The 72,089-nt window shown below is 41.4% G+C and overlaps 3 protein-coding genes across 3 annotated transcripts; 1 reads left to right on the forward strand and 2 right to left on the reverse strand.

The window, feature by feature from the left end:
- Nucleotides 1-18,874: 18,874 nt before the first annotated feature.
- On the reverse strand, nt 18,875-37,423 carry CETN3 (centrin 3). Its single transcript, XM_075726348.1, has 5 exons — nt 37,393-37,423; nt 34,458-34,593; nt 33,852-33,966; nt 30,462-30,653; nt 18,875-21,652 (listed from the first exon to the last, which is right to left on the reverse strand). The coding sequence occupies exons 1-5, from the start codon at nt 37,407-37,409 to the stop codon at nt 21,609-21,611; spliced, it is 504 nt and encodes a 167-aa protein (XP_075582463.1). The 5' UTR covers nt 37,410-37,423; the 3' UTR covers nt 18,875-21,608.
- Nucleotides 37,424-45,746: 8,323 nt separating this feature from the next.
- Nucleotides 45,747-49,344, reverse strand: MBLAC2 (metallo-beta-lactamase domain containing 2). The gene is made up of 2 exons (XM_075727159.1): nt 48,900-49,344; nt 45,747-46,197 (listed from the first exon to the last, which is right to left on the reverse strand). The coding sequence occupies exons 1-2, from the start codon at nt 49,342-49,344 to the stop codon at nt 45,812-45,814; spliced, it is 831 nt and encodes a 276-aa protein (XP_075583274.1). The 3' UTR covers nt 45,747-45,811.
- A 5,202-nt stretch (nt 49,345-54,546) lies between these two features.
- POLR3G (RNA polymerase III subunit G) lies at nt 54,547-66,913 on the forward strand. Its single transcript, XM_009488475.1, is given in 7 exon segments — nt 54,547-54,666; nt 56,686-56,815; nt 61,005-61,067; nt 61,787-61,837; nt 65,256-65,326; nt 66,187-66,333; nt 66,827-66,913. Coding segments are annotated over 7 exon segments (669 nt in total).
- The last annotated feature ends 5,176 nt before the right edge of the window (nt 66,914-72,089 follow it).

A 72,089-nucleotide genomic window follows, 5' to 3' on the forward strand; every position in this document is an offset into this window, starting at 1 on the left:
ACTCTTCAGTCTGGCTGGCAAACAGAGGAGAGAGACCAAACACATAACTGTAATAGAAACAAAACAGCCTTCTGACTAGACTGGATAATTTTCTCCTAAACCATGAATTTTCAGTTAAATTTACCATTCAAGTTTCCACTAATAGAACATAAATTCATCAAATATTCAGAAAGGGACAATTTTCTTATGTTCCCGCATTTCTATTTTTATTTTCATTTTCTCCTTAAACAATGCTAGTTCTTATCCTGGAGAGAGGCCAAGCATGTCAATAGAGACACTTTTCCTGTAGCTAACTAAGTATATGTTCTCTCACCTCTCCAGATACTCAGTTAAGTCCTAAAAAACATGATAATAGAAAGAGGAGGAAAGTGTCGTCTGAGTTTCTCTGCTGATGGCCTCATATCAAGCCCCAGGTTTCTGCTGTAAAGATGAACAGCTGATGTCACAACTAAAATAATCCTAGGTTAGCCAGGAATGCAGCAGAAATATTAAGCAGCAGCAACAGCTTTTCTGAGGAAGCAACACAAAACTTACCAAACTTGTTTGGAGACAGGTTTCCCAGGTAGATAACTGGAATACTCCAAGTGTAGATAAATAAATCTATTTCAAAGTGTCCTATGGTAAAGGGCAGGTGGTAGGACAGATATGGCAACTTATCTTTAAAGCATATAGTTTTGCCCTATCTGCAAGCTGCCAATAATCCATGTTAAGGCTCTCTTCCCAGCAGCTGCACGTACCTTGTCCACTTAAACTCTACAGGCCAGGCTCTTCACTCTTCTGCTTATCTTCACTCTGGAGCATCCTCAAGGACCATGAAGACAAAATATGAAAATTCAAATTATTCAGAGACCATGACCATGCTATATTACCTGAGTATTTAAACACAAGTTTTACTGTCCCTGAGGTCAGGTCAGGTGTCTTGCTGAACTGACACAGACTTGAGCAAATGCTTTTGCCTAGTACTGGGCTTTATGCATCCTTTATTCAGTGCCCAATGCTTTTCCTTGATTGCATGAGCTTCTTTTTGTCCAGTTGAGCCAATGCTTGTGTGTATTTCTGCCATGTCTGTTGCACAGCACCAGCTGAAGCAGCATGCCAAGTGGGAAGTAAGTAGGAATCTCCAGTAATTACTCTGTTTTTATTCCCTTGCTGTTGATCTTTTAGCAATTACTTCTAGGCCACTGCCAAACAAACCACATATTAATGCTGTTGTACATTTAAATAGCAAGCAATGAGCTTCAGAGTTTAACATGTTCTCAGTTTCACTTGAAAATGAGTCATTTGGATTTCTTGTAATTAAATAAAAAATAAAACAAAAGCAAAAACTTTTGCTTCTGTTTGTCATAATCTGCAGAGACTATGGAAGAATCTCATCAAACTAGACAATTTTCATTGAAGAGTGGCACTGTACAGGAGTCAGTGAGAAATGTTATAGAGGAGGATGACAGGGAGAAGACCAGACAGTTTACTGTGTTTTTATGTTATCTCTACAGTATGATCTTATTATGGTGTCTGAGCCCTTCACAGAATTAAATATATTCTCATAATACTTTTCTCAGCTCATTTTTTGACTCAGGTTTTATAAAGCTTAATCACTAAACAGTTCCTAGCAGTCTGGAAGTCACTGTAGGTCCATCCCAGAACACAGAACTGTGCTGGGATTACTTAGCAGTGACACAAGAGCCTGACAAAGCTTTACTGAGCTCTGCCCCGAGGGGAGACCTAACTGTTTATAGCTTAGAGGTCATCTTAATAGAGGAAACACAATGCTTTATGATATGGAAGTCACTTTGTAGAAGGTATTTTCAGCCTCTTTAGTGGTTGTCAGAAGGGATGGGTCAGTTGCACTGGTTAGAAGAAATAACAATGTGGGAACTCAGTGGGGTTTGACAGAGTAACTACCTTTTTAAGAGCTCTTTTTTTTTTTTTTTTGAACATCTGAAATGTTATGGCTCATTTTGAAAGTAGAAACTTCAAAAGGATCTAAGAATAGTTGTTTCCAACCAGAAGCAGTCACTACTAGACATCTCCTGAGATCTGGGTGGAAAATTTTCAGTCAAGAGACGTTCTTTTTTACCAGAGCTTCATTGTCTGAACAGTGACTGCAAAACGCATATCTGCCCAGAGTTTGCATAAGTGGGTTTGAAAGGGTTGATTGTCTCTGCAAATAGGCACCTGTACACTCAGACACTAAATTTGCAAGCACAGGTGTAAATTTTGGACATGGTTTATGTAGGTGGAAATGATCCCTTCCATCACCAGTGAGCCTTTCCACCACACCTGCCTCCCATAAAGCGCTCAAGCTGCATCAGGGGAGGTTTAGATTGGATATTAGGAAAAATTTCTTCACTGAAAGGGTGGTCAAGCATTGGACCAGGCTGCCCAGAGAGGTGGTGGAGTCACCATCCCTGGAAGTGTTCAAGAAACGGGTAGATGTGGCACTTTGGGACATGGTTTAGTGGGCATGGTGGTGTTGGGTTGATGATTGGACTGATGATCTTAGAGGCCCTTTCCAATCTTAATGATTCCTAGTTTTACTTTCATTATAAAGAATCCAGCCACCAAGCCAGGAAACATGAAATTGCTACTCTACCCTTAGCTGGTTTAGTGGTGGACTTGGTAACGTTAGGTTAATTGTTGGACTGGATGATCGACTGAATCTCAGGAAGCCAGGAGATCCTTCTGGGCAGATCACCAGGTCCTCCTGGTTCAAAGTGACACAAAAAGGTGGCAGGCAACAAAGAAGGTCTCCTCCGTGCTTCCCAAAATACAGCCTTTCCAGGCTCACAGTGCCTCACATTTATTCAGAAGGGGCAAAACAACAGTTTGGCAGTTCTTTCAAACTAGTTTCAAAATCAAGTCATGATAATACACTCAAAATAATTGGGGGGGGGGGGGGGGGAGGGCGGGAGGGAGAAAAAGAGATACATGGCTCATTTACCTCCATATAAGAAACTTCAGAGATGGATGATTCTCTGTTGAGCCTGTAGGCCATCTCCTGTTGCCCATCAGATATCTGAATTCAGCACTGAGAACCATTAACTTGATTAGGACTGTGTCTGCAGGAGAGATTGTTGTGGATACAACCTCTTGGGTATTTCGCTGGAGCTCATCTGTGCTGCTCATGTTGGCAGCTCTGGCAGGGTTAGTATAATTTGGGGAAGGTTTTTCTATTCTCAGTCTGCCCAGCTATTCTTCGGGAGTAGGGAGGGCATTTAAAATTTTTTCTAATGCTTCCAGTAGAAAGCTATAGTTACTGCCATGCAACCAATGTACCTAGTCACTGATAAAAGCAGAAGGAATGGTGGTAATTCCCTCCTGCCAGCCCATTCAGTGCAATGACATTTGGGAAAACATTAAAGCCTGTGTGTAATCCCTCAGTTATTCATATTAAGAAACACATATTAATTTCATTTTGATTATTTAAATAAAAAATTAATTGTAAAACCTCATAGTGACAAAGCATTTTACCTTTTTCTGTAATTAAGAAAATAACATGTGAAGGAGAAAAGCAGGGCCCTTCTCCTACCTCCTTTTTCCACACAAGCTAAGAGACAGGGCAAGCCAAGGAAACTGGAAGATGTCCGAAAGATATTTTAAGGCTAAAGAAACAGTCAGCTAGTAATGCAACTGGCATTAGCATAACCACTGATACAACAATAATTTATAGAAAAATCATGGGTTGTATAATCTTCCAAAAGCTTCCTTTGAATGGAAAGCAAAGACTCTTTAGTGAAAACTTCCAGTCTTTTCCAGGGTGGATACCTCAAGGCAAGGTTCAAAGGATTTTCTTCATGGGTTTTTTTGTTGGCTTTTTTTTTTTTTTTTTTTTGTGGTGGTGTCTTCTCAATATATAATTTTATAACGATGTAACTTGCATCTCTGTAAATTATATTCCATGTGTCAGAATCAAATACTCCTAAAATACTCTCAAAAGACACTAAATATATTTCATACATTCCTTACTAACTCTATGTTATAAAGTAATTGATACACAGCCCACAAAACATCTAAAAATACTCTTTCAGCTTAAGAGATGCCTGCAATTTCTTCTGCTGTGCATAGCTGCAGACCACAGAAACCAATTTGAAAATCCAGTTAGGGTAACATTCACGAAGTTACAGAGAAAAAACAACTTTTCACAACCTGAGTATTTGTTTTGTTTTATACTGAATTGCCAACATGTTTACAGAGCTCAGGGACAGAATACATTTCCAGTATGTCTTTTCCTAATGAAAAATATTTTTCCACAGTTCTTGACATTATTGGTCTTTCTACAGTTAATATTGTATAAATCTAAATAAAAAAGGAGATACAATTACATCTAAACTGCTATTGTGGATGTTTGTTTATTTCAAGCTGTGTGTAATCTATCCAGGAATATTAACACTATTTCTAAAATGAATAGACCTCCATCATTTATTTTCTGAGTGTGCACAGTGTTGGGTTTGGGTAGGTTTTTTTCCTTCCTTACAACAGTAGAAACTGTTGGTATGTCCATCCTAATCCACAGATATCAAAAAAGAGACCCATAAAAATGGATTCATGAAAGCTTAGAACACAACAGGATTCATTCTTTGCAGCAGTGGACGCTTTCCATGACTTCAGATTTATTTCTGCTGTGGCGACTTTCAGCCGGAAAAAAAAAAAAAAAAAAAAAAAGGTGAGAAGACTCTGGATTTACACCAGATGCTCAGAAAATTTTAACATCTAGGAAAGGGACAGGAGGAGCATTTCAGAGGCTCCTAGGGGACCCAATCCCATGGCAGTAAGGTGGGGAGCATCTTCCACTGGCAGTGCGGCAGCAGCCAGTCCTTGCTGGAACAGGATGTGGAGAAGGAGCCAAGCGTGCCCATGCCCAGTGGGGACAGCAACGTGCATGGGTACAACTCCTCCAGCACCTGCAATTATTCACTTCACCACCATGCTACAGGCCAGTGAGAGCATGACATGCGTTGGCCTGTTACTGCTCTTCTGCTCCGGAAGCATTGTCACTCCTGGATATCAGAGGAGGAAGGGAACAACTACAGTTGTTTCTTCCATATCAGCATTATTTGGAGGATCATATCATAAAAGTGGTAAAGAAACAGGGTGAAATCATATATTCTCAAAAACAGAGGAGAAAGGGATACACAGACAAAAAAATGTTAAAAAAAGTTAAAAAAATATTATTAGAACCCAAAAATCATTCACCCAAAAAGTCATCGTGCAGTCATTGGCCTGCTGCAGACGGGGTTGACCACTTGTGGGGGTGGAGAGCCTGTGCCTGAGCCTGGACAGGTGAGGAGGGAGGAAGGACCACTGCACACCACGCGGGGCGGATGCCTCCACAGGGAGCAGGCGGGAAGACCAATTTCAGGAGTGACCTGGACTTCCAACACCATCTAGAGCAATAATGGCTAGGTAGAAAATTCAGTGCTTTAGGAAGCATTTAGCCCATGTATAGCCACCATTAGTGGGGCACCAAGACAGCAGTAATCGCAGGAGGAAGTGGTTTGTACTTTCTTACTGATCATGTTCTTATCTCACGTGCTGGTGGCTTAATTTTGATTTTGTTTTCCCCCCAACAGGCGGTCACTCCCCTCTGCCTGTAGGACACTCAAAAGCCACTTTTGCAAGCCATTGCCACACTGCCAGTGATGGTTGCAGCCCAGCCTGGCCCAGTGGGTGGAAATCACAAGTCCACTTACATTTGCGGATCTGGCCAAGCGATGGAGCTCCCACCAAACTGCGCATGGGGAGAGGCACAGCCAGCAAACACCACAGCCTCCCAAACCACCAATGAATGGGAGGAGGTTTATGGCTGTATGTACAAGCCTTTATTCCCCGGAAAAGAAAATATCTCCTTTCAGCTTGGGGAGAAAACAAAAGAGAAGTCTAGACTTTTCCCTTCCAGTGATAGCTTTCTGAACCTTTGTGAATGGATCACTGAGGTTAACAGAAATACACAGCTGCTCTCTTCACGGAGGGACTTAAGGTTCCTCTGTCCCACAAAGCCACTTTTTTTTTTCATTAGTGTGAGAAATGACTCAATTTGGGGGATTGCGCCCAGGAGCAATACCCATATGAACTGGCAGGAAGCTGACAGAGTAATTTAGGAGGCCAGCTGTCTGCAGCACACTGGCATTAGCTAGCTCTTGGAGGTGACCAAGGTATCTTAAATAAAGTGGAGAAACACTTTGTGTTTGACATTTGAGCTTTTTGTTTGCTTGAAAGTAAGTTTTTTAAAAAAAAGAAATCCAGAAACTTACAAAAAATACATCTGCTGTGCAATAGAGAGTGAAAACCATAAATGAATAGAAAGGGGGGAAAAAAAACCCTGCTAACTTTAAGTAAATGGATAGAGTCCTGTATTTTAAGCCCTGATAAAATATTTAAGGTCATATTGAATGGAAGCACAAGGAAAATCTCAGGACAGCTGTTGTAAAACCATTGTGTAAATGGACAGGCACAACCACTTGTCCAGAGAGGTTTTGATATATATTATTTTGAGAAAACTATTTTGCAGGCCCATTTCAGATGATGATGTGCATTTTGTTTAGAAGACTGAGGTTAAGAGAAGGCTGCTAAATAACCTCTCTTGGAAACTAGCTACCAAACTGGCAGGAAGGGATACAGATGGGCTTCGCCTGGAGGCACTGAATGCACAGCTACTGACCATGGGGGAGTAATGAATAAACACAGAACAAGAAGGAAGGGGAGGGAATAAGCAAACCCAGTAGCTCTTCTTATCACAAGACCCCTTATCTTCTTTCTCTTTCCCATGGAAGCCCCCCAGATGAGTTAGCACCCAGGAAAACAGGGTTTTCCCTAAGCCTTTGCATTTCTGATGCAGAGAGCTCCCTACCAACTGAAGGCATGAAACAGCAATGTGTCCCTCCCCTTCTTTCCATAACCTTCCACTTTTGTGGCCAGATGACTCCTTGGTTGGCCTCACCGATCACTAACACACCTCCTGACCTGCCTCCCCATGAGCCAACTTTAAGGCACTCACAGAGGCGAAGGATCTCAGGAAGACAAGGGGAGGGCTTAAAAAGCAATTGCCATTAGCTGCTTGCTCAAACACCTGCCCTTACTTCTTCACCACAAGCTGCTGTTCAACCTGATCCTACTGAAATGACACCACAAAGTCTAATATTTTTTTGTGAGAAGCATCCAGAACAGCATATCTGAACTGTTTGAAATGAACAATATTCCTATAGCATCTATTAGTTGTCCAGTATCACTCTTTGACATGTCCATCAGTAAAACTCTAGCCTTGGCATTGTCGCTGCTATCTCAGAGGTGAATGTCATCAGGGACAGTCGCTGCAGGTAAACATATCCCTAGCAACCCGGAAGTCAAACGTGTGAAATCCCAGTGGAAACCCTCAAAGGCAAGAGCAAAGGAACAAAATAAACAAACCAATAGTTGAGATCTGAGAAATTTCTCCAATTCTCCCCTTTTTAAAACTTTCTAAAACTTCCATTTTTATATTAGCTGCTTTTAAGCTGTAGTTACCTTAAATTTCCAAAGAAGTTGTTTGGATTGCTGAACTGGGATTTTTTAATTTTAAAAAATGTCAAATTGATTCAGTCTAGCAATTTCAAAACTTTCTGTCAAAAGCATTTCTTAATTAAAATGTAACCAAATGTAACCTTTTTCAGAAAATAGTTTTGTTGTGAAAGCACTGATTTAAACAGCTTCTAAACTGCCCTTAAGGAAAAAAAAAAAAATCGGATATTTCTCAGTGAACTCTGTTCTGGACTCTGTCAACTATGGCAGGTGTATCACGATGCTTCCACCTATCTGCATGGAGCGCCTTTCCACCTTGCATTCTGGATGCCAACTAAAGATCCACGTGGGGTGACAATTAATCTGCGCTATAGCCCTGGACTACCCAGGACGTTATTGATAGGCCAAAGGCTCCCATGGACATTTTTTCAGATTCACACAATCATCCATAACTAAACATAACAGACAAACCCAGATATTCAGCAGTGAGGAAATCAAATGGACTGACATGCGTTTCAGACACAGCAAGTCCGTGGTTTAAGAGTTTATAACTTGTGTGCTGAGAGATCTCTAGGTGACTTCAAATCAAAATGTTAAAAACTTCAGATCAAAAAACCCTCCTCCATACTAATGCCTCCCTTCTTTCCCTCTAGTTCCCCAGAGACACAAAGAGATTCTGCCATAACTTAAAAACATTTAGCTGTAAAATAAGAGTGAAATATTTAGAAGACATTTCACATACAATTAGGTAAAACTGGAAACGTCATACTGCCAATCAACTTCCCATTTATTATAGCTTACAAGATTTAGCTTTTGCAGCTCTTTCTCTTGTGGCAGTGTTTTTTTCTTTTCCTTCCACCTTTTAACTTTTTACCCTTCTGTGTAATATTGCACATCAGTGCCCATCTTTGTCTTCAGCATCTGTTTCTTATTAGCCTCCTCTCTTCCTTCCTGTCTTGTCCCAGATTATCAGATCCAGACACAGGCTTGAGTAATCCTAGTGTATTTTTTTATTTATATGTGAAGATATATAGACACACACATATATACAACGAAGAAAAAAGATATATATGTATAAATATTTGTGTATATACATGTATAATATAACATATGATATGTATACATAACAAATACACAATATATATACACACACCCTGTTCAAAAGGTGTAATGAATGATACACAGACAAATGAGATCTCCAAGATAATGGACATATATTGACATATATCAGACAATATAAGTGGTCACGGAATACCACATATAATGAAATTAAAAAAAGAAAATGTGGTGTGACCCGAAGACCAGAGAAAGACCCAGATAAAATTTTTTCCATTGGTATTAGGTTCTTCCCAACATTTCAGCAGACATTAAAGCGAGGTGGTCTAGCAGTAACATGAAAAGCTTTAAAAAGCCGTTAGTTTCACAGCATGAGAGGCACTGTATGCAAAATTACAGAGTTTATAATACATTCCTAGTCTGCAAATCTGATTGGCTCAGTAGACCTAAGTGCTTTATAATACAATTGCCTCTAAGTGCACATATAAATACATATGCACATATAAATACATAGGCTAAAAATGCTCCAAGCAGACCATGACGCAATAAACTTAACTGCTGTGTTATGGGATAACGTGTCAAGAATTCCTGTTTTAATAACTACTTGATTACCTACTTAGTCAATCTAGTGAATATTATGTGTTTTCTGGTAAGGACCATTGGGTAAATGCATAATTAAAGAATCCCTGAAATATTCATTCTGGGACTTTTTTCCGCAAAAAAAGAACAAGAGAAGACTAACTCAAGTGCCAGTGGCAACACAATTACGAAAGGCTGCACGCAAAAAACACTCTCAGTGAGACTTCAGGAGACAAAGGCCAAAAAATTTAAGTTTGAAATATCTATGCTGACAGACAAGTTGTTCTTCTTAAAAAAAAAAAAAGAAAATAAATGAGGGGAGCAAGACAGAGAGAGGGAATGAACTATTAGCGAATTAATATTAGAAAGTCAGCCTGGATTTTTAAGCTTCATTCTAAATGTCCATATTTATGTCAATTATATGATATGGTCTGTATTTATAAAAACATTAACTTATACTTCCTACAGCAGCAGCAAGTAACACTATTAATCCACATTAGATATTTCAATTACATGACTGTTGCGACACACATGGAATGGTTGCACCATAATCTGCTTTCCTACATGGTCTTCAGCAACACCACAGTGGGACAAATACAGTCACTTTCCTTCACTATTCAGTGACAGAATAAAGTACTTCACAGATTAGCTTAGTCTGCAGCACTTAAAGGTCAGGATTTATTGTAATGTAAATCACAAAGCAATTTTATCTTGACAGAGATTACATACTGTTACAATATTTCTCGCTGAATTTAGTGATGCGTTTGCTTTTTCTTTGCAACTGCTGTGCAAAATTGGACTTTAGCCCAGAAAAGAAAAAGGGATGGCAGCCTGTTTGGTTTTTCAGCAACAACTTAATTTCTCTTCACATTTTTCAGCACTCCGAAAGAAAGGTATTTAAAAAAAAAGAAACAAAACCCACCAAAAACCTTCCATAAATACAAGCAAACCTTGCAGAATGGAAAAGAAGTTTGTGTAGGTGTTAGGCAGGACATCCACTGAGCTATCCTGCAGCATAACAGGTACTTAACTCCTGTTAGCTGAAACCAAATGATCTCATTACACAATGCTGAAGCAGCATCCTGTCATGTCATTCAAAATGTATTTATTAAAAAATTTTTTTTTAAAAATTCAACTTTTATATCCTAACTAAGATTGCAGTGGTAGAGAGCCAGTGCTCAAGCACCTGCTCCACCCTCCAGCGAGCTGCCTTGGGTTGCATGGTGCCAGGACTGCAGTGCACCATCCCCTTCACAAGCACTGAATCAATTATTTTTTATCATGTTTATGGACAACAGAAGTTCTGTGTATTAGTGCATTGTGTGGCCACAGCATTAATAAACATGGTAACTTGCACTCATCTTCAGAGTGGCATCAGAAGGAATCACAGATGGGCTCTCCACTCCTCGTGGCAGAGACTTTGGGGTTGTCTGACATACCAAGGACAGGCATACCTCCGGTTAACCTACATCTGCACATTCCCAGGGACAGGACTGCGATAGTTCAAATCCATCTGGAAAGTGCCTTACAGGATGAGCAGAGCTGGTGGCATTGCAAGGTGGTGTGGAGAAGGATGCTGCTCCAGTTGCCCGACTCATTTAGCACAGCCTAGCCTTAGGTTAGAAACGAGACAAGTTAAGTACCTCCTTCGTTTGAAAGTCTTGCTGCTTTCCCACTCTTTCTGTCAAAGGTTAGTAGTTTGGAAGCAAACCAGGCATTTGAGTGAACTCCCTTTTGTGTGGAAAACAGAAGGGAGGAGGACAGGAAAACACAATGCAGGGTGGAGAAACTTGGAGAAAGGCAGCAGCATTTTTATAGTCCTGTATACCACAACCCTGGATTGATGTGGTGACTTGGTAAGATGTTGAATTATGCAACCGTTCCCACAGATGTACTATCGCATTAATTTTGAGCCCTTGAACGTAGCTAGACTTGCTGACCTCAGACTGAGCTTGTAGTTAGGATAAACAAGTTGCTGTGCCAGTGTACAAATTGAGTCTGGAATTTGAAAAGTCATTAAGACAATAAACATGATGCTAAGTTTACAGATTCACTTTTCCAAGCGAAATCACACTTTAGGCTATATTAAGAAAGCTCTCTTTTTCAGTCAAAAATGCAGAGCTGCATATAAACATACAGTTGTACAACTGCTGTTCATATTTTATATTTAGATGAAATGGCAAGTTAGTAGATCCTGATGGATTTTCTGGATTCCTGTCACTGAATTCCCAACCTTTACGTTTGTTTTTCTTTCATAAAGTAGGATTTTAAAACACAAATATAGCAAAAAAGTAAAATCCATCATACACTCCTGGATCGAGCTCTGGGGCTGAGTAAGGATGCCAATTAGTATTCACAAAGCTTACTTCTAATTAGCAGGAAAAGCAGGTGTTCATGGAAAACAGCAAATTTTAAGTAATTCTACAGTTTATGAAACTTTGTATTTATTTCAAAATGCAGTTAACATTACAGTAATTGAAATGAAGGATTCTTGAGCCACGTTAGTATGTGTCTCAGAATATCAGCTAAGAGGAGGAAACTGTCAGGCACCAGGAACAGTTTACAAAAAAATATAAGAAATTCCAACAATTTTATTCTTGTTTTTATTAGTTTTTTTAATTGTACACATTGGGCTGAGTAAACAGTGCCATTGTCCTGGCTAGTTTGGATTTAGGGTATATTGTTTATTTACACAGAGTTTTTTGTAAGCTATGAAAACAAACAAACAAACAAATAAATAACAAAATAAATATTCCACATGAGTTTGCGACCAATCTTCTGGCACTAACACAGTTCTAGCCAAAGAGAATGCATTTTAATGAATTTCAGAACACACAAGTTTCTTTCAGTCCCTCCAGAGCAAAGATTCCTTAGTTTATTAATTTTAGCATCATTACCCTTCCATGTAAATACTTCTTTCCAAAGCAGAAAAGAAAAAACAGCCTCAGAAGCAGTCACCAGGTTCCTGTGTTTTTTAAAGCACATATTTCACAGACTGCAATCAAAGCAGGTTAGCAGCACATTCAGGTAATTTTGATTTTTAGATCTGCCAATGCAAATAAATAATAATCTTTCAATGATCGCAAATGAAATCTCATATAAATACCTATCCTCTGTGCATTTTTAGGTGGTCATTTAGCAATCAGAAGCAATAAGAAATGAAATGCTACTAGCTTGTGCTGAATTAAAACAAGGTCATATTGTTATTACTACTGGGTGTTATAGCTTGTTTATTGTTTTATATCTCATATTCTTATCGATCACAGATCTTCACAGCAGCTTAAAAACAGTTTCCACAGCTGGCAATTTCCTGGTAGATTGCATATGTTGTACTTTTTTTCTAGAACACAATCTGAATTAACACATTTCTTTGCATTTAAGCATACGTCCTAACACAAGCTAGCCTGATGCGCTCAGTACAGTGGCACAAACTCACTGTCTGTTGTCTGCAGAAGGATCCCACAGAGGGCCCCTAAAACCCCTGTGATACAAAAATTGAGAGCCCCCAGACCCTCTCCATGACTCCCTGGGGCTGCAACAGGAGGTGCAACAGCCTCACTACCTTGTCTGAACCTTAAGAAGCAGCCAGGCGACAGGTATCAACTCAACTGATACAGCTCAAACTTCAATTAGCACGATGCAAGGTTTCAACAAATTTTCAGGCTGCTGTAAAGATGCAGTAATTTCCGATGTCAATATCCCTTCTGCCTCTGAAGCTCTTGTGCCAACAATGAGTGCTTCTGTAGCAAAAGATGCAGAAGGAGTGTGAGTTTCCACCTCATCCTGCTTAAACCACCAGGAAAAGTTGGGAGAGCACTGCGGTACGAGACGACACGACTGCAGCAAGAAGATGATGATATCCCTTCTGCTGGCGTCTGCTGTGAAGCCCGCAGCACCCGCTGGTACAAAACCTCTCCGTCTGCACTCCGTCCTAATGCTGCCCCTCCAACTGCTCCAGCGCAACTGTGTGGGCCAGGTCTCTGGACAGATCCAGCACTGAAGGACTAGAGGAATTATATGTGTTTAATTTCCACTCTGTTTGCAAAGTATTTCCCATGCTGAAAACACCTTTTCTGTGTTTCTGCCATCCATCATGTTTCATCTCACTGAAGTATAGGGCAAATTCCTGCCTTTCACACCCATATTTGACATTATTATTTGTGCTGGATGCACAAAGGCTAGCACAGATCAGCCAACACCAGGTTCATCACTGTGTGGCATCTTAACATCAGTAGGGGAGAAGTGGACACAAATTTATCTGTCAACCATATAACAACCTCACAAAATTGTCTGCAGTTTAATTGTTTTTATCCCCTTTTTAAACTCGCGTAAGTAGTAAATACACAGTAAAACAAAAAAATACCTGAAAGTCCACCACACATAGAATATCAAGATTCCTGCACAGGATGAAGGTAATAATTGCAAAAGCAGCTATGTGATTTAGGAAGCTGAAGTCACTTCTGAGGGGTGTGTGGGTGCTTATTTTCCAGTGGTAGCAGAGGGATCGGAAAGTCCATTAGGTTCAAGGGCCGAGACCCTGGTGACTGAGGTGCCCACCTCCTGTGGTTTGCTGTGGAAATCAAGCTGCAGATCCATTAGTTACTCGGATGTGATCTGAGTATTTCCTCCCAAAGCACCGCACAATGTGCCAAAAGGGCCATTGAGAGGAACCAAAGAGGCACTTTGCTGAAACACTTTCTAAAATGGTCACACAGCACAATTGCTCATCAGTCTTTTATGCAGGGGGAGAAAATTTTACTTAGGTAAACACTAATTCAAGATAAATTTTCACTCATTTGAGCATCTGTAAATAAAACAATTCTCTTTGTTGAAAAAAGAAAAGTTACTGCATCCTACCCCCATCACACCTAGGAAAGCATTTAAAATATTAAATGTGCAAAATAACAAGAACTAATAAAAGTTATGCATTCTTTCTGAGAAAAAGCATGGTTACTAGTAGCATTAGAAACAGTATTAAAACGACTTTACTCCAGCCTGTAAGCAATAATTTCCATTGCTTTTTATTTTGGCACACCCAAGAAACATGCTGTCCCCAACTTTAGAGCTTGGGTACTAAATTCATCTTGACGCAAGACAACAGACCAATAAAAAGAATAAGAGGACCCAGACAGGGGCAGAGGAGGAGAGGCATAACACCACCAGATGAAGCGACCATTGATCAAAACATGCTGCATGCAGATATTTCCAGATCATTTTATTGCTGTTTGTTTTTTCCAGTCAGCCCTCCCCTAACCTACTCAAGCGAGGTGAGGGTTGTGATGAGGCTAGCGAAACGCGGTGGGGAAGGATCACACACGAAGACAAGCCTCAAGGTGCCCGCGGGAGGCAAGTGGGATGCTGAGAGTGGCACCGCACAGGGGACAGACCGTGAGTTAAGGAGCAGGTCCAAGGGCAGCCACAGATCCTGTTCACTGGAGCGTCTCAGAGGCAGGCAGGGCAGTGTGATGGACAGCACAGTGAGGACGCAGTGGAGCGAGCCCAGCACCAGGGAGATGTGTGAATGAGATGATTTTGCAAGAAGCCTTCCAAAGAGCAGGGCATGAAGTTGTAAAGGAGGGTGCATGCATGAGGCAGGAAATAATTAGGACACAGGTGAGCTATTTGCTTGTCAAGACAAAAACAAAAAGCACAGTTGTATGCCCCACCCCAGAATAAAAGAAAACAAAATGACTAGCACATCTTTGAACAAGTATATATTTTCTCAGTCAGTTCTGCACATCACAAGCAATTAAATCCTTTTTCTGCCCATTTTTATTTCAGAATACAGCTGCAAGGTGACCCAACATAGAAACATGAGCTTCCTATACATGCAAAATGCTCCATTCTGATTTGTGCTGCCTAGAAGTTGCACCTTATTTGGCAAATCGCTATTATATGGGTGGAAGAGGCCCACAAGTTTTTAAGGTGTGCATACACACCAAGAGAGTGATATAAAAATTCCACCTGACATTTGATTATGCCGGTTTTGTTTCTATAATGTCAGATCCCAGTTTTTAGTCATAACAATGGGTCCCCCTAGTGGGTAAAAGCATAATTGACTAATTTTGCCCTTGCAAATTTCCTCTTAATACTGCAATCTATCACATTTGATTACCAAGTGGAAGCTGCCCGCTTGTAGAAAAGATCGCTAATGTAGCACAGAAACTGTACCTTATCACCTAGCTTTTAAAAAAAAAAAAAAAAAAAAAAAAATTTTTCTGTTAAGGTTGCCCTGGTCAGGGTGTAATCAATTTGTCAGAAAGAACTGTGTGGGAAAAACAACACGTATTACCTGAGTAATGAGTCACACTAACACATACAAACACTTTTCCAAGTGTTTTTCAGTGCTTCACAAAGTAATGAATTAGATGTTGTTAGCATTGAGACTGTTTTCATAAATGCAGCAGCCATTATAAACAGGTATAACCAGTTCACTCACATAGCTCCAGACATCAGTACCTATTTTATTAGCTGAAGAAGTCCCAGGTACGACAGTGGGAGTTATGTTTTGCCCTTTTAAAAGTAGCAGGGAATTATCTAACTTCCAATGGGGACTGAAGAACTAACTTGTTTAATGCATCCTTCAAACTGCAAAATCTTGAGCAGGATTATTCCTGAGCATTGAGGAACCCTGGAGAAGAGAGGGCACAAACCATATTCTTTAAGCTTTCAGACATTTTTGCCTGTTTTTTTTAATGCCTTTTTAAGGGAGGTCTGTTTTATGAGTTATATTAACTAGCATTTTTTACTAATTTCATTTTACTTTGCTTGTTTGCCTGTGATTGTTTTTTTTTATATATACAGCAATCACAAATACCATACATCTGTCATGTAAAAGTAGTTTACTACTTTTCTTTTTGCATTCCTTGGTACAGCACATTACTGTGTAGTTTCAACCTGTGCTATTGAGCTCTGCCTCTCACTAAACAAGACAGCACTAGGTGGTTGGGTTTCTTCCCCCATCACAACTGGATTGAAACAGATCTATGTATTACATGAGCTTGCACAGCTCCTTTTTCAATAGATAACTGTTTTCTAAGACATTTCTTTCTTATTCTACATTTCCATTTACAGCTGGGACAGTTGCTGTGTTGTAACCTGCCTCCAGGAGAGGGCTGGGAAAGGCTCCTTCCAATACCTGGGAAAGCCTTTCAAGCAAGAAAAGGTTACAGAACTTAGTGTAAATTCCTGCAAGTTTCTGCCAACACAAATTATCCAAATTCTATTCACACCAATAAAACAGGCTTTATTGTTTTAACTTCAGGGTCACTTCAAAAAAAACAACCAAACAAAAAAAGCCCACCACCAAACCCCAACAAACCCTAAACAAAACAAAAAAGAAAAAATCCTTTCAGAAGCTAATTTTATGAAATTATAACTAAAAGAATGCATTCGTAATTAAGCTCTGGAATAAAAAAGTTCACCCAGATGTTATAACAAGCATTTTTGCTAAACATTGTAGACAGTCTTACTTATAAAGTATTGTCTAGCTACCTAGCTCTAAATTAATCTCTCTTAGTAAAGTAGCTCTTTCCTGCTAAGCCCATTCTTTAGTCCTTTAAGAGAAGTATTTTAAAGGAATTATTCCTTTAGATTTCTTTATATATTCCTTTGGAATTCCTCTAAATATTCCCTTATAAGTGAAGCAGTTTTCAAAATAGTTAAGGGCTAAAAAGTGGCAAATACAACCTCCACTTGCTAAACATTCATATGTTGTTTCAAAAAGACCTACATATGGAAAGTTCCCACTTACATATTCTGAGAGCTATCACTTCTGACTGCTGGTAATTGCCAACATGTTCAGTTTGCCTAGCAACAGTTTTACACTAGATGAGCCACTTGTGCTATCATAAAAGTAAGATAATTCCAGATTCTCTAGATATTTATGATATTTCTACTGATCTTCTGTTACTGTATGTGACACCTTAGTGGGACTGTCCAAATGGATTCGTCCAGATTTTTCCTTGATGTACCTTAGGGGAGGTAGAAGCGCTCAAAACACTGACCTGTTTTTCCCCTCTGTGGAATCATTTTTCTTTTGTTACTCAAGGATGAAAACATTCTCAGCACCCAAGAGCACTACAGAAAATGACTTCTACAAAAGTTTTACTAGTGCCAGCCACTATCTTCTACAAGCTCTTGACGTAATGGAAAAGTCAAAGAAAAATGCAGCTCTCACTTCAGATATGGTTCTGCGTGCAGCAAGGCAAGTCACAGTCACAGCTGTTATCTGCTTAATAGTAGGAGCCAATCTGATGGAAAAAAGTTAAGGGTTGCTTATGTGAGCAGTGCATCCATCAGATGTGAGTTGACTTCCAGCTATGTGAGGGGTTATGAGCAAGCCATCTAACATGGCAACTGGATTTAGTGCAACTGTCCTTATCCCCTGTTCTTGTCTAATTTGCGGTAAAAACCTCTACTAACGAAGTTTACTAAGCTGTGACACCCCAGAACTCCTGCAAAACTTGCTTAGGACAGAAGGTTAAAAGTTGAAGGATTTCTCCGCCCTCAGTTTCATGCCGTAACCACCACACATAACCTCCTACAACGCCAGTCTCCAGTTAAGCGTCTTCCTGAGCTGCAGCCATGGTGCAAGAAGTGAAGATGCAGCCATGAGCTATGCTATGAACTTGAGGGGAGCCCAGGGGCAGGGAGGTCAGCATGGACCCAGACGCCCTCCCCTTTGGGCTGCTGTTCCTCTTGCACAGGCCTGTGGCTCAGCACAGACGCCCTGTCCTCCACTGAGCTCGGGGCCAGCCGGGTACCTCCCCAGTGCTTCTGCTCATCCCTCCCTTCGCAAACTGCCTCTTTGGCCTCCGCTCCATTGCCAGCCAAGTTGTCGTGGTTTTCCTTTTCCTCTTTGCTGAGCTCCAAGAGCACAGTTAAGCAAGGCTCTGCTGCATGTGGTGAAGATGGCCACGTCACCAGAGCACTAAGGAGGTGTTTCTGAACTCAGGCAGAGCCTCCACATGATGAGGCATATGTTACCTTAACATTGGCATTTTCTGACTTTTGATGACTTAACTGTGCCACGGACACTTTCCCATGAATAAACACAAACCAAAAATGTTTGATGTGACAAACTTAGTATTGAAAAAACTGTTCTAAAATAAGTCAGCAGAATAACATTTGGTATACGCTGCACTCCAACATGGTATTTTTATTCCTTTGGAGGTTCTCAACTTCCTCAAAGTTGCATGGGATTAATTAAGGAAGTGATGACTAGTTGGCACAGTTAAAACTGTTGTTACTGTACACTCTTAAAGAGAGGCTCCAGTGGATTTCAGTGCAATGGATTATGACATTCCCTTAGCTGCCATTTTTGGACTCCTACCAGACATCACCGCCATCCACAGCAGAGACAACAGAGAAAAATTTGTCACAGGTACTCCAGATCAGACCCTGCTATTTTAACACTAACCCACCTTTGCAAGTCTAGAAATAAGGCACACATTTACAGCACAGCTTTTTGATATGTAGTGATGATTGCTGAACCTTGGTACTATTCTACAACAGACAAGATTTAAATGTGCCACCAAATGGTTCTCTTCTTCCTCTGATATCAAAGAATGAAAAGACAAAAACTGGGAATCTGTATCCTATGACACCCCAAGCGAACTACCAAAAAGCACCAGGATAGGCGTGAGCCCCACAAAACATACAGAGTTATTCTGTATGTGTCAACGCTGGGGCCAAGCAGACAGTTGCAAGTTCAGAGCTTAGATCTTACCAAGCTGTGGACTCTAATCTATCACAATTACTGTCAGTCGGTATCAAGAAAAGCCATCAGAAATTGCAACACCCCCACTACAAAAAACAGCAAGAAGCTCACTATTCAGCAGCACAAAACAAGCATGGTTTTGGAATGCAAAAATCTCCCCAACAATGAAATGCAGAGAAAAAGCAAAGCCAAACATTGAGGCAATGTCACTAAATACTATGCTGATTGTTTCACTTTCTTTTCTTCTGTGCCACTCCCACACCCTGAGCAACTTACAAGACCTCTCCAGTTCACTGGCCTGTGCTTATGGAGCGTTGCATTATTGTTATCTAGCCCATAACAACTGCTGCCACATCTGCAAGAATAAAGTAAGGTTTTTCAAGTACATTGCAAAAGCTAGAAATAAGGCCTCAATCCAGAAGAGGCAAAGTGCATCTTGCTGGAAGAGCTACAAACAGAAAATGACACCTATCAAGAAATAATTACCATCCATCTACAGAGGAACAGAATGGTAACAACCCCATAAAAGCCAGTCGTTCAACAGCCACAGCAAAGTATTAGAAAACTGGCACACAGGGAGTAAGGATACAATTCTCAGGGAAAAAGTTTTTTGATGACTGCTAAGGGGCCTTTTAAGTTCTCTATCACTTTCACTGTCTGCAGAAAATAAAAATGTCCCTGAAATAGTTTACATAAGAAATTAAAAGCAAAGCCAGAAACTACTGACGTGGACAATACCTGAACTGTTCCTAGAAAATACTTGTTAAGAGCAGTTCATAGGCTCAGTCCCAAACACAGACTTTTTCCCCTAAATATCCACCTCCCAAACAAATCTGCTAAGATTGCAAAATACTGGTTAAAAGTTGGGTTGTTTTTTGTGGGTTTGGTTTTTTTTTTTGATGGTAGGTCTTTTTAAAATAAGTTTTACATTTCATGTGGGCTTTTTTGCTATTGGATTCTAAAGCATTTTACTTGACTTGTAACAGTTTGCTGTATTTATTCCCAAGCAAGATTCCCTCTTACATGCTAGAATCCCTCAACTCTTATTTTTCCCACTGAAATTAATACAAAAGAAATAAAGCATGTCCATACTATACAGAGAAGAATTTTTCCCCATAAACACCAATCTTCATCCTGCAAGTATTTCATGCTGTTTACTTCTTGAGCAAGAACCTGCTTATAAAATCCACCTCTGATGTAGCACAGAGGACGTTTTACTCAAACTTTGAGACTGAGATGTTAACTGAACATTACAGAGACTGCAAATTCCTGGCAAATACCAATTACTCCTTCAGTCCCACAAATTTCATATTAACTTTATCCCTACCATTTTTCCCCGTTATATTTTCATAATTAATTTTGAAAAAAATCAAAATTAAAATACCCCAAAAGGAAGAACATCCTTTCATAGCCAAGGCTGTCTGAAGGACGTCTCTGAATCACAGTGATCCAGTAGGGAAATCCCAGCCGATGGGCACATATCCCACCGGGGCTCTATATGAGGTGTCCGTTCATACTACTTGATCAGTTACCTGGAGCCACTGCTAGTCATTTTGAATTGCTCTAACCTTCTGTATGAATGGACTGGTATTGATGGCTTAATAGAGAGCAACACAATAGTTCACAGATAACAATGTTACAATACACACTTGAAAAATAATAGGAAAAATCTATTAACTTTGATGACCTTAACTTCCATCTTCAATAAATTCCAAGCCCTGACTATCTGTGCAGGGCAAACCTGTTCATAACCCCAGGATTACTGACAGTCAAAAAGCAGTTGCTTTTCTGACAATAAAGATGAACACAGGATTAACCAAGATTTAGTTACATCTTTTGATATATAAGGAGAATGAAATTTAAAAAGAAGAAACTACAACTAATAAACAGGAAATCTCGAAGATGAACCCACAAGAACTCTTCTGGAAGCCACATGGCAAATATAAACACATCCAGTCTCTTCAACTACTTTAAAAGTTCATTCCCTGCAATGCTTTTCTTCTAACTAGATACTGCAAAAGAGCATCTACTCATCATAAACAGTTGTCTCCACAGCTATCAGAGCTGTAGATACCAAAGAGAGAGCTGCTGGCTGATATCAGGATGATTTAAGCACATTTTTGATACAGTTTATCATCATGCATAGTTGCCTGCCCTTTGCTATCACACAGGGGTAATACAGAGTTAATAAATTGAATCTTATGAGGATGCAAATGCTTGCTCATTTAATGTTACCATTCATCTAGAACAGCAGAAGTACAATCCTATAAATAATAAAAAAAAAATTCCCTGAAGGATTTTACATTATAGTCCAGTTCAGATTAAACTACAAAAATAAGACTTTCAAGTAGCAATAGTAAAGAACATTTTATTAATATGGAAGCTTGTCAAACCTTATGTATCAAAACTAAGTCCACAGCTAATGCTAACACAAAGTCAACCTCAAAAGGTTCTTATAATATGATACAATTTAGAAATCTTATACAAAGCTATTTTACAAATGACTCCTTGAACATTCTGAAATGCAGCATTACTTACTTGATCTAAAATGATGTATTAATTATTCTAGTGACAATATTTAAATGATACAAAGTACTGAACTATCAGTGCATATAACCTATCTTTATTTTGGTCCTGTGAGGAAAGTAATTTTCTGCATCACTCCAGCTACAGAAATGAAGGGAAGTACAAAACATTGTAATGGAAGCTGCCAGTGATTCCTCCCTTTTGTGCTGAGTTCATTTCTTTTCTTCTAATGCTAAATATCTCCAGTCATAATAGCAATGAACTCTTCTTGATTGACTGCAGAAAAAAAGAAAATCGTTAGACAAACAGCAAACATCCATAAACCAGAGAAGAAAATAATGCATAGCTGCACTATATTTTTACTTAAAAGTTTCCCAATTAGTATTCATTGTGTCTGATCCATTACTAATCCAGGTTTACGAGTTTGGATTTTTTGCTTCTAGAACAACAGAGATTTTGCACTTTTTTTTTCCATGTAAAAGGGAAAGTCAGAATGCAAGCTTAATTATGTGGAATACTTAAGCCAGAAACAAGCTCACATATAACAAGCTATTATTTCTAATTATCAAAGTAAAAATATTCTGAAAGTAAAACAAGATAGAAAAAACACTGAGAAAAGTATGTAAGAAGATGGCTATGCAAAACCATAATACTTTATTATTATTATGATTAAGATTTATAAAAATGTTAAAAATGGTAGGTAAATTCTATTAAGTGCTTTTCAAGCAACAATATTGCAGCTCCAGTTATGATGAAATTCAGTTTTTTTCTTAAAAAACATGATTCAGACATTTATGTCCAAAACCCCCCTCCTACCCCAAACCATGCTATTCCTCTCCCTCTCAAACCTGTAACGCTTGCCAAATACAAAATGAATTTTAAGATCATTTACTAATGATTCCATAAATTAGTTAGAATTAAAATGGACTTTTGACAAGCTTTTCCCCATCTGAACCTTCTTCACTCTTCAGTTATAATTAACAGAAATTTTACACAAATGTACTTGAAGAAATTAAGTCATAATAATAAATTAATTAGCAGTCATTAATTATTTTGCTACACTTATACCTGAGCTATTGACCTTACTCATATGTTAAAACTGAGCCACTGTAAAAGAGTTAACCAATGAACATGTTCACTCTGCAACTAATTACTGTAGTGGAGAATGATTAGAATAAGTCAGCGGTATGGAAAAGACCAGACACATATGAAAAATTCTCCCTGACAATTATCTGTCCCAGCCAATGTGCCCAAGCTATTCCTCAACAAAGTACTGCAAAGTAAGGGCTACATTTACAGCTAGAAGAAAATTAAACAAATTCAACTACGTTAAAGAATAAAAATGTAAACCTAAATCTGCCCTGTTGTGACACCTCAAAAAATATGAAACAAGTAGATTTAGTCTGGCTTAGGCCCCTATACTCTGAAATATCAATCCATCACATAGCTACATCATGTTCTACTACACATAAGCAACATGTTGTCTGTATGACTTTAAAAAGCATTTCCAGAGCTTATCACAGTAACAGTACAATAACAGCACAAATACAAACATCCTCCCCAAAATATTCTCTGGTTTAAAACGGCTTTGTTAAACAATGCTGCAGAGTGGAAATACAGAATTATAATGACAAATTTTATAACATTCAAAGAAACAGCAAAGAGCAGCATCGTTACAATTCCCAGTAACCCAGTTAATCCCAGTTAATCCTCCTCAGACTTAGGATCTGTTTACAAGTTAAGCACAATGAAATCAGAATCAATCACAGTCTTTCCTAGTGTCAGATTTCCCTGAATTCCATGACACAAATGATCATAAAAGAACATACTAGTATCACAGCTAATATGAAGAAAACATTGAATTAGAGTCTGGATTAGAGGAGCATATTATTTCAGTGGAGGTTTTTTTTTCCTAATTCTGTGCCAAAATCTGAGACCTAAGACTGGATCATGTTTCCTACAAATGCATCACACAGGACGACAAAACCTGCATGAACTGACAGCATGGAGTTTCTAAAAAGAGTCATACTCCAAAACAGAAGTCATTCCTAAAACCAGGAATACGAAAATAAGACTATTTATGTTTTTAAGGCAGATGGAAATATGTCAAAAATACTTTGGTCTACAGAAACGTATGTACAGTGTACCAGTACAGCTCAGTGGTGTTGCTAGAAATCCAAGGGTTCAAGTAGCATGAGTATCACACAACAGACCTTATTTCACTATGAGCAAAACAATCTCACAAATGTAAGAAGGATGTTAAGCTACAAGTGGTATTATTCCTGTATTTGAAGTATCAATTAAAAAAGCTATGAACTAACAGTTTCAGATACTTTTTTTTGGCAGGAAAAGAAGGAGAATTGGATGTCAGCAAGATTTGGGTACATGACCCAGATGTTTGAAGCTAAATGGAACAATGATTCACGGGATTATTTACTTTTTCAGAATGAATCTTAAAAAGCTAGGAACAGCGTCAGTTTTCTTTAAAGAACTAAAACCAGAACCTTAAGGATAAACAGCACCATATACAAACATGCTGTCAATCTTCCATATTCGATCTCGTGCTTGACTGCTCTAACAAAGAGAATGAATGGATGAGTGAGTGAGTAAGAGGACACTGAGCCACCCACTCTTAGCTGATCAAACTGAATTAAAAAATGTAGCACTGACCCAAAATAATTATGAATCAGTAACCTTCCTGAAAGGAGCTAACGGTCTACATTCAATTTGCAGTGCCCAAATAGCCATATGACAAAAACCCATCCTTGATCTGTGATTGTGACATCTCAGTTGGCAGCTCCAGGAGAGCAACACAGACTAAATGTGCTGGCAGATGACATACTCTTGCTCACCTCCACAGCTAGCTACACCTTCACATAAAAAAAACCAAACCAAACCAAAAAACCAAACCAAAACAAAAAAAACCTCAGTAACATGAATCAACCTCCCCCCCAAACCAAAAAAAAAACAGTAAAGCTGGCAATGCAATGACCTTACAACTCCTCATTTTGAAAGCAAAACAAGCTCAAAATGAAAACTATCTACCATGATGTCCACCCGGCGGAAGGCTGTATCCTCTGCACTAGCCAGAAAGGATGTATCTACTCAGACTGAGCTCCCAGGGAAACAGACAGCTGTCCAGGTCTCCAGCTGCAGGGAGTGCCACCAGCTTGCACTGGAAACAGATGGCAGTGGAGCAAACAGCTGTGTGCGCTGTGACCAAGTGGATTATCTGCTCGGCTTGGTGGCAGAGCTAAGAGAGGAAGCAGACAGGCTACGGACCATCAGGGAGTCTGAGCAAGAGATAGGCAGGTGGAATCACGCTCTGAGCTCCCGGAAACCTGACCAGGGACAGCCTCCAGAGAACGCCTGTGACCAAAGGGAGCCAGTATTCTCCCCCCACCAAGATGTAGGCAGGGTCACAGAGGGAAGCAGCGAGTGGAAACAAGTCCACAATCGGGGCGGCAAGTGAACCCTTTCCTTGCCCACCGTGACCCCCCAGGTGCCTCTGCACAATAGGTATGAGGCTCTAGATGTGGAGGACCAGTCAGTGGACAATGTGGGCGTTGATCCATCTACGCCCGAAGAGTTGCTAAGACCACAAAGACCTACCCCCCATATTACTACCACCTCGACAAGGAAGAAAAGACAGGTCATAGTCATAGGAGACTCCCTCCTGAGGGGAACAGAGGGTCCAGTATGCTGGGTGGACCCTCCTCATAGGGAAGTCTGCTCCCTGCCAGGAGCCCGGGTCAGAGATATCACCAGGAGACTTCCCAGCCTGGTACGGCCCTCAGACTACTACCCCTTACTGCTCTTCCACGTGGGTGGTGACGAAATTGCAGTGCGTAGCCCAAGGCTGATTAAAAGAGACTTCAGGGCCTTGGGACGCTTAGTGAGGGAATCGGGGGCACAGGTCATCTTTTCCTCCCTCCTTCCAGTTGTGGGAGGTGACATTGGTAGGAACAGGCGGATCCAATCTCTTTACACATGGCTCCATGGCTGGTGCCACCGTCACAACTTTGGGTTTTTTGACAATGGGATGGCCTACATGGCACCAGGCTTGCTGGCAACAAATGGGAGCCACCTTTCTCAAAGGGGAAAGAGGGTCTTTGCTCAGGAGCTTGTGGGGCTCATTGACAGGGCTTTAAACTAGATGTGAAGGGGGAGGGGGAACGTACCAGGCTTGCCTGTGACAAGCTGTGGGATGGTATGCAATGGTTAGAGGGACGGGGTGCTACTGTGATCCCTCAACCTGTTGCGCAGAGGCATGACGGGGATGCTGCAGCACAGTTGAAGTCTGGCAGAGATGAGCCGGGGGCTCCTGAGATAGTTAGAGCTCACAAGGAAAACTTCGTGAAACACCTCAAGAGAAATAAGGGATGTTCCACTAAGAAGGTGACACGGCCAACAGCCCAGGTGAAATGCCTCTACATGAACGCACACAGCATGGGGAACAAATAGGAGGAGCTGGAAGCTGCTGTGCTACTAGACAGCTACAACCTGACTGCCATCACCAAAACCTGGTGGGACGAATCCCACAACTGGAATGTGGCTATTGATGGCTACAGGCTGTTCAGAAGGGACAGATGAGGAAGGAGTGGCGGAGGCGTTGCCCTCTACGTAAAGAAATCAATACAGTGTGAAGAGCTGTCCCTGAAGAACAGCCATAAGCTCGTCGAAAGCTTATGGGTAAGAGTCAGAGACAGAGGCAGCAAAGGGAACCTTGTGGTTGGTGTCTACTACAGGCCACCTGATCAAGGGGAGCCTGCTGATGAAGCCCTCTTTCTCCAGCTCCAGGAGGCTTTGCGCTTGAAGACTCTTGTCCTGCTGGGGGACTTCAACTACCCTGACATTTGCTGGAAAAGCAACACAGCGAGCTGTAGGCAATCCAGGAGATTCCTGGAATGCATAGATGACAACTTCCTAAGCCAGGTAACAGACACACCTACCCGAGGGGACGCGATACTGGACCTGATGGTCACCAATGCAAGCAAGCTCATCGGTGATGTCAAGACTGGAGGCAGCTTGGGCTGCAGTGATCATGCACTGGGGGAGTTCACGCTCCTGAGAGACATGGGAAAAGCGAGGAGTACAGTCAGGACCATAAATTTTAGAACAGCAAAATTCCAGCTCTTCAGGGAGTTACTCAGAAGGACCCAATGGGAAACAGTCCTCAGGGACAGGGGAACGGAACAGAGCTGGCAGATCTTTAAGGACACCTTCCATAGAGCACAAGACCTCTCAGTCCCCAAGTGTAAGAAATCAGGCAAGGAAGGGAAGAGACCAGCAGGGCTGAGGCGAGACCTGCTGGTCAAACTAAAGGGCAAGAGGGAACTGCACAGGCAGTGGAAGCAGGGACAGGTGTCCTGGGGGGAACACAGGGAAGCTGCCCAGTTGTGTAGGGATGGGGTCAGGAAGGCCAAGGCACAGCTGGAGCTGAATTTGGCAAGGGATGTAAAGAATAACGAGAAGGGCTTCTACAGGTATGTCAACCAGAAAAGGAACGTTAAAGGAAGCGTACCCCCCTTGATGAACAAGAAAGGCAGACTTGTATCAACGGATGAGGAGAAGGCTGAGGTATTCAACAACTTCTTTGCCTCTTTCTTCAACGGCAACCTCTCTCCTCACCCCTCCGGAGTCGATGGACCGCAAAATGGTGACCAGGGGAGTAAAGCCCCTCCCACTGTAAGGGAAGATCACGTTCGAGACCACCTGAAAAACCTCAATGTACACAAGTCTGTGGGACCTGATGAGATGCATCCCAGAGTCCTGAGGGGAATTGGCTGATGTAGTTGCCAAACCACTCTCCATGATATTTGAAAAGTCATGGCAGTCAGGTGAAGTCCCTGGGGACTGGAAGAAGGGGAATGTGGTGCCCATTTTTAAAAAGGGAAGAAAGGAGGACCCTGGGAACTATCGACCTGTCAGCCTCACCTCTGTGCCTGGGAAGATCATGGAGCAGATCCTCCTAGAAGGTATGCTCAAGCACATGGAGGACAGGGAGGTGATTTGAGACAGCCAGCATGGATTCAGCAAGGGCAAGTCCTGCCTGACCAACCTAGCGTCTTTCTATGAAGGAGTGACTGCATCGGTGGACAAGGGAAAACCAATGGATGTCACCTACTTGGATTTCTGTAAAGCGTTCGACACAGTCCCCCACAACATCCTTCTCTCTAAATTGGAGAGATATGGATTTGATGGGTGGACTGTTTGATGGGTAAGGAATTGTCTGGATGGTTGCATCCAGAGGGTCATGGTCAATGGCTTGATGTCCACATGGAGACTGGTGACAAGTGGAGTCCCTCAGGGGTCTGTAGTGGGACCAGTGCTATTTAACATCTTCATCAATGACAGACAGTGGGATCGAGTGCACCCTCAGCAAGTTTGTAGATGACACCAAGCTGAGTGGTGCCGTTCACACACCAGGAGGACGAGATGTCATCCAGAGGGACCTGGACAAGCTGGAGAGTTGAGCCTGTATGAACCTCATGAGGTTCAACAAGGCCAAGTGCAAGGTCCTGCACCTGGGACGGGGCAACCCCCAGTATCAGTACAGGTTGGGGGATGAAGAGATTGAGAGCAGCCCTGCCGAGAAGGACTTGGGGGTACTGGTGGATGAAAAGCTGGACATGAGCCAGCAGTGTGCGCTAGCAGCCCAGAAAGCCAACCAAATCCTGGGCTACATCCCCAGCAGCGTGGCCAGCAGGTCAAGGGAGGTGATTCTGCCCCTCTACTCTGCTCTGGTGAGACCTCACCTGGAGTACTGCATCCAGTTCTGGGGCCCTCAGCACAAGAAGGGCATGGACCTGCTGGAGCAGGTCCAGAAGAGGGCCACAAAAATGATCCGAGGGCTGGAGCACCTCTCCTATGAGGCCAGGCTGAGAGAGTTGGGGTTGTTCAGCCTGGAGAAGAGAAGGCTGCGAGGAGACCTTATTGTGACCTTCCAATACTTAAAGGGGGCCTATAGGAAAGATGGGGGCAATCTTTTTAATAAGGCCTGTTGTGACAGGACAAGGAATAACGGATTTAAACTAAAGAAGAATAGATTTAGACTAGACATTAAAAAGAAATTTTTTACACTGAGGGTGGTGAAGCACTGGCACAGGTTGCCCAGAGAGGTGGTAGAGGCCCCATCCCTGGCAACATTCAAGGTCAGGTTGGATGGGGATGTGAGCAACCTGATGTGGTTAAAGCTGTCCCTGCTCACTGCAGGGGGGTTGGGCTAGATGATCTCTAAAGGTCCCTTCCAACCCAAAGCATTCTATGATTCTACCTAGACTAGGAATCAGTCTAATGGAGTGAGAAACCAAGCATCATTCCTTGTTTTCTATACAGCTACTGAAAAGGAAGTAGATAGGTATCCTATTCTCTACCAGAAATAACGGCTGCAATCCTGTGTGTTACTGCACACAGGTAAGTACCTGAAGACAAGATTTGCAGCTTTCACTATACTGACCTGCTTCAAATATCCTATAGGAAACACTGAGAGAAAACAAAATCTATTTTCTCACAATGCAGCTCCAAGAAAATCTGAGCAAGCAGTGAGACAGTTCAGGGATTAAGCTGCAAGAAAAGTAACACTTAGAACCCTAAATGAATACCTTTCTCCTGGCTTCGCTCCCTTAAACACCTCACTGGTGGGATCAGATACTGCCAGTGCAGTAAATGGGTAGGAAGACACAGCTGGGAGCGTGGAGGAACATCAGAATTATGCAGTATGGATTTATTAAGGAACCATGGCCTCAGACCATAGAAAGATCAGAAAACAATAGTTCCAAAAGGAAAGAAATCACACACTTTTCTCAACACTTACTTTAGCAGTAACAGCGTGAACATTAACACTCTGCTGGCAGTTGAATCACTGACCTTTCACTATCTTTGTCTCCAGTCTCCGTACTTACACCACAACAACGGAACAAAAGGTTCGCATTTCCACACCACTGACCATGCTTAAAATGTCCTGCTAGTCCTCCTTAAAGAAAAGGGGTTTCAGTACTTCAGGAATTGTAGTCCCAAGCACAGAAAAACATCTATCTCAAACAGCGTAGAGGGAAGGAGTATCTGTCACAAGGCTGACAACAATAATTTTTTTTCCACTAGTAGTGAGTTTTGAGTCCAACGGATGCAGTAGCTCACAAGTAGAAATACTATTATAACTGGAAAAGTCGATGAACTGCTAATGAAGTCTCAGACATGAGTCACCATCCTGAAAGAAAAACTCAGAAGTAGGTTTCGATGACTGTTAAAAATGCAGTGTTTATGTACACAGTCTCAAGTGAGTGGTCCCTGAAATTCAGATATTTAGGTTCCTGGTGTAAACATAAGGGTGTTTCCAAGTTACTGAAAAAACCCTAAGTTTGCTTAAGTATGCTTACCTAATAAGCATAGTATCACACTGGATTTGTTAATTTGTTCTTTAACTAGCTAATAAATCCCTTTTGCAGCCCACTCTGTATGGACCTTGTCAACTGCCCAGAGCCATTTTTCACACTATCTTCTTCAGCACTCTTATGGTCAGCAGTATGTTAAAGGCCCATCCAAGCTGATCCTGCATAGACATATTAGGGTAAGAGTACATCCAGCATGACTTATTAGCTTAATACTCCATACCTGACTAACACACTGAAATTACAACATTGACACATCACCACTTAAGAAATACTGACTAGGCAATCAAAAGAGTTTCTCTTAGCAGTTTAATCCTTTTCCTGATTTATAAGGAAATAAAAATGTAATGTAGGTACATGGAATCTCCCATGTACCAGTTCAATTACTTCAACCTTCAACCACACTTTCACTAATCTTTTAATAGACTATGGCTGAATACGAGTTAGTGGTGACTGAATATGAGTTAGTGGTGAATCAACTTGAGAAATCAACTTGACTTTTAGACTCCAAGATGTGTTTCCAGGACTAGTAGCTGTCAAAAACAACAACTTCCATTATTTGTAAGCTAAATTGAGTTTGAGCTGAAAGTTATTTAGAAGGAAACCAAAGAGGACATTTTCACAACAAAGCCACATTTAAAGAGGGGAGAAAATTAAAAACAGACTATATGGTGTTTCATTTGCTAAACACGTACTTTCTCCATCTCCATCTTTATCAAACTCTTCAATCATAGCCCGTAGTTCTTCATCAGACATATTTTCACCCAATTCTCTAGCAACCCGGCGCAGGTTTCTCAGACTTATTTTACCAGAATCGTCATCATCAAACAATTTGAATGCCTTGAGTATTTCTTCTTGTGGGTCTCTGTCCAATATCCAGTCTGTCACTGTAAGAAGGATACTGAAGTTAGACTAAAAAATTCTGAAGGGTAAACTCAGAATGACCTTAGCAGACTGGGGCAATATGAAGAACATACACTTCCGATTTCACTCATTCTTTCATTTTTATATATTTCAATTGTACATGCATATTTGTTTGGCTGTTATCTGACCTCTCTTTTCCCAAGCTGAGTTTCTCTTTGGGACATACCTGTTGCAGTGGAAAGCTACACGGCAATTTAGACAGAATCATGCTTTCAACACACTTTTCAATAGGAATTAAAAGTATACACATGCCTCCCCTGTTCCAAACTTACCTTTCAGAAAAAACATCAGCTCCGACAGATGAAGACATGTGAATTTTTTTATTTTATATGTTTTGATCAGGATAGAATTTTGACTTGGAGAGAACACTGAAACACTAAGTAATTAAAAACATTCACATGGAACCTCTCTTTTAGATACAAAACCATACTAACAAAAAACCAAAAAATCCTAAGCCCAGGGGTTATGAAAAGGACACTGCTATGAACTGCAAGACGTTAATTCTGAAAGGATTCATCAGTCTTTATTATTCTTTTTATGATAACCATTTGTCAGTTTCTGTAACAGAAAAGACAAACTTGCCACATAAAATATTTTTCTTGTAATTATTTCAGACATTTCTGGAAGCAATTGTAAGTATCTTCACATCTTCATACCTGCTAGTCTTGTATTACAGGGCTTGCTATTTATGGCTTTCATCAAGCCACTAAAAGCATGTCAACCCCGTTTGTGTCTAGAGAACCACTTAACATCTGCTACTGTCTGCAGATGGAATGCCTGCTCTGGCTTAGCGAACTTCACAGGAAAAAAGTCAGATTCAACCTCATATAAGCTCACTACAGCAATGAAGTCTGTATGTCTACATAAATCCCTCAGTTTTATACTAAATTTAAATATTTTGATTTAAAACAACTACGCTGCATGACACTATCACATCATTTGAAAAATTCTACCTTTTGTGGCAAAAAGACAACTGCAATGTTATCTGAAGAACAATAAAACACTAGGTCTCTAAATACCATAGGTAACATGGTTGTACAGAACAAGACAAAATGTAATTGCATCTTTATACATTTCAGATGGGCTATTAATACATTTAAAAACATAAATAACTTTAAATTATGAGGAATTGAGGGCTCAAGAATTGCTTAGCTATATTCAGCAGCTCTTCACAGTTAAGGCTTATATAACCTATTTTCTCTAACTCCCTAATCTTTCTCCTAGAAGTCGTATCATTTAATTCTGTGTCAAGGTCACACTGCAACATAGCAGCACTCAAATTCGATTTAAGTTTTGGGACAGGTTCAGTTGCCTTCCAAGTATATCCTGTGCTTTCTGCAAGAATTTTCCTAGCTTCTCACAGCACTTATTGACTGCCTGTATTGATAGCCAGGACAGAACCAGGAAATGATGAACAATGACAGGACTGAACATCGGGAATTAAAAGGGCATTACACAGTAATTACAGTATATTCAATTATATACTATTATAGCATAATGATGTAATTATAATGTTGTTATTACTATTAAATCAATACTCTTTTTTAAAATTAAATCAGGACTGATGAGATTGTCCCCCTGTACTCGGCGCTGGTGAGGCCGCACCTGGAATACTGTGTCCAGTTTTGGGCCCCTCACTACAAGAAAGACATTGAGGTGCTGGAGCGTGTTCAGAGGCGGGCAACGAAGCTGGTGAAGGGTCTGGAGAACAAGTCTTATGAGGAGCGGCTGAGGGAACTGGGGTTGTTTAGCCTGGAAAAGAGGAGGCTGAGGGGAGACCTTATCGCTCTCTACAACTACCTGAAAGGAGGTTGTAGTGAGGTGGGTGTTGGTCTCTTCTCCCAAGTAGCTAGCGATAGGACAAGAGGAAATGGGCTCAAGTTGCACCAGGGGAGGTTTAGACTGGAAATTAGGAAAAATTTCTTTACGGAAAGGGTGGTCAGGCATTGGAACAGGCTGCCCAGAGAGGTGGTGGAGTCACCATCCGTGGAGGCGTTTAAAAAACGGGTAGATGTGGCACTTCGGGATATGGTTTAGTCTGGTCTACCCTTGATTAGTCTAGAGTGGGCTTGGTAGTGTAGGTTAATGGTTGGACTGGATGATCTTAAAGGTCTTTTCCAACCTAGATGATTCTATGATTCTATGATATTTCCTCATAGGCTTTATTATTGGTTATATTTGACTTATATTTGCTCTAACCTGGAATACAACTACAAAAATATTATCCGTTTTCAACAACAGTTTTTGTCCAATCCTAACCTGTTAAATCGTTAGAATTTGCCATGTTTCAGTCAATAACTGTTTTGCCACATTCAGTAGATTGCTATTTGTAGCCAAGAGCAAATACACATGTACTAGACTGGGGCTTTTTTTCCGAAAATTTACAGAGATCTAATACCTTTAACACATGGACTGGAATCATGACATAGAGATATAAAGCCATACCTGGAGAAATCCCACACAGCTTATTTTTTTTGTAAACACAAATTGTATGAAAAAGTATAATCTCATGTGTAACAATCAGAAAAATCTTCAAAGAAACAAACTCCAATCTTTAAAAGTTCTGCAGGTCACTATATAGTCAAAGTATGTCAAACTGTGCAATACACAATTTTCAGATGTGTATTCTGACAAAAGAAACAACCTAATGAAATTTCACTGTTTTTATCAACAGTTGAAAATCTTTGAAGCACAATATTTAACATCTGCTTCAATTTCTCTTATCTTCGTTATATATGAAGTCTGTATTCAGTTTACAGTTTGTCTGTGTATACACTCCTTCCCATGAAATTCAATGCCAAATACTTTTTCCACAGCAGGAAGGAGAATCTTACAAAATCCATGAACAACACAAGAATATCTACATTTTAAATTAGCACTTATTCCTTCGTGTAAGTTTGAAAAAAGAATAGGACTGTGTATACTCTATTTCCTTTTATACTGTGGCTATCATTTACCTCTACATATCAAACTGAGCACCCAGAATACAAAGATTTATTTTCCTCCACTATTAACTTTTATTAAGAAAATACTAAATGAAATCTCCCACTTCTATTTCTTAATAGTACTAGATAACTGAAAAAGTACACAAAGTAGGACTTCCAAATTATAGTCACTACTATGGGCTAAATTTCTCTAAAGGTACACAATCAAATACATACCAACTTCATTAAAATCTTCAAAGGTGATCTTGCCTGTCGCTTCTCGATCATAATCTTTAAGTATTTTCAGTACATCAGCTTTTTTCACATCAAAACCCAAGGCTCTCATTGCCACCTTTTGGAATAAAATGGAAGTGCAACCATATATGAAGATTAAAATACAGATTTAACAGATTTTCAGCATGAAAATTCTACAAATTTGATTTATATCTTTTACCTAAGCACCTGAAACCTGTGGATGTTCATAACACCAAGCTTTAGATTATGTAGTGCCTTTAAAAAGAATGAAACAGTTTTTCAAGGGCTTTTCCCACTTAGCCATCTGTCCAAGCTAAACCCTGGGGAGCATTCAGACCAGTATTATGCAGGATGCTACAGCAATTGTTACTGTGTCAAGTATATAGTGTGGGAAGAAAAGCTTATTCTTACACTAATCCGCTATTTCCTTCCCCTCCCACCCCCTGCGAATATCCTCACTCCTTTCACCCATCAAGAGATCCTGAACATGGAGTATTTTTTTAAAGATACAGCCAACATCTTAGAAACTCACTAAGAAACATATATATACTATCCGACATCAAATTGTTTAACTTAAAAAAAAATTACCTTTAATTCATGATAATTTATTGCTCTATCTTTGTCTGTATCAAACAACTCAAAGGCATCTTTAATTTCCTGCTTCTGTTCCTCAGTCAGTTCTCTTCTTTTCTTCTTTTTAGTTTTGTCTACCGAAAACTCGTTCCTATACAAGAAGAAAGAAATTAAGTGTAATTGATTTCTACTGGGAAGATAACATTTTCCACCAATAGGAAACTCAACATAGTTTCACAGATCACTACCTTCCCTATTCAATCTTTTCCCAGCTTGTCCTCCCAGCTTAAAATAACACCAGAAATAGACAATTTCTTTGTGAAAGCTGAATGATACCTCCACTCCCCCACCCAAAATAAAATCAGCACAGGCATTTTGGTTAATAAATAAAAACAACAACAAAAAAGAGGGCAGAAAAACTACCAGTCAGAAAGAATACTTGAGGTTACAAACTAGATTAGCAGTTGAAATCATACAACTCCTGCAAACACTTTATTTCTAAACTGTACCTTAGCAAAAAGAATTTTGAGACAGTCAGGCTGCTGGAGGCTTAACTAGGCCAGACAACCCAGACAACCCACCGAAGAGCGTATTAGGTGCCACAAATCGGCTCTGTTGCCAGTAACAGTTCTTAGATAAACGGCATTTGTGGATTTTTTTTAAATCCTTTAAACCACGCACATGCACACACTGTTCTAAAGACTTTCTGCTCCATTTTTGGTATGCACAAAGGAGAGAAGCCCCCCACATCAGCAAATCTTGCTCAAAGACAGCCCTCTTTTCTTCGGCTAGTCTAGAAATAAGATTAAATTTTCAAATGACAGAAAATACATGATTCATATATTGGGAACAACAGTTGAAAAAACTGATAAGGAGGGTACTGATAAAAGATACTTTGGACCAAGCTAGTAAAATGTAAACTTTGCTGTAACTGTGCTTTATTCACATCAATGAGACTGAGTGCTGTATCCAGAGTAATTGCTTGGAAGATCTCCATTTCAGAGCAAGGACTCTTAAAAAAAAACCAAAACAAAAAACACCCAGTGCATTTGACATAACAGGTGATATCAACTAAGGCTGTTAAAGTACTCAGGTACACTCCTGGAAGAACTGGGCATGCATGAAGCTCAGCAGCATGCTGTGCTGAGCATAGCTAATTGCAGTGGTAAATCCCCTCCATTCTGTGATCATGCCTCATGACCACATCTCACCAGATGTACCACGTCCAGTTGTGGATACCCCAGTACAAGAGAGATGTAAAGAAAATGGATAAGGTCTAAGGCAGACTACTGTTCCAGGTGCCTGCAGCACATAGTGCATGAGAAGCTGAGGGAGCTGGATTTGTGGAGGGGATCCAAGTGCTGTCCTTCACTATCTAGAGGGTTATGACACAGAAGACAGAGACAGGTTCCCCTCAGAGGAGCACAGTGAAAGGACAAGAGACAACTACAAAATGCAAGAGGAGAAACTGCAGCTGCATCTAAGGGGAAACATTTTCCCAGTGCAAGTGTTTATGGGCTGGAATGGTTGCGCTTGGAGACTGAGGAGTCTCCATAGTCAGAAATTTTTGGAACCCAAATGGAAAAGGTGCTCAGCAACCTTATTCAGTTTTGGGTGGGACCTGCTCTGAGCTGAAAGCTGAACCAAATGACCTCCAGAAGTCCTTTCTAACCTAAATTATTGTATAATTTAGGTTATGCTCTCTGGAAAAGGCCTTTTATACTCATTTGTTTACTTGCACCAGAGACAAAATACGTGCTGTGCCACCTACTATAAAATGCATGAAAAATACTGATGAGTGAACAGAAAACTGCTTTTCAAGGACATTTATTTTCCAAATCTCCTGTAATGACCTGCTTTTTATTCTCCTTTCTTAAGGATTTGCCAATTTTAATCAAAACCAAAGCCTAAACACAGAGCTGGGATTTAGCTTTCAACAACCACTGAAGCTACTCCAGTGAAAATTCCAAATATAGACAAGAAAAGTGCAAGCTGCACAAGCTGGACCTGCCTCAGACCACAATATCCTCAGAGAATGAGAAGTCCTTAGCAGACCAATCAAGACAGAGTGATTTCACACAGGCTTTGTATTCCTATGGCTTTTGGAAGGACTACAATAACCCTGAGCTGGCTAGATAATTAGGACTGGGAGAGTAGCTCGGATCCAGACAGACCATATTTTGTGAGCTGCGATGATGAAACGCATTTAGAAGCCTGAAAGCAGATTACTGTGGAACTCTCTTCCAGAAGAAGGATTCAGATACTCTAGTGTTTATTTAATGCTCAGCATAAAAGTATTTTTTTAGAAGACGGAACAGTACTTAAATGCAAGTAGTTCACTGCCACTTCTACAACCACCTTTACTATATGCAGCATGAAGTTCTCACGACCTGAAAACTAAGGATCACGTATGCCATATCAGCATATTAATTATGCTCCAAGACTAGGATTTGCCAGGTCTAGAATTTATAAGCCAGGCCCCTTTATACAACAGTTACTGAATCTGAATTAAAAAAAAAAAAAACAACCTAACCCACACCACAACAAAACCCGCCGAACTTAACACCTGTTAAAAAGGTTTTTGAAGGTGTATTACTTCAGACAATCCAGAAGCGGACCTCTCAAAGCAAGAGGTGACGTGCCCTACCCTCCCCCGGTGAACAGCCGGCTGTGGGGCCCGACCCGCCCCGGCCGCCCACGACCCCCTCGGAAGGGCTCAGACACAAGCACCGGCGGCTGACCCTCACCGGCGCGGCGCGGCGCAGACCAGCGCCCAGGCGCCGCCGCTGCACCGCCCCCTCACCCCGACATCTCTCCCGGACGTTACCGTGGCCGGCGGGCCCCTGAGGAGACAGCGAGGCCCCGAGGGCCCCTGAGGGCCGCGGCCGCCGCCCGCCCGCACTCCGGGGCCCTAAAGTTGCGAGGGGGGAACCGCCCGGCTCATACCGACCTCAAGGCCAAGCTCATGCTTACGCTGCCGCTGCTGCCGCTGCTGCCGCCCCCGGGCCGGGCCGCGGCGGAGCCGAGCCGGGCCGGGCCGGGCCGCGCCGCGCCGCGCCGCACCGCACCGCACCGTACCGACCGCCGCACCGCACGGCCCCACAGCGCTCCCGACGCCTTGGAAACGCAGCGCAACGCCAGCGCCCCGCCAACCCGCGCTCTCTTCTTCTGATTGGGCGCTGGCGGAGATCTTCCCGCCTCCTCGCGCTGAGCGCTGTCTTATTGGCTGGGAGGATGCCACTCAAGCGGAGGGGTGGGGCTTTCGGCGCGGGATGCCGTTACCCAGAAGGCGGCGCGGCGCGTTATGGCGGTGCCTGCTCCGGTCCCTGCTCCGGTCCCGTCCGTCTCCGGGCACAGCTGGCGGGCTCCCGGGGGCGGCTCGGAGCCGGTGTGCTGCCTCTGCCCGCCCCTCTCTAGCCGGGGCGTGCTACGGCTGTGGCAGAAGCAGCTCCCCGCGGCCCTGCCCGCTCCTTCCGTCCGCCGCTGGGTCCGGCGGAGCCATCTTGAGTGGGAGAGAACGGAGCTGTCTGAGGCGGAGTTGCCGGCGTCGGGGAGCGGGCACGGCGTGGGCGGCGGCAGCTGTCGGGACGCCTGGCTGTTGGCGGTGTCTGGGGGAAGGAGCCCGAGTCCGCTGAAGTTGATGTCGGCACGCACCTTCAGGATGGGGTCTGGGAGCTCTGCAGCAGCTCAGGAACGTGAGGGGAGATGTGATTCATCAGCATGTTCTTGCAGTGTGTATGTACACACAGACAGTATTCAGAGCATATGGAAACATTTTTATCGAGCCTTTCTGATAGTGTACGCTTTGCCTTCCTAAAAACTTTGGGGGGAGGCAATCTGTTAGACTGAGGACCTTAATATATGGTTCCAGTTCTCATTGCCATTGATACTTTCAGGCTTTGCCAACCAGTGAATAAGCCAAGATTACATATTCTGTGGATGGGGGAAATACTCGTTTCTCTGATAAGAAAACACTGACTCGGAAACAAGTGCTGTCTTGGTGCTCTGGTCTGTGACACAATAGATGTGCCTTGCTGTTTGGGATGCCCTAAGCAGACAGGGCTGTTTTATAGCTAGTGCTGAAACAGCATAGTCCAGTGTTACTAGCTGGACCATACAGATGTTCAAACTTTTCCTAATACTGTGCTAAGCAGGCTGGCTAAAGTCACGGAAAAGACTCAGGCAGTGAAAAATGCCAAAGTCCTGCTCCCTTCAGGACTGACAGCATGTCTTGAAGGTGTTTTACATCTGCAGTCACCTAGTTTTCCAGTAATAAACCAGTAGCGTGTTGACCCTAAGTACGCACTGTTGGATCTGAAGAGCTGGAATCAGTAGGCATGCTCAAGGCATGTTTTTCCTGAACAAAGCCTAGCAGCGATGAGGCTTGTTTGGCTGTCTGTCCATATTACCTCTGGTCCACAGATCAAGTAGGCAGAGCCACTGTAATTGACCTCTGTTAACAGATGGTAGCTTTGTAATCAAAAGCATAAATTACTGGCAGGTTTGACCCTCAACCTGTGCTGTCATGAGATTTTTGATTAGAGGTTTTTCATTTCACTGCTTGCTGTTTGGATATGTCTGCAATTAGATGCATTCATCTGAGCAATTGTATGTTTGCTTTCAAATCTGGTTGTTTTTTTTTTTCCCCCAGTTGGAAGCAGGAGTTGAATATAGGTAGTGAATCCGGGTCTCAGAGCTCCGTGCAGTAGCTCTGCAGTCATGCTACCTCCTCCATTGAGGCACTGTATCGTAAACAAACAAGCTAATATACCCGCAAATTAATGTTTTTGTGCTTCATACAACGTTTATATGGCCAGAGAGAAAAGTGAGCAGTGAGAATTCTTACCTGGAGTGCGGAGGGGGTCCTGAGTGCACCAGCAGCCCCAAATTGCCCTGTTTCACCTGGGACCCCCACCCGCACCCCCTCTGCCTGTTGGTCCTGGAGCTCAGCCCACAGGCCCTTGATCCTTGCCTGAGCTGCCGTGGTGATAGAGCTGCCCTCATGCTGCTGTTGCTGGCTCATTGACTGGACTCTGTGGCAGGTAGACTCAAATACCTGATACTGAATGGCCCTCTGGGTATGCTTCCAGGAACTGGAGCTCCACGTTCAGGTCTCTATTTCTAAACTTAGCAGATGAGCTAGAAAATTGCCTTCTTACCTCCAAAGCCAAGGAGCTTGCCGAGATTTTAATGAGAACAGACGCACGGCTGACTAAGCACTTTCTCTTGCATGTTTCCTACCAGTGGTAGAGGTAGGACTCCTTGCTCTTCTGCTGTTCCACCACGGTGTTTCCAGAAGGGAGCACACAGCCAGGACTGCTGGAACCGCTTCCCATGCCTAACCTGGTTAGGTGACCAATGAGGGTGGACTTCAACAAACAAGGGCAATTAGGAGCTACAAAATCCACAGGAATAAATACACCCCTCTGTGCTCTGCCTCTAAATTTGTTTTTTCACAGCCAGTCTCATTTGGATGTGTAGGAAGGGAGAGTGTCTATCCATTCACAGTCCTTGGTGCTTGTAGTGATGTTGTTATTCTTTGCACTAAACTAAGATCTTCAGGGCAGAAGATCTCCAAGCAGGCAGATTCCTAGTGCAGTTGGTGCTGTTCTTAATGGGATGCTATGGCAAAAGCTCTGCTCCAGAAACCAAAATGCCATTGTTTGTAAATTCAGTAAAGCAGTGCTTGTATTGCACATGAAGTGGAAATGCCAGGAATTCAAAACTGAAAAGACAGGCTCAAATTATAATAGCTAAAAATAAATACTTGATTTTGGGTCTGGTAGCTGTGACTTGCAAACCCTTACATTTTCAAAGTTGGCAAAACCCTGTCTAAAATTGCCTGTTATGAGTAGAGTGGATAAATTATATCACTAGCATGATATATTTATATATATTTATATCATTATAAATAATATCACTAGTATGTTCCTCACACCTATGTATTTGCAGCTTAATAAGGAAAATAATTGTTTATTTGTGGCCTACACTTGAAGGCTTTATTATTAGCTATATCTGCAGCTTTCAATTAATTTTCAAATTCATCTGTTGTTACATGAAAGCTCTATGTGGGGCTGTCTGCCAGCCATATCTTCCCTTTGAGTGATTATGTTTCCTTTTGTATTTCTAATTTTATTTGTGTTTGGAACCACTCTGCTATTCCCTTGTCCCAAGCTGAACTTGAGGGTCCAGGAGATTATAAACCTCATCTCAGCTGTTCAAAATCAGATCAAGTATCAGAACCTTCTGATGTAAAGCAACAAGCTGCTTTGTCTGTTGGATTTCTTACCTCATGCTCCAGACCCAGTGCTCCAGAGATGGTGGATTTCAGATACTGTGAAGGAAGAGAGGTGGTTTCTCAGAGTGAGGAAGAGGGGGGAAAAAAGGTGGGGGAACTCAAGGGGAGGCACAGACAGGAAGCTGAGTACATGTGAGGAAGCAACAGCAGAGGATGTGAGTCAAAGGAGAAAGCTGGTGACAGGCCAGAAACATGAGGCAGCTGAGGGACCAGAAAGTGAAAAAGTGATGGAAAACAGTTAGAAGCAGGGGCAGGCAGATCTGGGAACCTCTAGTTTTAAGCAAACATTCTGCTCTGCATGAAGATGGTGCTAGGTGACCTCAAGATGGTCCTTTGCAGCCCTCTCTTTCTTTCTTGTCTGCAAGAAGTCCAATAAAGCATTGAATTTCTCATCTGCAAACCAAACCTGTCCCCTTATCTGCTGAACGCCAATGAAAAATATTAATTCCTGTTGCTAGGACAATTTACCATATCAAATCTGATGTCAAATATGATTTTCATAGTACATGTAACAAAATTCCTTTGACTCATTGGTAAACCCATTTATTGCAGAAGGAGTACTGATGGATTCAGCGGACACCTTGGTTTCCTAGTATTCCCGCTTCAAACATTGGGGCAGAACAGGAGGCGAAATGCTTGTAACTGGGGCACCGAAATCTTGCTGTCCTGTGCTGTGGTGACACAGTGCTGCCGACTCTTGATGTGCATCTGAACTTACTACTGACCCCAGATGATGGAGAAAGGCTTTGCACACCCTTCATTAGACCCAGAGTGGAAGTTGTGAGTTGCCACATTTTATAAACTCAGATCTGAGGTGTCTTACTTCCAGTAGAAGTTATCTTGTTCCTAGATGTGCGATGGGGAATCACTGATACACAGCTGTACAGCACTTTGAAATGATGATGCCTGATCAGCTGGGTAGTCCTGATTGTTAGGTTGTATGATAAAAAACAATTCTGCATCACCAAAAAGGACAGGGGAACAAGGCTGGGTGGGGGACCCCAATAACCTAATCCTAGAAGTGGAGCCTCCTAGCTGGCTGCTCCCAAGCTAATTTTTTTAGTTGTTGGATAAACCAAACATTGTAATATTTTAAAATTATTTTAATTCCCTTATATCCCTCCTAATTACTTACAATTCATTCATTTCCCTCATAAAATTGTCTTATTTCTACCTATATTTGCCTTCAAATTCTGTCCTCATCACCCCATAAAACTCAAAATTTAACAAGGTAAAGTCATTTTGAAATTGAGATCGTATTTGTGCTAATATGCAAAGTGATGGACTTGATGACTGCACATTGACCCTGGAACTCCTGGGAGGAAAACAAATGCATCATATTAACTGAACAACCACATATCCCTGAAGTCCAGTTATCAGTTGTCTGCAAGGAACTGTATCTTCATCTTTAAACAAACGGGCATTTCACCTTCTTCATTTATTCTTGGCTTTATACAGGCTTGCTTTCTTTTCTGATGGTTTTCATGACAGCAGCTTGCTTTTGTTATTCATGGACTAATTTCCAAGAAACTTCCACAGTTTATCAGTTAATAGGGAGTCTTATCTTTTGTCAGAAACTAGGCAGCAGGTATGCTAGGCATTATTTCAAGCTCCAGTTATGTGCTGAATGTGACCATTTTTGTTTCAAGTACAGTGAACAGCTGTCATTAGCTACTGTCTTGTGTGGAAATAATAATCTATGTCACCACAAACTGAAACTAACCCCCAAATATATACTTTCATCACATCCACATTTTCTGTGTCTGAATTTCATTGAAAACCTAATTCTGATTTTTTTTAAAATGTGGTGGTGGGTTTTTAAGAAGTACCCACTCATGGTTTTATACAAGCTTTGCAGCATCCATCTATGATATGTAAATATTTCCAATGCAGTCTCTTGCTCAGAAGCATAAAAAACACTGCTAGCAATTTCTAAAGATTTTACACTCCATTTAGAATGAAAAAGTGCTTCTCTTAAAAAGTACCTAGAAATTATGACTGGACTGCATAGGATTGTAACATTTTTTATTATTATTATTATTATTATCCATGATAAACTTTTTTTATGTGTAAACTGTTGTTTAACATCACAAAAGCCTTGACAGATTACAGAGCAAAATTTCCCATCTGATTTTTTTGTCAATCCCTCAGTCTACTGAAAACTGCGTTAACATGCATTTAGATTTCACAAATAAATCAACACAGTTCTAATGCCCAAGATGTTGCAATACTTAAACTTACAATATATGTTTTAAATATTTAATCTACGTAGTGTTAAAGGGACACTGTCAAGCTCTTACGACTAAAGCTTGGTAACTCTCAACACAAACAGTCAGAGCCAGTTCTTTATGTTTACCATGTTATCATTTACCTAGTAATGAATTTCTTATAATACAAAAATAATTTTGAAACCCTCAAAAACTACTTTCAACTGGATTATAGCAGCAGTTTATTAACATGCTCCATTTTGGGCTATGTTCACATAAAGCTCACTTCTGAGCTAGGAAATTATTCCTTAGATTTTGGTCATAGAAAAACAGGCAATTGCTGTTACCTGTGTATACTTAATGGACTTATGCATGGATTCACAGGGCATTTTGACAGTGATCTGGACATTTAAGGATCTTGTAGCTGATACTGAGTACAGATTTAAACACAAATGGTGGAGGATATATTTCCTTTTTGAATTCGCATGCCTGTGAGCCTTCTCTTAAGGAGCCCAGGTTTTACAATACAGTAAAATCTGGCTACAGGGCTTCTAATATTGGATCAAATAAACAAACCAATAGTGGTATAACACGAAATGTTAATTCAATGTGATCTCACTCTCCTAATGAACATTTGCAAAATTTTAGCAACTGGCATACTGGTGTAAGCTTCAGTGCTTTGTATTTCTTCAGCCATTCTGACTTTCCTGCTTGCCACCTCAGATCTGTGACTGCCCACTGTGAACCCTTGGCTATCAAGAATGGTGCCTGGACTGCCTTGTAAATAGCAGCACGTGCCAGCAAGCTAAAACGGAAAACCACGCTGGAGTTTGTTCTGGGCCTCTTCACTGAATGGCTTTTTTGCTTCCCAGGCTAACCTTTTGTATTTCTTCCTCTGGCCAAATGAGGCCAAGATAAAAATCTCTTAGCTTCATTTATTACAGAAGTCTACCCACTGATTAAACGCTTCTCATGTAATACACTGATGTACTCTGATTTCTCAAAAAAAAGAGACTATGATCTGAGTGATATCAGGTCTTTCAAGTGCTGCATTGCTACACCTGTCCTGCCCATTTATAATTCTTCTTCACCTTGGAGATGGGCGCTGCTTACAAGAACTAGGCATATCACAACCTGTCAGTACAAATCCTGATGAAGAAAATATTCAAATAGTAAAGGCAGGAGTGCAGTGATCTGTGAAAGGAGGGAAGTATTACATAAGATACTCTCTTTCACAATTTTTGGACAGAGATGCATTTTACTTGGCAACTTTTTTTTTTCCACCAGAATTTATACCTAGTGAGAAGGCTATCAATTTCCACTCCCCCATGCCTTAGACAGAGCCCAAACTTTGGCCTCTCTTTCTGTTGGGTATGATGAGAGGCAGTGAAAAAGCTTCCCTGTAAAGTGAAAGCCAAACAAATAAAGTTAAACACCTCTAAAACTTGGGAAAAACATTTGCGCTTTTTAGGAAAGTATATATGTCTACATACAAAAATAACATCAGACAGTGTACTTTTAAAAAAGTTATATATATACCGTTAGAATAATTACACAAACTTTAGCCATTTCAACAGCTGTTAAGTATCACACATTCAATGTTCATAAGCCAGTTACAATGTCATTTAGCATTTCTCAATAGATTCAACTTTTTTTGGAACAGCATCAAATGCAATGCACTTTACTTTTCATAAAAACCATATGCATCAAACACCTCATAAGTAAACAGTACGCAGTTCGAATTACATTCACTTTGTGGTAACAAGTGCTGTTTAATCCAGCACCTGCAGTAGGGCAAGGTCATGTTACAGCCTCCATCCTTCCCCTACCACAGAGCATTAACAACCAAGTTACAATCCAGTCACATGAAAATACTCTTCAACACAAATAAAACCTTTAAGCTTGTTACAGTCCAGTTGTCTTGAATTTACAGAACAACTGCAAATAAAGTTTGTTTTACGAGCTCATCAGAAAAAAGCCAAACACATCAAGCAAGGGCTCAATCCACTTTGTACAAACTAGTCTAACACATTAACTCATTAGTTCACAAATTCTCTTAATTCCTAACTCGCACACCTATAAGCAAAACAGTTCCCTAGCTGACGGCAGAGTGCTCGTTCTTGCTCCTCTGTCATGGTGCAGGCGTCCCCTGCACTACACCGGGAAGCACGAAAGCCTCAACAGGCTGTCTGCTGTTGGATCCACATCAAAAGCTTTTTGGGTAAGCTGATGTATCTATGTACCTTCCAGCTTGGAAGTGTGGTCTACAGCACTTCCATATGTTAGTGGATTCTAAAGAAACTGCCACACAGCTACTTTGCAGGCAATGATGGGTACAGCAGACACCGAGCGGCAGGTGACAATGGCTGCAGAATGGTCCTTACCTCTTTCTGCCCACCTGTGTAGGTGCCCTTCTTGCTCTGACCTGATGGCACTGCTCCCAGCACACACCAGGTCTTAGCACAAGCTGTGTTAGGCCAAAACCTGAGCTGGAGCTGAGTGAAGAGTCACAGATCTAGTGCTACACCAACAGGGTTTCAGGCATGAATGTAAAACTTCTCATTTTGGCATATATGCATGTCAAAATGGTAACAAAAATAAAACAATGTATTTCAATCAGAATACATGTGCAAACATGCCCTGAAAAAAATAGAAAGAAAAATGGTAACTTTGGCTCAAGCTATGAGCTTACATATTTTTTATAAAAATAGGAATAAAATAGGCAAGCAAAAATAGAATTTTTGCAGCTCATCTGTATCAGTTTGCCAGCTCTTTACTAATGCATACTCCTTTCGCCTGTATCAACACTTTGACAAGCCATTTAGTTTTTTGACAGGGAACAGATCGCACAAAATGCACTGTCACTAAGAAGTGACTCTTGAATTTGTAATGCGAAGTGCTATGCTTGCAATGGATCTCATGGCACAAGTAGAAACCTTGTGACAAACTCCAGCTTGTGAAATATAGTTGGAAGCTAAACGATACAGCCTTTCTGCCCCAAATATGTTAAAATGCCCAGGCAGTACCTTCTCCACAAGACCTCTGTCCACTAACTCCATGAGGCGCTGGCAGCTTACAACGTAATCACTTATTCTGCTGTAGGGAAGCCAGTCAATCATGGATCCGTCGTACACCACGTCTCCGCTGAACAAAATCTTCTGGTCTTTGTCGTGTAAGCAAATACTGCCTCTTGAATGACCAGGCATGTGCATGACAGTAAGCTGTCGGTCTCCAAGGCTGATCACATCCCCTGTAAACAGATGTGTTACAGGAAAACATTTGCATTTATCGTGTGTATTAAACACCACAAAGAGTACGATCTACCCATATGCTGGCAGTTTGTACATACTATATAGCCACAACAATGGGAGTGGGACATTTATTTTCTTGGTGAACGCCAAAGAGGAATCTGAAAGATGTGCTTGATGTTAGGGTATTTTCCAGTGATAGTGATAGTTAACACAGGCTTGGGCTGTGTTAATTGAATCTGTTCTCACCCTAATAAACTAAACAGTGTGAAAAGAAAGGTGATGGAGAAAATAAAACAGGAAACAAACAGAACACATCTAAGCCAGGTCTCCTTTGAAAGTTTACAAGTAAGTGTTTCACAATTTATTATAATTTTACCCTCACTTAGTTCGCCTAGAATTCCACTGCTGTTACTTTTGAAAGGCCAAATGACAGAACATAAAGTGCTGCAGGAGAACCAAGACTGGCCTCCACACACTTTCTTCATCTCATTCAATCAGATATATTAAAATTGGACTTTCTTAACATTAGGTCATTTTTTTGGCCAGCTTAAATGTGAATGCCTTTTCATTGTACTAGCCACTGAACTGATTCTTTCAGCAGAAACTCAGTCTAGGGATGGAGAACAGGCCAAGTAAGTCTGCTGTTGATTTTGAATTGCTATGCCAACTTTATTATAAATGTGAAAAAAACATTAATTTATAGTGGTAAATATGTAAACTTCCGGCCCACGTAGGGAAAGATGACCAACATAAAAGCAACCTTCTCAGAAGCAGCTGCTTAACAACTACATGAAACAATTCTAAAAGAAATAACATCCAGTACCACTGTAAAACAGTGCTTAAAACTGTAGTATACATTTAAAGTTCCAAGGAGAACAAGAGAAAGGTACCAAACCTCTATAGTGTATTAGAAACCTGAAAGTTACAGATCTGTCTCACACCAGAGACAGGCATGCCACAAGCTGACTCAAGACTCAGCAAACCTAAAGGTGCTTAACTCTTGAACGGCAGATCTTTTGTGATAAGACCTGATGCGCTTTGGTACTCAATGAAAAAGGATTACTGAAAATGCTAGAACAGAGTTTGGAAGGCACTGTATAGCTACCATCTGACCATGCTGTACCTACCGCGGAGAGGGACCCCTGTGTCTGCAGAAGGGGCTAGTTTCAAAATGATCAGAGTTTTTAGCCAAATTCTCTTTCAAGGAAATGTTGAGAAGCCTTGGTAGGAGAAAGAAATAGAGGCGACTTGAGATTTTCTGCTCTGCTTTTCCAAGCACCTATGCGGGATGGCGTAATGCAGCCAAGAAGAGACTTAAGTTCCCTGCAAAAGGTGTCACCTCTCTGCCAGACGGCTACCCTTTAACTTCAGCTTCACCATATTGTGCAGCTACATTGGTTGTTGCCAAAATAACCTAGTCATTGTTACCTATGACAGACTAAATGGAATTTTTTTATCTGTTACAAGCCACTTCTGTAAATGTTACATTTATGTACATCCTGTAGAACAAAACTTTTCTTCTTCACAGTACATCTTTCAGCAAACTGCTTTGCTCTTTACACTGCTAAGCCTTGGCAGTTTATAAATAAGAAGGATCACCAAATGCCAGAACTGATTGAGGTGCTGCCATGCTGTTCGAAGCCTAAAGCTAAACCTGGGGTGCTCAATTAGTCAGTCACTCAATTAGTCACTAAAATTGTTGAAGGTTAACTCTGAAACCTAGCTAACATCCTATCAGGCCAAGATGGTTTTGTAAGCTGACGAGTAAAGGACACTTAATCATCCCTAATCAGAAGAACAAACATTCAGCATCCTTTAACCAAAGACATCCCAGAGCAACTAGACCTTGAAGAAGTATTGAGAAACTGATAAAAGGGAACATCCTACCCCAGAAGGCGTGGGAAAAACTGCACGATTGCCAAAAACCAGTAACTGGGGGAAAGGTAAAAGTGGCAGGGGTAGATCACGACCACCACCTCAATTTAGGACCAAAAGGATCTCCCCAGCACCACCACCCGTAAGAAGCACGTGTGCTAATTTACATAGCAAGCAAGGCTAATTAGAATATAGTTGACCAGTAGCAGATAGGAGGGCAATTACTAACCAATCATAGTAAAAGGATAATTACTAACTCTGTCAGTTTTGTGTATAAGTAAGGTGCAGAAAGTCTCATTTGGTCTGCTATTTGTGGAATCAGCACCTAGCAGCCATGTCTGTGCAGAAATGAAGTAAAATTGGTATCTCGACTCGGTGTGCGGATTGGATTGTTGCACACCGGGTAACAAACTCCCTTTGTGAGATAACAAAATTACTGTCAAGCGATTCTCATTCTAAGGCAAAAAAAACCCGCATCAAGAGGCAGACTAGGCCAGCACAGGGAGTTTAATGCATGTTTCTCAGCTCCCCTCAATACTTTCAGAACCGGCAGCAACAAGAAGCTGACCCAATAGGTATCCTTCTCGCCCTGCTCAAGCTGAGGACGGCTGCCAGGCCCCGCAAAGCGGGCGGCAGGGGCGCGGCGCCAGCCAAGCCACGGGGTTTGTCGGGCGAGCGGCGCGAAGCGCTACGGGCAGAGAGGCCGGGCAGACCCTGCCCCGCGACCCGGGACGCGCACTAACTAAAAGCCTTCTTTAAGCGGCTGCCGCTCGGGCGCGGGCGCGGACGCGGGTGTTGGCGCAAATGGCGCCGCGGGCCGCCTTACCCTCCTGCAGCAGGCGGGTGGGCCGGACGGGCGGGACGCGGAACTGCCGGGCTCGCCAGCCGGGCCGCGGCGGCCGCGCCACCTCCCGGTCCGACAGCCAGGTGACGGCCTCGTAGTTGTCGCCCCGCTGCAGGGCCGCCGCCTCGGCGCTGTGCACCGCCACCTCCTCGAAGTGCTGCAGCCCGCCCGAGTGGTCGAAGTGGACGTGGGTGGCGACGGCCAGCAGCGGCCGCGGACCGGCCCCGTCCGGCGGCGCCAGCAGCCCGGCGGCCCGCAGGTAGTCGGGCAGGCTGCGCAGCCCCAGCCCCGCGTCGATCACCACGTCCCGCTGCGAGCCCCGCACCAGCCAGATGTTGGCCCGGTTGCCCGACTCGTAGAAGCGCTCCTGGATCCAGAAGATGCCGCCGCCCAGGGGCTTGTGAGCGAACCACTCCAGCGCCGACATGGCCCGCCCGCCGCTCCACGACCGGCAGAGCCCCCTCGCCGCGGAGGCGGGCGGGGCGGCCCGGGCCCGGCCCACTGCGGCAGCCGCGGGCGGAGCGCGGCGGCGGGCGGGCGGCGGAGCCCTGAGGGAGCGCGGAGAGGGCGGGTGAGGGTGGCGAGCCACTGCGTGAGGGGGCGAAGGGGCTGAAGCCCCCTCCCCGGTCGTGGCAGGGCTGCCCGGGGGAGGCGGCCCAGGGCCGTCTGCGGAGCGGGGAGTAAAGCTGTAAAGGCCGGGCGGTGCGGGGGGCGGGGGGACCTCCGGCGGCGTCCGGCGAGCTGGGGCGGGGGTGGTGCTGGTGGTGGTGCTGGTGGTGCTGGTGCTGGTGGTGCTGATGGTGCTGGTGCTGGTGGTGCTGGTGGTGCTGGTGGTGGTGCTGGTGGTGGTGCTAGTGGTGCGGCGGGCGGAGAGAGGAGCGGGAAAGGGCGAGGGAGGAGCCGAGGGGCTGTGTTCTCACATGGCAGGGGCTGGTGGCCGTCGTGACTAAGGTTTACACCCTGGTACCTTCAGGGGCATCAGGTGGGGGGGAAACCAAACCAAACCCCAGAATCTCCGTGTTTAAATGTCACTCCTTTCTCTTATATCTGCTCTTCCCTTCCTCTGATTGCACCCGCCGCTGGAAAGCAAGGATCCGGACACAACCGAGTTGTGTTCTGAGGAGAACGTAGGATAACGAGAGCTCACCGAGCCCTGAGGCTTCTCACGCCCGCCGCCATCGTGCCAGCCAGCTTGCAGCCAGCGGGGACCGCGTTTCCACGGGCCTTTCCCTCCCACAGGCCTCTGCAGCCTTCCCCTGACTGACTGCGCAAGCGACAGTGTACGTAGTTTCAAAGGAATTTTAAAAGCATAAATCTGAAATTTGCCTTCTTGTTTACAGAGTAAATGACACACAAACTGTCCCTAAACACAGACGTGTCCAGGTGTGCCATGAGGCATCCCTCCTGGCAGCCAGAACACTAGTTGTTGCGGGAACTTTGTCACGCTCGGTGTCTTAGTTGTACACCTCAACTTTTCCTTCACCGTTTCTCCGGTCATCTGTCACTGTGGCTTTGTGGTATGCTCAAAAAAAAATCAGGAGTTTCAGTAAAACTGTGGAGTTGAAATACCACCAGTTTTAAAGCTTGTTACTTCTCATCAGCCTATTTCAAGAAAATCTTACCGAGAATTAATTTGAAAGCAGCATTTTAAAAATGGACCCTTGCATTCACCATATGTAATGCAAACAGTGTGCCTCTCCTCGCTAGCTGGACATCTCCCTTAACTTTTTTTTCTTTGTTTTCTTCTGTTGTTGGTTCCCTTTTTTCACACATAGGTAATATAATTGCTCATGTTTGGGGCTTTACTGTATCTTTTCTCTTTCTCCATTCTACCAGGCTCACATCTTGATTTTCATCCTGTTTTCAAATGAGTTTGCTATTTTTTTTTTTTATTTCCAGTTAATTAAATGTTCTGGCTTAGATTTAGCTTTGTTGTCTTTCTTAAAATGATTTATTTGGGTCTTTCTCCTTATTTTTAGACAGTTTTCTGTGCTGCTGAGTGATGTGGAGATGCATAATGTGATTTTGTTTTATCCGAGCACAGCTTATTCTTGTTGAAATTAATAAGTAGGAAAATACTTTCATCAACCTAGTTTTCACTAGCATCTAAGAAAAAGGCTATTGCTTCCATCTGGGGGAATCTTAAAAGATCTTAATCTTAAGTATGCATTTCTTTGCTCCTAATCATAATTCTTTCCTGGATTTCTTGTTATTTTAGACAAGTGTATGAGAAGCTGTAGTTATTGTGCTGTTTCTTAGTTCCTGTTTGAACTTGTTACCTCACCTGCACACTAATGGTGGGAATAGTTGTGATGATACAGGTACAGCAGTAAGTCTGGAGCAGGCACGTTCTTACCCAGCAGGGTGCAATAACAACCTTGCAATTAATGGTAAACAGCATATGGGATTTCTGGGCTGAGGCCTTGGGGTGATCTTTACATGGTCTTGGGGAGTGAGCAGTAGCACATTGCTTCAGCCAGGCGTCACTCGGGTCCCATTTCGTGACACCTTCCCCTGCAAAAAAACCATGTTTCTCACATTTTGCTTTACTTGCCAACCCATGGGTCATACAGTCCTGAGGTGGAGATAGGTGTAACAGTGAGGGCGGTGAGATGTGACTGTAAATGTAGTTTTGCAGGCTATTTTTCTTTTACATCCTTGGTGAAATATTTTAGTTAGAAACAACCACCTTTGATCAGCAGTTAGCTTGCAGATGTGCTGGAGTGGAGCAGAGAGAGCTGTTGTGAAGAAAAGTCCTTTGATGGTTTCATCTGGAACCTCTTTGCTTTTGGCTCTTTCTCAGTACCCAAAAATAGTTACAAAGGTAAAGGGGGAAAAAAAAAATCTGAAGGACAAAGAAGCCATGAGTAGCAAACACAAACTGTTTTTTGGAGAAAAGCTGAGAAACTGTAAAACATTTTCACAAAAAGTTCAAGGTCCTTGAACTTCTTTTTTTCTTTTTTTAATCTTGTGTTTTTTCTGGTTCTTGTACCCTGATTGAACTCAAGTCAGTGTATCTAAGGTTTAGAAGAAGAAAGTTTAAAACTCGTAGATTAGGAGGTAATTTCAGGCATGCAGAGGTGGCTAGGAGAAATGAGGGAACAGAACTGATTTTAGGCATGTACAAAATTTATAGCATGTGGAAGAACATGAGATGGGCACTCCAGGAGGGTCCTGGCGTGCGTGGAAGATAACGTCCTGACACAGCTGTTGAGCAAGTCAACTAGGGAAGGTGCCCCACTGGACCTGTTGTTTGTGAACAGAGAAGGACTTGTGGGGTGATGTGACAGTTGGACGCCGTCTTGGGCATAGCGATCACAAAATGACAGAGTTTTCAATTTTTGGAGAAATAAGGAGGAGGGTCAGCAGAACTGCTGCCTTGGACTTCTGGAGGGCAGACTTTGGCCTGTTTAGGAGTCTGGTTGACAGAGTCCCTTGGGAGGCAGTCCTGAAGAGCAAAGGAGTCCAGGAAGGCTGGAAGTTCTTCAAGAAGGAAATCTTAAAGGCACAGGAGCTGGCCGTCCCCATGTGCCGCAAGACGAGCTGGCAGGGGAGAAGACCGGCCTGGCTGAACAGCGAGCTTTGGCTGGAGCTCAGGAAAAAAAGGAGAGTTTATGACCTTTGGAAGAAGGGGCAGGCAACTCAGGAGGACTACAAAGATGTCGTGAGGTTATGCAGGGAGAAAATGAGAAGGGCCAAAGCCCTACTAGAAGTTAATGTGGCTACTGCTGTAAAAGACAATAAAAATGTTTCTAGTAGCAACCAAAGGAGGGCTAAGGAGAATCTCCATCCTTTACTGGATTCAGGGGAGAAACATAGTGACAAAGGCTGAGGAAAAGGCTGAGATACTTAATGCCTTCCTTGCCTCAGTCTTTAATAGTCAGAGCAGTTGTTCTCCAGGTACCCAGCCCCCTGAGCTGGAAGACAGGGATGGGGAGCAGAATGAAGCCCCCATAATCCAAGGGGAAATGGTTAGTGACCTGCTACACCACTTAGACGCACACAAATGTATAGGGCTGGATGGGACCCACCCAATCGTCCCTGATGACTGGAGGTTAGCAAATGTGATGCCCATCTACAAGAAGGGCCAGAAGGAGGATCTGGGGAACTACAGGCCTGCCAGTCTGCCCTTGGTGCCAGGGAAGGTTATGGAGCAGGTCATCTGGAGTGCCATCCCATGGCATGTACAGGACAACCAGGGGATCGGGCCCAGCCAGCATGAGTTCATGAAAGCCAGGTCCTGCTGGACTAACCTGATCTCCTTCTATGACAAGGTGACCTGCCTAGTGAATGTGGGAAAGGCTGTGGATGTTGTCTACCCGGACTTTAGTAAAGCATGGTTTGACATGGTTTCCCATAGCATCCTCCTGGAGACACTGGCTGCTCATGGCTAGGATGGGCATACTCTTTCCTGGGTAAAAAACTGACTGGATGTCTGGGCCAAAGAGTTGCGGTGAATGGAGTCAAATCCAGTTGGCGGCCGGTCACAAGTGGTGTTCCCCAGGGCTTGGTATTGGGGCCATTTCTGTTTAATATCTTTATCAACGACCTGGATGAGGGGATCGAGTGCGCCCTCAGTAAGTTTGCAGATGACACCAGACTGGGTGGGAGTGTCGATCTGCTGGAGGGTAGGATGGCCCTGCAGAGGGACCTGGACAGGCTGGACCGATGGGCTGAGGCCAACTGTATGAGGTTTAACAAGGCCAAGTGCCGGGTCCTGCACTTGGGTCACAACAACCCCATGCAACGCTACAGGCTTGGGGAAGAGTGGCTGGAAAGCTGCCCGGCAGAAAAGGACCTGGGGGTGCTGGTTGACAGCCAGCTGAACATGAGCCAGCAGTGTGCCCAGGTGGCCAAGAAGGCCAACAGCATCCTGGCTTGTATCAGAAACAGTGTGGCCAGCAGGAGCAGGGAGGTGATTGTGCCCCTGTACTCAGCCCTGGTGAGGCTGCACCTGGAATACTGTGTCCAGTTTTGGGCCCCTCAGTACATGGAAGACATTGAGGTGCTGGAGCGTGTTCAGAGAAGGGCAACGAAGCTGGTGAAGGGTCTGGAGCACAGGCCTTATGAGGAGCGGCTGAGGGACCTGGGGTTGTTTAGCCTGGAGAAGAGGAGGCTGAGGGGAGACCTTATTGCTCTCTACAACTGCCTGAAAGGAGGTTGTAGTGAGGTCGGGGTCAGTCTCTTCTCCCAGGTGACAAGTGACAGGACAAGAGGAAATGTCCTCAAGCTGCGTTGGAGGAGGTTTAGATTGGATATTAGGAAAAGCTTCTTCACAGAAAGGGTTGTCAAGCGTTGGAAGAGGCTGCCCAGGGAAGTGGTTGAGTCCCCATCCCTGGAGATATTTAAAAGATGCGTAGATGTGGTGCTTAGGGACATGATTTAGTGGTGGATTTGGCAGCGTTAGGTTAACAGTTGGACTTGATGATCTTCCAACTAATGACTTTTCCAACCTAAATGATTCTATGATTAAAAAATGGCTTGCTGTTTAAAATGATCTTTGAAAGAGGTTTTAAAATTACTGTAATCTTTGTTAGACATTAATTTTACAGGCAATACATACATGTATTTGATACATTTAACAAAAAACCCCATCTTTAAACGTCTGTAATATTTTCAGTAACTCCAAATGGCTGGGTCAGGTAGAGGAAGAGGACGTGCTGCATTTACCTTCAACATTGAGGCTATTGGCTTTGCTAAAGGTGCAGCTCTACCTGATGTCATGTGTACACCTCCACCTCCATTTCCTGTAAGTACAGCAAGTATCTTAGAGCACACTCTCTGCGTGCAGGTAAAGTGTATTCAGTGTCGAGTTTAGATGAAATATACGAACAACCCTAAGCGCTTCAGGTCAATTTTGAAGCATTTAATAAGAGAAACAATTACTTACATTATTACTTCCTGTCCCTTTGCTGACTGTTGTATCCCGTATTTAACTAGATGGCTTGCAAGATGTTGGTTTGTTAAAGGTATCATCATGATTTGGTTTTCTGGACATTACAGTAATGGGAGCACTGGATATCTGAATTTGCTGGAAATGAAGTTACACTAGTCTTTGAAGCTGATTTACTGATTTTAGAAATTTACTGTTGATGCAAACATAAAAAATTTTGGATGATTGTCTTGTACCTCAGTAGTCAGAATTTGAAAATAACTGAAAGACATTTTATGTAATTAAGGAAACAGATTTGGTATTTGGGATGTGTTTGAAAATTAAAGGGGAGAAAAGCATTTTCTGACTGAGTTTTGCAGTGCAGGGAAGCTTAGACAATTTTGAGGCTGAAAAGTCATCTTAACAGTGTCACAGTTTTATATAAGAGAACTTCCCAGTTATGTCAGGATTTGATCAAGGTGCATGAAATTTTTCTCAGTCTCACATGCTATGATACAAAACTTGCAAGTTTGGAATATAATTGGTGCTATGCTGAGATTTCTGAATAGTTATTTCACCCGAGGTGTTTGACTTACTGAACCAGATGTTACATATCCTCTTAGTAAACCTTTACAATTGGGTTGTGTGATTTCATTGATACTAAGCCATCTGTAACTGTTCCTAACATGAATGTTGCAGCCTGCTTGATAGCACAAAGAAATGGAATTCTGTGTGAGCTACAGCTTCTGCAGTTAGAGTCAGCAGTGGATCAGCCTTGTAGGAGAATTACTAGCCCCAGTGTATCTGATGTATACCATGGAGAGGTTAAAGATGTTTTCTTCGTCTGTGAACAAACTTTCAGAACTAAGTTAAACTTTTCAGGGGAAAGCTGGTGCTGTTCAAAAAAATCAAAGTTAACCCAGTGGCATAACTAGTATTGATAAAAATTTCAAGAGTTAGATTTAATAATTGGGCAGTGACCAACAGTATATCACAGTTGTTGACTGACTTCCACAGAAATTATTTTAAGCAGTGAACTGTTGCTATTACATACTTCTAGTAGCTACTTTTTGAGTTCTTAACAACCTGTAAATGCAATTAGAAGCCCAGTTAAGAAGCTTCAGCTTACCATCAGCAACATTACTGATTTAAAATGCTGGCCAGCTAGCAAATACAGCTGGAAGCAATAAGCTCCTTTTGTGATCCAGCTCTGGGACTTGTGATAGCACTTTGTGCTTGCAGCCTACCACTCAGGTAGGTAGATTGTGACCGTCTGTCATGTGAGAGAAACAACATCTATTCTGTAATGCTGACTCTGGCTCTAGTTTTCTGTATATTTTTAAAACTGTTTTTGCTTAGTTATCTTTCCAATTTCAAGATTCATAGTTTAAAAAAAAAAAAACCAAAATCCAAACTTTAACAATTTGTTTAAATTCAATTGACAGAAACTGAACTGTATGAGGGCCTGTGTGCTACCTGGTTGTATGACAGTACAACCTGTGTCTGGGACGATAGTCATGGAAAGGGTGTCCACGTTATTCAGAGTAATCTTAGTGTAGTCAAAACACTGTTTTAGAAGAGGTTATGGCCAGTGCTACTCTGACTTACGAGAGAAGCAATGGCTTCCAAGTGAGTTAGGCTGGTGTGAAAAACTGCTTTTGGCAGTGAAGAGCTTAACAGGACTATGAATGACTATTTCACAGTTTTAATACTTTTTTTTTCTTGATTTCTTGACGTATTTTTGCAGAAAGGTACAGCGAAGTCGTAAAAGGTATAAATTTAGTTATAAACATAGTTATGTATGTCAGAATGCAATAAAGTGTACTTGCAAAGTAGCATAATGCATAGTTTTGTTGGATATTAAGACCTTATAAATAATAAACATAATTTGTACAGAGTACAGACAATAAGCCAGTGCCTCTGAAAACAGGAGAAGATGAAGATTACATGTTGGCCTTAAAACAAGATCTTAGAGGAACTATGAAAAAAATGCCGTATTTTTTGGCAGTAGAAGAAGATCGTGAAGGTTTGTTTGTGTGCTTTTTATTTTTATTTATCTTCAGTAGTTACTATTCCATGAAGGATGATATAGTGAAGTGCATGTGTTGAAAATGTATTTTGTACTGATAATGAGGAATAAAAATTGGCAGTTTGAGATAATAGGGGATTTTTCTGGTTTTACACTTACTGAAGTTGCAGGTCACAATTACAAGTGCTGTAACTGGAAAGCAACTACTATCTGAAAAAGAGAGGTACCAAACATCTATTCCATTTGATACACAGTAAGAAACATATAGCCCAACTATATGCAGTCTTTTCAATTACATGCTAACCAATACAAGTGAAATAGGCACTTCTACATGTTAAAATACCCTAAAAATTTTGCATTGGAGCAAAGAAATCTGTAATAAGTACCAGTGTTGAAATTCAGCTACCATTTTAATTGTATAAAGACATATTTAAAATAATCAGTGTTATATTTAATAGCTGGACATTCTAAAAGGTACTAACTTTTTTTCCCTAAGTCCATTCAGGAAGTTTGGTAAGTATTACTGGCAAGTCACCTGAAATACAGAGACTGAGATGAGGATAAGCAATTTACTGAAGTTTGCATCAGAAGCAGATCTGGATTAGAAGCCAAAGCTTGATCTTATTCTATTTGACCTAAGAATGTCTTTTGCTTATATGTAATTAACAATTAACTGCTCTGTTACTGTTTGATAACAATAAATTCTCTACTATACTTGACATGGTTATACTGTTAAAATCCAAGCTTCCTGGTCTGAAAATGAGCTAGTGGGAAAGAAGGAAAGGGGAGCAGGGTAGGAAGGCTTCAACGCCTGTTTACCTTGCTGTGGGGTATTTTAAAGCTAGCAGTCACAGGAGGGTATTGCTGTTGAGGAGTGTTTCTTTCTGTTAGTCGTTTTTGCCTAATTCTGTCATCTTCCTGAGTGCTTGTTCTGAATAGTATAAATGGTAAGTGCTGCTACAGGAAAACAGGAAATATAACGTATTAGGAGATGCCACATGAGTCAGTCCCTAGGCCCAGTCAGCCATGGCAATTGCCCAGACTGGCAATAGGCAGTCGCTAAAAAGCTTTATAAAAATGTTTAATAAATCTGAAGTGGCCAAACACTGGATAATCTTTTCCTTGCTATCTTGTGCTGACTTTGAATAATGAGAGCTGACTTGAACTCTGGAATGTGAGGTTTAATTTCCACCCCAAAACCGTCAGAATATTTTCTGACTGAATATTCATGATGTAGATACTATACAGGTACATAGTCCAATCCCCTCTGAATTCTTGGTAATTTTTGTTCATGGTGTAGTGGTGAACTCTAGAGGTTTTTAAGACTGTGCATTTTTTTTTTATTAGGCTTTGAATGTAACACTGATTAACACACCTTATTGATTGTCCACTTGTTCTTGTACTAAAGCACTGTTTAAAATGGAGCAGCACTCTGCAGTACGAGCAGTGAACACACTGCCGACCAGACGTTGTGGCTCACAAAAGGCAGAATATTTCCTCTGACCTGCAGCTGGAGCCCAGCAGTCACCGGGACGCAGCATGCAGCTGTAGTGCAGCACAAGCTGACAGCCCAGGGTGGACCCTGACAGTGCGGCCAGGTAAAACCTTGGTTTTGAGGCAAGGAGAACAGATCTGATCTTCATTTCTAGATCCCTTTATGATGGTAGAAGAATTCCAAATTACTCTTTTATCATATCTCCTCTTTGATCTTCTGAGTAAACAAATTTCAATCTCTTTGGGTTCTTATCTCACCAGAGGCTTGCTGTGCTCTTGATCTTTGTCAGGCTTGAAGTTTGCTATTTCTGTTTGAGGCACAAGAAAGGAAACTGATGTGCCTGAGAGCTGGTCAGGGTTATTTCCAAGGAACTAGCCACTGTATGAGAACATGTTATCTCTCTCTTCCAACTTCGGCTCACGTGATCGTTCTTACTGTTCACCGCAAAATCGTCTTTGTTTCTGCAGCCGCCTTTCTGAGGTGGAGTGATCTCTCTCTGTTGCTGAGCGTGCTCCTTAATAGAACTGCCAGCTTTGAAGACTGTTTTTCTACAAAAACTGGCAGTTGCAGGAAAAGCAGGTAGACAGCCATTTGATAGACTCAAATAATGTCTCAGATGTTCTTGTTTTCTCCCCAAGGGTAAATTGGTAAGTTGAGGTAACTTTTTACTGAACTTCTAGTTGTACAAAAATGCCTCATTTGAGGGGTGGGGTATGATTACATCGCGGTGGTCTGCAGCTTAAAAAGCTTGCTTTAATCTCAGTCACAGTATGCAGTTGTATCTGGGACTGCATTATGAGGCAGAAGTGGCCTAGCTTTAAGAAAGTCACTTTCTTCCCCCAAAGTAGATTATTTTTAACTGATCTTTTCTGTTATCTGGTTTACAGCCCTTTCCTCCCCTGTATTTCATCAAAACATCTGCTAGGAATAAGTGAGAGGCAGGAAGGGGACGGTGGGCAGGAACTTCTTAAATTGGCTTTGCTACAAGAGCGAATGGATTGCTGTAAACCCTCAGTACAACATCTGTGAGCCAAATGGTCCTTTGAAGTGTGAGAAGGGAAACCCTTTAATTAGTTAGGACATAGCTAGCTAGCTATCTTTCATTATTCGGGTAGTAAATGAAAAGCATATGTGATATTGCCTGGCAATTTTGATGCGTTAGCGTGCCATATAGAACAGATTTTTCATCATTCATTTCAACACTCATTTTGAGTGAGTAGCAGGCTTATTCTGTAGTAAGTTCTCTACTTTCCTCTCTTCATAAGCTATGAATCATTCATAGTTTTCCTGTAGGTATATCTGCTGTGACTGGGTGACTGTCACCTTGGCAGTGGTCTGGAATTAATTCATTAGCTGTGAGGGGTGAGAGACAATCAGATGTATTTTTTTACTGATGGCACCTGCAATTAGCTCCTCACTAGGAGGAGGAGCTTCGAGCTGAAATAAAAACTACTAGTTTCTTTCCCTCTCTCTGCTGACAGTTTCCTGCAGCATCTGTGAAGGCCACCTACATTAAATGCCCCTTGAGACACTGTCATTTTAAATGCAAGCTCTTTGTTGCACAGTTTTAAGCAGGTCTTCTGCCTGCCCTCATCATAACTAAGTTTAAAATTGAGCTTCATTTCTGATATCTTCTGTCTCCCTTCCTTTTCTCTGGTGAGTATGTTAGAAGTCTTTGACTGTAAAGGTTACGGTCTGCCTATGTTACCATTTTTTGTACAGTACCCACAAAAATGATCCCTGTTTGGCTAATGAGTTATTACTGCAATTAGAATCAGTAATTTTGTGTTAAGTGGATTTTTCAGTTAGCCATGGTAATCTGGTAAGAAAAAATGGGACTGATTTAAAAATACTTAAGTTTTGATATTGCTTTTGTCATTAGAGTTGTATAAGAATTTCTTTTTGCAGTAGGATAAATGGATGTACTTTCACTGTATAACTACTGTATTACGTACAGTTAATTTCTCAGTTTAGTTCTTGTGCCTGGAGAGAGGTTAAATGGACTAAAATGTGTTGCTGCTGTTGAGGACACATCTCTGCTATGCTGCAAAGCTTTGCCATCGCAGAAGTACTTAAACTCTTGGGAGTTGATCGTGATCAGTCTGAGACGCAGCCACCTGAGTCTTGGGAATTCTGGATACTCTTTATGATGAGCACAGTGGTGACAAATGTCACTGACTGGTTTTGTAGCAAAGGTTTGATTGTGAAACTGTTGAAGAGTGGAAGAGTTAGCATTCATTTGATGTTTCAACCTAGTTTCCCTGAGTATATCTGCATTTTATGTTTTCATGCTTTCCAAGGATAGAAATATAAATTACAGTAATTTTGGAGGTTGGGTTTGGGTTTTTTTTTCTGGGGGGGAGGGTGGGGGTGTGTGTATAGTGTTTTGATTGAAAGGAGATACCCCAAAAATGCAAAGCAATATTCAGGGGTTTTGCCTTTTCTGGGGTATGTAAAATCCAGGTCTTGCAAGTGCTTAGCAAATGATTAGTCCTGGGGATTATCATGAGAACTGCTCAAGGTAGTGACATGAAACTGTTTTTTAAGTGTTTGACAACAGCACAAGAAAGTGTTCAATGTGGGATTATAAAAATACACTGTATGTTTAGTTACAGGAGAATATCAAGGACAGTGTCTGGGTTGCCTTTTTAATTAATTGAATTCAGTAACTCTTTGTATCCTTCTCTATAGCAATTGAGAGGTACAGTAGAAAGTACCACGACAGTGAAAAGGAGCATGCAATGTGGACCCCAGGTAATATCTGAGATTATGAAACGCTGATTCTTTATTAACCTGTGAAATGTTCTGCTCTTTTAAATGTTTGACTCATCATTTTTCAAGCAATAAAAAAGTATGCAAATCCTTACCAAGTCATGTATTCCTTGTTCACAGTTATGCCCTTTGCACATTTTCAGATCAAGGCAAACTATTGTCAAAAAAAAAAGGAAAAAATCTGATTTAATTTATTTACTCAGTTGAAACAACTGATTTGCAGCAAAAATGCAAGCTTTAGCTCTCACTCTAGCTTTCCTTCTTCCTTACTTGCCATGCAGATAGCAGTTTTGAACTGGAAGTAGGATGTTACTAAAAGTAACCCAAGCTGATGTCTCAGTCACAGGTAGCTGGGTTTTATAGCATTAAACTTCCACAACTATATCTGTATAGCTCACTACTGCAAACTTAATTATAGAATGTAAATTGAAGGGCATGTAGGCCACTGGAAGGGCTGAACTTTATCTCTTTGGGGCAGATGCCAGTTGTCCTTAAGTGGGTGAAATGCCAGTCCTCACTCTAGTCCCTCAATTTAAAGTACAGCTAAAATTCCATAAAACTGTTGTGTGCTCAGCTACTTCAGCATGCATGTAAATAGGATCAAGCACAACAGGGGCCCCTACCTTTCCTTGGTGGGTGATGGGGGGAGGATTACTGCTGTAAATCATCATTCATATATATTAAAGCTATTTTCTGTACAGATTGGAGAAGACTCCCGAGAGAGATGAAGCCAAAGAAAAAGACCAAAAAAGGTATATTATATATTTTTAAGAAGCGTTTAGTACAATGGTTGAGTGATAGAAGACATACTGGAGCTGGTTAGGGGAAAAAAAAATTGTAGAAATGTTAATTAATCCAAATAATCAGGACTTTTGGCAGATTTTTTTCTAAATAAGTTGCTAGTCTGCCTGTCTTTTGTGGTTTTTGCTTTGCTTCTGTAGGATGTTTTAACTTACTGGAACAGATTTATCTTCCTTTCCTGCCTTTCATATTGATGAACTATATTAACGTATGAGATATGTAACAGTGAAAGATTAAAAATACCACAAAATTTTTGGTTTGAAAGTTTGTATCTTTAGTCAACACTCACCCTTCTTCTATTCAATGAATAGCTGTCTGTTCAGACTTCCTTTATATTTTGGGTTTCTCAATTATCTTGTTTATGATTTTGCATTTTTTTAAGCCTTTTATATGTGATTTAATGTAGGTTATTTTCTATTTTCCCTGGTTTTACTTTTTTTGTTTATTTTCAGCTTTCTTCTGCAGAATTGTGAACCAGATCCTTCAACAGCAGTTGGAGCTGGTATTGGTTGTTCTTACAGGAAAAAACTTTTTTATTACACAGCATCGTACATGTATTCGTTTTTTTCAAAGTGTTTTCTAGTATGCATGACCATTATTTTAAGTTCCTGTAGAAGTCTCTTGCTCTGTTGATGTGAAGTAACACTTGGCCTCCTGTATCTAGCTGTCTGTTATATATAATTGTTTACTTTCTTGTTCTCTTTGTCCAAGTCCTTCATGTGTCATTTTTCAGTTCAAAGATAAAATAGAAAAGGGAATGTGCAGTAGCCATGGAGACTGGCTCAGCTGGAAGCTTTGTTCCTTTTAAGAGTGTCATTGAGAAGCATGGTACTAAAGGTAGACTGCAAGATTCAACTGAAAATTAAATACTTATTTGCAAAATCTCTAAAGATGAAACCAGTACATACGTACTTTTTTTCTGAAAGAAGAAACTGCATTGGCTTTTATAAGCCTGTGTGCAATAACTAGCTCCCCAAGATCCAATGAAATCATAAATGCTGACTTATTATTCCTTGTTACAATAAAGTTGGATTATCATAAACAAAGAGAGAATCACTGCTCACTGTGGGGGATTTTTCCCCTTTCTTTTGTGCCAGTTTCTCTGTTTGCTCTTAAAAGTACATTTTCTTGCATAGTTGTAATGGCAAAGATCAGCTGACCATCAGAATTTGATTGGACAAAAAAATAGGTTCCTCTAAAAGCAAAAATCATCTGGGTTTAGTTTTTTTTGGGAATCCTGATGATACAAAGGCCATACAAAAGTCATATGACTCAGGAGATTTGTAAATAGCTGATCAGTGACACATTAGCCCTTCTGGTAGATATCTTTATTGTATTTTGAGGACAGCCATCTTAGGTGACTCTTTATAACCGAATGGAACAAAGGTGAGGGAGTCAAGAGGATCTGCACTGAAATTCAAACAGGCTTCCTACCATTCTACCTTTGTAGATTGCAGGAGTGGGTTTTGGATCACTACACGGATACATGTAGAGGGACGGCTTCATTTTTACATACCTCTCGTCCCCCTTTCTAGTTTCCTTGAATGCTTTTAACCTAAGATCCGACCGCCTGCTCCCTTAGTGACAAAACTTGGGGTAGAATTCCACTTCTCCCACACTTACCCTGGGCTGTGAATCACAGTATCCTAGATACCAGCAGCGCTTGCCAAAAAAACAGCCCCAAACAGCAAAACGTTGACTGGATTCAGCTCTTGTAAGCCAGCTGTATACATATGTATATAACAATCAGATGTATGCATTTAAGCCCAAGTACTGTGAGAACAGGTTTTTGGAAAAATTAGATTGTATTCCACTGTGCCTCAAAGCTACATGGATGTAAGGAGCTATTTTCCTTGAAGTTCTACCAACAATGGGTCAGTGTCTCTAATTTTATGATAAGCTCCAGAGATGCCCAGCATTTTAAGAAAAGATCTTGCATGTCTGTTTCCATTTCCACACTGTTTGTTCTGTAGGCATTATCTCTAAAAGCCTGCAGGGGTTTGTGCAGAGATAGTAATTTTGAATCGCATTTTCCACTTGTTTTCCTTAAAAGCCTACTTCGTTCTGGATGTGTTTGCTTTGATGCTGTTCATATGTTATTACAGAGCAGCTTGACTTCCCTCAGCTCTGTACAGTGCTTTTGTCACTTAATCCTTTCCTAGGCAAAACCTTGAAATGAAGTGAACATTATTTATGACGAAAGCTTTTGACAAAACACAGCTGTCTTCATAGCACCTTTTGGTGTTCTGCTTCCTTAAGTATTAGGCCAGATAAAATACATAACCACATTGGGTTACTATCTGCTCCAGAAAGGATATCCCCTCTGTCAATGCACACAGTTTTTATTTCTGATGACACTTAGTGCAGCCTAGTGTGCAAAAGGTGCAACTTACGTGAGCTAGCTTGTCTGAAGCTGCCTTGTCCATCAGAAGCTGTGCAGCTACACCAACATGCCACATTACACTGGCAGTTTTACCCTGCCGAGAAGAGCTAATCTGTGGTAGGTACAGCCATATGTTGTAAGTTTTATGTGATTATGCTGAATATAGCAGGAGAACTGAAAGGCAGTTACATCAATGAAACAGGATATCTCACAGAGCTCTCTGAAGGCTGTAACATCTCTCGGTTCAGAGCTCTTTGTTTCTCCTCATCTACTGGTCAGACTGCACTCCTGGAATTGGGGCAGCTATTCCCTTAGTTTAGGATGCTGCAATTCAGGTAGCTCTTACCTGGGTATATGGAATGCTATTTTTGACCTTCAGTCCACCATATAGTTAAGTAGCATAATGAGGCTAGATTGTAGGGGGTAACTTGATAACGATGGAGTTCATGATCAAGGGACTAGGTGAAAATAATGGACTCTGGACTCATTAGATGAGAGCCAGCTGTGGTCCAAAAGCCATCTAGCTGCAGTAACCATGCCTACTGTGTTGGAGCTAATAAACTCTTCTGTCTGCCTTCTTTTATCTGTCTACCTGAAGCACCCAGCTGCCATTAATGTGTTGCATAAACGGTAACATTAATGAGGTTTTTTATCGTTTCAAGATGATGAAAAATAACAATTGAGATTCTGTTCTAGTTTCTTAACATAGTGTGAGTATGTAGGTGAAAAGTATTTTGTGAAGCTGAATGTTGTACTTCAGCCAAACCTTTTGAAGTGAATTTCAGACTGGCCCTGTAGGCATCACTTACATAAGTTGGGCATTTGCACCTCCATGAATGATATAGCTCAAAGTCTAAGGTCATTTTAATACAGACGGTATGGGATTTCCATGGCATTCTCAAGATGTAAGCTCTTAAGAGCAAGTAAGAGATAAGAACTTGTGTCCTTCCATATTAAAAAAATAATTGTGATATATTTTATTTCAGCAGGTGCAAAACCAAAAAAGACAAAAAGCTCTGAGCCTCAAAGTAATCTGGATGTGTTGAAAAAAATTGAGGTAAGATGTGCATACTCTTTCTAAATTGTACAGTAGAAGTTGCTGAAGAAAAAGGAAACCTTTAGTATGTTCTTTGGTACCAAATGGAATAACCAGAGCCGCCTTTTTCTGGCCATGTCTTGTTACTCTGACAGACAACTGTTCTGCAATGTGGCAGCACAAGGGAGAGGATAAGGGTAGAGCCTGGGTGTAGAGAAACTGTTTCCTTGGCTCGTTTGAATGGAGAGACCAATTGTTCTTCACTGGGTAGTGATGTTGCCTAGTTGTGGGCAGCAGAGCTAGTATTAGAGCTTACTGAAGGAGGAATTGGTGCCAGAGGTTTTAAATCTGTTGCTGTTTTGCCAGTCTACTGATGTTGGAGATTAAACAATTTAGTAAGTTGAGAGTGAAGAAGCATATGGAAAGAGAAACTGGGGAGGAAAGTGACCTTGATTTTGGAGATGGCTACCCACCATGTGGAAATGCGAAGCTTAACAGTGAAACAGCCTTGTAGTTTTTCTCTTGGTGATCCATCAGTTGTTTGGTGCAGATACATTATTATATATAGTATGTGGTATTGTTTTATCAAGTGTGACATGGCCTTCTACTGTCAGTTATTCCAGCAGTGGATGGTAAAGGGAAATCATCTCAATTTCTTACGCAAGACATATTTTTTTAGACTTCAGGTCCGATGGCTAATGCTCAATCAAGTAAGTCCTTATGAAGTTCTTGCACTTCACATCATGTTGTTTTAAATATTGAGAAAAGAAACAACATTTGCACAACATTGTTATACTAGTTGTCTTGCGGTTAATTGCAGCATAACATTTTGGTAGTGTGGAGGATGTGCTGTTGCTGTAACATGGGGTTACTTTGTAAAGGAGATTGCCTTCTGACAGGAGTTGGAAAAGAAGGATGATGAAGAAGAAAAATCTGAAGATGAGAAAGACAAAACAAAAGACAAAGAAGGTGAGGATGACGAAGAAGCAGAAGAGCCAGAGGAATATGATGAAGAGGAGCATGAAGAGGTATTTTTATTTATTTTTTATTTATTTTATATTAGTTTTCCTATTTACACAGTGTCAGATCCCACTCAGAGTAGTGCATTGGCTGCCAGCCAAAGAAATGTCCCTAGCTTCTCTGACACCGAGAGAGTTGTAGTGAGAGGCATTATTACTTTAACTTTCTTTGTTGCACTGTACTGTGTTGTAGTTAATTTAAGTGGGTGTTTTAGATTTGTTACTCCCAAAGACTTGCGAAAAAAAAGTCTTGCAAGCAGGAGTGTGTCCTGCCACAATCAGTACGTACAATTATTCATTCTCATCACTAAAACAGTGATGCCTCTTCTTTCATAGATACCAGAACTTCATTACAGTGTTTTTCTTTCCCAAGAAATAAGAAGAAACTCCTATTACTGTTTCAAAACATGGGTGCTCAAATGCAGTTTAAAGCATGTTTCTTTCATAAATTGTCTCCTCCACAGACACAGCAACAGATGGTTTTTTTTTCTCTTTTGTTTAGGAAAATGACTACATTTCTTCGTATTTTGAAGATGGCGATGACTTTGGTGCTGGCAGTGATGACAATATGGATGAAGCAACATACTAGCTATTGTTGCTAGGTGGGACAGTGCTCAAGCCTTACGCTACTTGAGGTAGACTTCTGGAGGTAGGCTGAGTATCAACAGAACTAATGCTTTAGCTCGGTCAGTTTTAAGTATACTCTCCAAAAACACGTTGGACAATTCTTTGTGATTGTACTATGCTGTAAAATGGGATATGGGATCCTTTGTTTTGTTCTTTTGCCAAATGTTTTGCAGACATGCGCCTTTTTAAGGTTCTCTGGAATGCCTACTGATGGAGTAAGCTATATGCCATTGTATTGCCTCTGCACAGAAAAAGAATGTATGCATTTTAATTGAAATTGTGCCTAAGCATTTGCACTAGTCAGTTCTATGCTTTAGCAGTCAAATCTTGAAAATAATAGTGAAATTTTTGATGACTGCAGCAAAAAAAAGTGATATGGCCTTTATGGACATAAGCTGCTTGTGTTTGGCAGCTGACTCTGAAGGAATTAAGTAACTTCAGAATTCAGGTGACTGAAGATAATTGACCACTAAGCACTTTAATATAAACTGACTTGAAAGGACCTTAGTAATATGGATAAACAACATAATGAGAGTATTTTGAAGAGCTATTATTCTATTTAAAAGAACTCATTATTTTTAGTATTTTGGTGAAAAGGTACTAATATTTAACAATGCGTTATACTACCTGTATGAATGAGCATAAGTAATGATTAAGGCTGATTTCATTTAGAAAGAATATATGGCGGAATTTAAGATTGAGGAGTCATGGAATCCTGTTTTTTACCAGTGGCACACAGATTAGTTATGAGAATTTGAGTCCTTCACCCCTATTTCTCTGCCTCTTAAGGTGATACTAACTTTCCTACCTCACAGAGCTGTTAAGTGAGATGGCAGATGATAGCTACCCATGTAATTGTTAAGGCATTTATTTACTTTCCTACAGAATGAGACAGAAACTTACAGACTGCAAATCAAGACCAAAAAAACCCAAAAATGTAGGAAAGGAATGTGGTGAAGTATTTTGACGCATGAGGTTTTAGTTAGGAAAATAAGACAAGAATGCTGAGAATAGCAAAACCAGAATGTTTGCAAACATCAATTTTATTTAAAAAACAACAGCTGAAGTGTAGAAAACTTATTCCTGAGAATAGAAACTTGAGGAAATGACAGAGCCTTCTCTGTGTCCCATTGTCCTTTGATGATACAAATTTTTGATCAGTGCTATTATATTACTATTGATCAGGGGTTTGTTGGTTTTTTTTTTTTAATTTTTAAACAAAAATTCTGTTCCTGATAACTAGTGCTGTTATCAGGTCTAATGAAAGAACAGTTTTAAAACAAACCAATTCTTCTATCAGCAAAGGAAGTACAGAAGTTTTCCTTGCAAGTTTGGCATCTGTCAAGCAGTACTTTTCATAGAATCACAGAATGATAGAATGCTTTGGGTTGGAAGGGACCTTTAGAGGTCATCTAGCCCAACTCCCCTGCACTGAGCAGGGACAGCTTTAACCAGACCAGGGTGCTCAGAGCCCTGTCCAACCTGACCCTGAGTGTTTCTAGGGGAATGGGGCCTCCACTACCTCTCTGGGCAACCTGTGCCAGTGCTTCACCACCCTCAGTGTAAAAAATTTCTTTCTAATGTCTAGTCTAAATCTATTCTTCTTTAGTTTAAATCCATTATTCCTTGTCCTGTCACAACAGGCCTTATTAAAAAGATTCTCCCCATCTTTCCTGTAGGCCCCCTTTAAGTATTGGAAGGTCACAATAAGGTCTCCTCGCAGCCTTCTCTTCTCCAGGCTGAACAACCCCAACTCTCTCAGCCTGGCCTCATAGGAGAGGTGTTCCAGCCCTCAGATCATTTTGGTGGCCCTCTTTTACCTCACTGCTGACTGGAAAACAGTACTGCATTATTCTATGAACTTCTGTATGCAATAAGAGTTTGTTCCTTAAGGTGTAACTTTCAAATGCTCTGATAAAATTTGTATCAGATGTAAAGGAAATGAAACTAAAATGCTATGCAGGTCACACCTCAGAGGTATACCAATTTTAATTTGAAGTGTTCTGCCTATAGCGTTTAATAAATATTCTGCTGCATTGCACAGGACATGTATTCTGTCTGATCATTTTCTTTTAACATCACACACGCCAGCAGTCGTTTCTTGAGTAGGTGTGCCTGTTTCTTGCATGTGACATACAAGAGAAAGACAGAAGACGTTATGAATAAGGTAAGCATGTTGAAAATCAACTTTGCTTGCCCCAAGTGTAACTACTGTTATCTTCTACTAACTGTTTCCCCCTATGCAAGGTAAATGAGACTCCTTGCCTCTCACACAAGCAAACAGACGGCTTTTTCCAAAGACAGCACTAGAGAAGTAACACTGGAAAAGCATTACTGCCAGAGTTGATTTGGTCACAAGCTATGCCTTGTCTGAACAGGTACAATACCATATTTTGTAGCAGACGCTAATTCTTGGGGACTGATGACTTCCTTCTTTCATCATACTGCTAATGGGAGACACAACTGCCTCCCTGCTGTACTGTTGAGAAATACTACTCTGGCAGAAATCAGGTCTTTTTGAGACCTTTAGAAGGTGAATTGTGGTCACCTCTGTGCTCCAGAGGGAACCACAGAGTCTTAGGATGGACCCTCTAAGACTAGTTTAACAATGGCAAATAAGGCCAATGCTTATCAACACACAGAGTTCTGCGATGATACAGCAATGTGCCAAGACACTTCTGAAATGAAAGGAGATTGTGCTGTTCCCGAGGCCTAACACTTGCACCTGTTTTTATAGGCTGATTTTCTGATTGCTTACCATTTATTGCAAGACCATAGTGCTGATAAAACTTAGACTGTTCTTTGAGTCTCAGCAAACTTCAGGTTTGGACAGGCATATATTCAAATCCTGCCTTAACAGCCACAGCAGAACAACATCACTACTTCATACAAGGCAGCACTGCTTTCAGTATGTAGGTCTTAAGACCTTCACTGGTCCCTACCTTAATTTTTCATGCTTATTTCTTAATCCTCATTTAACAGAACTAACAAGTTCTCAGAACTTTATGCAGAAAAGTTCCCAGTTCTACAAGGCATGCACAGGATAAACCATTAAGGCTGCAGTTACAGTATGCTAGATATGAATGCTATATGCAGCTACTGCCAACAAAATATTTGTTGGCCAAGGATTTTTATTTTAGACCATACATTAAAATCTAGCCAAACCAAATACAAGTAGTGGCCTCCTGTAATAACACATCCAGAGTATACAGAGCTAAGAATACATTATATGCACCACTTCCATTGCTGTCTAAAGTAAAATCTTTATTTTTATGTATATCACTTACGTTCTTCTAAAAGCAGAGGAGCAGGAGTATTTAAAATAAGACTTGCATCCTCATTCAGGATTATTTTACAAAGTTGTATTGTCAGCCTTTATAAAATAGTTATAAAAAGACTATTTGTGACAACATACTCCAAAATATAGATTTAAAGCATTTACATTTTACATGATCCAACAGTGCAATATGCACTTAAATTTAAAACCAACTTCCTGATCAACAATGTGTTGTAATTAATCTAAAACATAATTTACCACTCAGTTGTTTTGTTTTTAAACAAGTCAGCTTCTAAAAGACTAGCTTTAGAGATTTTTAACTTAAGTCAGATTTAAGTTAAAATACAGAGCAGTCACGCTGTTTATTCAGGGTTCACATGTGATGATGCCTTGCCAGTTGTGTTGTACTTTGGAAAAAACAGTGAAGATCCCTGCATCCTGCAGAAGGCCAAGCCAGCTGATGCTTGTAGATCGCCAGTACCAGGAGTCCTACAATCTTAGAAAGAGACCTCCTGTATCTTCTGATAAAGTTAACTTTCTAAATTAAAAATACACTGTATGAAGTATTCAACATAATAAAATAGTAAAGCCACGCTAGGCTCTTTTTATAGTGTAATACAGTTCAGTAAAACAGCTATCCCTTTGTGCTTTTCTAATGACTGCTTATCCTAAGGTGAATAAAGGCCCATCACACTTAACTTGGTGACAGTAAGCCACAGGCCTTCTGGCACTGTAAAAGCCCAAAGCCCAAGATGCACCAGAGAACTGCTCAGCTGTACCACCACAGGACGAAAAGCAACAGTTAACCACCAATCTCTTTACTTGTACAGCAACAGGGTAGAGACCTTCTTGACTGAGTCAAGCTACAGCTGACATTAAGTTCACTTCTGTACTGATGGCAATTTAATACCCACCAGTTAACGTATGTGCAATAAATGAGGCTTATGTTGCATCATCGCAATAGCTAATTCCACATTCTTCGACAAGTACTAAGAATGTTGAGGTTTCAGAAACAGAATGAAGGGAAAAGAATCAAACCAGCAAACAAGCTTGCAGCAAAAACTGACACATTATGTACCAAGTTTCAGTCCCACATAGAAAATGTTTGTCCTAATGTGCCAAAGGTCTGTTGTCTGAACTACAGTAAGTCACCTTTTAAAGTTTTAGCTGTAGAAGCTGCATCATGTTAGCCACCATAAACTATTTTGCCATGCAGTTTTTCATACAGCCTTACCCAGAACTGGTACTTCAGTATTCATACCTGTGTTATTAGCATATTCTTTTCACAGAAAGAACTATTATTGTAAAAGATCCTTGAAAACAAGTGTTACATGAAACATAAAGTTCATGCTTGTTTGCAGTCCCTCTTCTAGTGTGAAATATGGTCACACTATCTCCACAGATACCACTGTGATCAAAGGGTTCAAGAGCCACAGATCATAGTTCACAGATCCAGCTGTACAGCACTTCCCTTCAAGCTTTAGCCTGCTTCAATTTCAATATAATACATTAAAAGTTATCCAGTTGATGTTCATACACATAGCATGCCCATGAAGAGTATTTGCCCCACTTCTTGGGGCAACAGGTGATGCAAGAATAGATGGGGCATGAATCTTTACTTTCAAAATTCTTTGGAACACCTCCAATACTTAGGAAACATTCACTTTAATCACATTTTTTTTATACTGTATATACTTAGTCAAGACACTCAAAGGAAAGCTTATAGTAGTAGTTTAAAGGATAGTGATATTTTTACATCTCTGTTATTGCAAGTCCTATTCAAGTCAGTTATCTTGGGCTTTGGTAACAAGCAGTACTTTGAACAGGGCAATGGAAATCTTACCCCACAAAGCAAATATAA

Source organism: Pelecanus crispus, chromosome Z (assembly GCF_030463565.1).
Source record: "Pelecanus crispus isolate bPelCri1 chromosome Z, bPelCri1.pri, whole genome shotgun sequence".
In the NCBI taxonomy this organism is placed as follows: domain Eukaryota; kingdom Metazoa; phylum Chordata; class Aves; order Pelecaniformes; family Pelecanidae; genus Pelecanus; species Pelecanus crispus.

Bases quoted from the DNA above. Each gene is read 5' to 3' on its own strand.
- CETN3 (XM_075726348.1), bottom strand. The intron at 33,967-34,457 runs GTAATTTTTTTT...TTATTCCAAAAG, and splicing joins TAAATTATCATGAATTAAAG to GTGGCAATGAGAGCCTTGGG. The intron at 21,653-30,461 runs GTACGTGTTTAG...TTTTTTCTGCAG, and splicing joins TAAAGATGGAGATGGAGAAA to TCAATCAAGAAGAGTTCATT.
- MBLAC2 (XM_075727159.1), bottom strand. From the start codon at position 49,344: ATGTCGGCGCTGGAGTGGTTCGCTCACAAGCCCCTGGGCGGCGGCATC. The intron at 46,198-48,899 runs GTAAGGCGGCCC...ATCTGTTTACAG, and splicing joins CACCCGCCTGCTGCAGGAGG to GGGATGTGATCAGCCTTGGA.